This window comes from Zootoca vivipara, chromosome 3 (genome assembly GCF_963506605.1).
Source record: "Zootoca vivipara chromosome 3, rZooViv1.1, whole genome shotgun sequence".
Taxonomy (NCBI): domain Eukaryota; kingdom Metazoa; phylum Chordata; class Lepidosauria; order Squamata; family Lacertidae; genus Zootoca; species Zootoca vivipara.
This window is the reverse complement of record NC_083278.1, coordinates 72,945,482-73,017,570: the sequence shown is the minus strand read 5'-3', so window position 1 is coordinate 73,017,570 and position 72,089 is coordinate 72,945,482. Positions and strand designations below refer to the sequence as shown.

Here is a 72,089-nt window from a genome sequence, read left to right as displayed (position 1 = left end):
CCTTATTCAGGTAAATACTAGTGTGTATGACTGACTGATTGATTGATTTACCTCTTTTTCTCCAAACAACTCAAGGAATCTCTGCACAGGAAATTGTTACAACTCTTTGACAATGGATGGGAAGTGCATTATAGACAGTTTTAAATAAAAACAATAGTAGGTAGAAGCTGAGGTACCTGCAGTCACAATATAGGAAGCTACCATATGGAATCAAGGTGGAAGCTGTATTTCTCAGCAACTTCCCTGAAAAATAGGTATTTGTGTTACCCTACCGAAATGACTTTGGGTTGCAGTGAAATTTTTTTTAAAAAGATCTGAATTTGCCTGTAGTTAGAGTCTGGTCTGACAGGGATGACTCAAGTCATTTTGCCACCTGAAGCAAAAAACAAAACACGCACCCTCCCTGCGGCAAGATTCTATGCACAGAAGCTGACTGGACAGGCAGCTGAATCTTACTTCCATACTGTGGGATAATGTCCTCCAGTGTAGCTGCAGGTAATAGGCTACTTTAGAGGGTGCATGAAAAGCCTGCGACACGCATAGCTCTGATTTCCAATAGGCGGGTTAGAAGGGATGGCTGGTTAAGGGAACTGCTCCCCAGCACCTCCTGCCTCATTATGCCTAATGATAGAAGTGGCCCTGTGTGGTGTAGTGGTTAAGAGCCGTAGACTCATAATCTGGGGAACTCCGCTCTTCCACATGCAGCTGTTGGGTGACCTTGGGCTAGTCACACTTCTCTGAAGTCTCTCAGCCCCCCCCCCCCACCTCACAGAGTGTTTGTTGTGGGGGAGGAAGGGAAAGGAGAATGTTAGCTGCTTTGAGACTCCTTCAGGTAGTGATAAAGTGGGATATCAAATCCAAACTCCTCCTCCTCCCTGGCCAGGCAGGTGGACCGTACAAAAGATTTTGGGGTTAACATACTAATTCGTCTATTGCTAGGTCTAAACTACTTAGAAGCCATCTGGGCATTAAGCAGTGGGTTCCAGGTCCCACCTTGTCCTTATTGCTTAGAGTCATTTGAGAAAGCTGCAGCCAACATGCCACCCATTGGTCTTCCCTAATGCCCATAAACAGAATATACCTCTTAAGGCCTTATTCATGGATAGCTCAGTTGGTTAGAGCGTGGTGCTGTTAATGCCAAGGTTGCAGGCTCGATCCCCATATGGGACAGCTGCATATTCCTGCATTGCAGGGGGTTGGACTAGATGATCCTCAAGATCCCTTCCAGCTCAGCAATTCTATGATTCTATGTAAAAAAAAAATGCATCAAAATTGCACATAGCTTCTAAATGTCAAGGTAAATCTGATTTTTTAATTTGATTGGATTTTTTTAAAAAAAACAATCACAACATTTAATACACTGTTTTGACAGAGGTGAAAGATGTGTTCCTTATTTGACAGGTTGTTGTTGTTGTTTTATTTCTTCTTCTTTGGCGATCACTTGTAGCTGAGTAAGATTGTCTTCCATAAACACAGTTTTTACAATGAGTCCGTAAGTGACTTTGTCTGGGTTTCCCCAGGTTATGCTGTTGAAGTTGGGAGCCTCGTCTAGTTATTGTCTCCAAACTGAGTTATATGCCACACATTTACATAACTGTCCCTCCACAACCCCCATCCCTTTTCTCTTTCAGCTTCAGCTGTTCAGCAGCTCAGTCTCATCTGGCATAAAAGGCCCACCTTCTTAATCTAGTTTTATGGTCTGATGACCAGGATGGTGCTTGGTTTGCTTTCAAGGCAGAAATATGAGACAGAAGATCCCTATTGACAATTCAGACTAATAGGATTGCTGTATGTTATTTCCCTACTAGTTTGGTTTCCCTGCCAATATCCTCATCTGAAAGTCTGGAGAAAATCCCAGTCAGAGGGATGCAGAGCTCCACAATCCTCAGCAGCTTTGCAGAAAGCCAACAGCTTGGAATACTTCTGCCCAGAGAAGATTTTGTTTAAGAAACCAAAACAAATCTATGCCACCATACAGTGCTTTCCTAGGATCAGTTGTTCCAATTGCCTCCTGCTGTGGGTTACAAGCATGAAAGATCCGCTGGGAAAGCAGTGATCAAGGCATCTTATCCCACTGCCAGGAACAGGATTGTTCAGGAGGCCTTCTTAATCCATCAGAATCAAGGCGAAGAGGTGGAGGGAGGGTTTTGAAGAGAACAGCCTTATCTTAAATTTTTGAGAAGCAAGATAAGGGAGAGCTTAAAATGCAACACTGGTCTCATTACCCTCCTGGAGATTAGGGATGCAAGTTGAAGTCAGTTTTTCCAATTCTGATATCCTCATTGAAAATAGACATACCGGTATATGCAGGTCTACTTCGGAATGAGAAACTGGATAACACTGCAAGTTTGTTTGGTTTTTTAATTTATTTATTAGAAAACAGTATCAGTGCAAAAATAATGTTTCAATTACACAAACAACCTCCCCCCCCCCCACACACATAGCTGGTTGCTCTTATTGTGAATTCTCCCTGCATGTGTGTTTACAAAGGTCACCTACTCAATACTTTATAAAAAGAAACATATCTTTGTGTTCACAAAACACCCAATTAGTTTGTCAAATGCCAACATTGCCTTACAGAAAATGCCGCTGTTAGAACCACCTCTTCCGCCTATTAACTGCTCTTCATCTCTCCTTTTAAAGTACAACTGGAGGCTATCATTTGGTTTCTGCCTGTTAGCGAAGACATTTGTTACCACCTGTCTCAAGTAATTGTATGTTTTGAGTGGTTTCCTACGATAAATTACAGGCCACACAGAATTGCATGGGTAGAGTACACACTGCACACTGCACTCCTGGTTTAGGCAACTTGTCACGAAATGCCAAGCACAGTCTACCTATATTAAGCACTCCAAATGCAGCTGGGACTGAAGGCATGCAAACACTGTGTGATAATGTCCATTCAGTGGCCGGATGCAAGCGCCTTTTGGGGGCAAGGGACACAACATAATCCTGATGCCATCCCTGTCCCTTCTCCACAATATTCGTCAATCTTAACTGCATTCTGCTGGAACAGTCACAGTCCTTCTGTGCTGAGAATATACTTCTCCAGCACTTGCTGCACATGTGTGTGCACAGAGAGTGCTTTCTCAGGTCACCTCCTATTGGAGCAGACCTACTGACATTGCAGGGCTGTGCCACTCCTCCTACCATCTCTGTAGCCTGAATGCTACCAGGCAAATTATTCTTGATCCATAACCACGTGTTTCTTTGGTTCTCGATTATAGAGGTGCAATGCCACTTCTATAGAAACCCCCTCATAAATAACAAATATTAGATCCCTGAACTAGCCTTTTTTTTTACTCTCAGTTTAAAAAGATGATTTGGGGCTTCCAAGGAGACATGAGCGCTGGAAGAGTGAAGGGTTTGGGCAGATTAGCCCAAGTGAAAACCTCATCTTATTGGCATGTCCTTTTAGGAAGGGTCATTGCTTGGTAGCACAGCACCTGCTCTGCATATAAAAAGTCCCTGGTTCAATCCTCAGCATCACCAGGTAGAGCTGGGAAAAACTCCTGCCTGAACATGCCTTTGCCCCATTGGTAAAAAAAGGTAAAGGACAACTGGATGGTTAAGTCCAGTCAAAGGCAATTATGGGGTGTGGATGGGTCTGCCCCATCAGCCCCAGCTAACATGGATGAGGAACATCTGAGAGGGTACACTGGCTACCTCTATAGACAATACTGAGCTATATGGACCAACGTTCTGATAGCATAAGACAGCTTCCTGTGTCCCTATGCCATATACACATTGAGAAGCTCTGCTAAAAATGAACAATACATCTGGGCAAAGAGGTTGCTGTGCTGTATGGAAAAGATTTCCTGAATTCTGTGCGCGCTCAAATTCTGCTTTGAACTTTGATTGCCCTTGTCATATCATACACAGTACGTATTGTCGCCCTTTGGCAAGGGAAAAAAAAGCTGGCTGCAGTTTGTCCACATGACCTCCTGCTACAATGAAATTCCAGCACTCAGTGTGTAGCCGTAGTCTCTTGCATTTCACTATATTGAACAGTTGTTAATTTAATCAAGCACCTTACTGTGGGACAAAGCAAAAGAAACAAACTGATGAGTTTTCACTGTGCCCTCAGTAGGAAAATAGTTGGACCACAACTGGCCATGATTTAATTTAAATCCCACTGCTGGATTCAATCAGTAAGATTACAGAGGGTGTGTAGGTGGATAAAAAAAATCACTCTGATGTCAGTGTGAAATAATATTCCAAATGCAAGGCCATTGCTATTAAAGCCAGATTCACATTGTAGAGCTGCACAAAAACACCAGCTGAAAATTGTTTTTCCTTTTCTCCCTTTCCTTTTCGGTAATAATAATTATTTGTATTAAGTACCCAGCAGTCTGCAAAAGCTACATCACTTAAAGGTCACTGGAAAGGTATTCACTGCTCACAAGAGATATTGGGTAATCCTATGGTATGTTTTGCAAAGTTTCACAAATGAACTCTACTCGTCCCTTCCTGCCAATAACCAAAGAGATTATTATTCAAATACCATTTTCTACATACGCATATATGCAAAAACATGAAGGGTATCTATAGTAGGGATAATAGTCCTTCAAAAAACTGGGACTGCAAGCTTTAGTTGGTAAATTTAATCAATTAACATTCTACTTGAATAATTAGTGGGGGGCTATTTTAAACAGTGAGGGCACATTTAAATTGGTTGGGCAAGATAAAAGCATGCTTGTTTATTTGTTTTGGTTCTGGGGTGTTACTCTAATGGGGTATGAAGAAGAAAATGAGTCTCTTTGGAGTTGGCTAAAAGGCAATTAAATTCCATCAGTTTTGGACTAGACTTGGGTCACCCACTGCCAAGAAGATGCTGCTGCTCTGTAAACAACACTTCAGCATGGCCATGCAAGTAGCCATTGCCAACCCAGTCAGCAGCTGGCAGGAGATGCAATCCAAAACATCTGAAGGGCACTAGTTTGGCGAAGGCTGTCTGAAAGGGATTGGCAAGTCTTTTCAAAGAGCATACGGAACTGCCAGTTTGAGGGCAGGCCCCACCCTCATGATGAAACAACAATAATATGCAATGATTTTGTTCCTCTTTAAGATGGCAGTCACTAAGACCTTGTGGTTCCTGAATCCTGACAGAGACTGGAGTTGTATCCACCTACCCCTAAGGAGGCAGGCTGAGGACTCAAGAGGGTCTCTGTGAAAGCACTGTATTTATCAGGGATCAGCTCTGGTGCTCTCATTTTTGAAAACCAGGGGGCAATGTGTCTTCAAGTATAATTAATAAAGCCAGTACAGTATAATAATTATAATTAGTACCTTCCATGAAAGAACAGTCAACATTTAATGATTCCCCCCAAGCTATTTAAGGTCCCTCGGTGACTATAACCAGTAATTTACACTTGCATTTGCTATATTTATTTACTTGAGCTTAAAAAAGAAAGCCAAACTAGTCCATTTTAAGATGTGCTGATAAATGTAAGGCAACCCATCAATGATAAATATTACACTGTTTCATCTGGCTATTGACATAATTAACTAAACAATTCTCACTCTGCTCGCATAGCAGTTAGCACTTAGTTATTTAATATTCTAATATTTATGAATGCTGGGAGGCCAAACATATCGTCACTCTTAAAATAAGTGACACGGGTGGTGCTGTGGTCTAAACCACTGAGCCTCGGGCTTGCCGATCAGAAGGTCAGCGGCTTGAATCCCCGCAACAGGGTGAGCTCCTGTTGCTTGGTCCCAGCTCCTGCCAACCTAGCAGTTCGAAAGCACGTCAAAGTGCAAGTAGATAAATAGGTACTGCTCCAGCGGGAAGGTAAACGGCATTTCCATCTGCTGCTCTGGTTCGCCAGAAGCAGCTTAGTCATGCTGGCCACATGACCTGGAAGCTGTACGCCGGCTCCCTCGGCCAATAAAGCGAGATGAGCGCCGCAACCCCAGAGTCATCCGTGACTGGACCTAACGGTCAGGGGTCCCTTTACTTTTTAAAGGAAACAATGGGAACCACAGTCAAGTCTATGCCAGGCAAATCCTGGATCTTAGGAAGAACTGCAGTAGCCCGATATATTTCCAGAAAAGGAATCAGTATGGCGATTGACAACTCCTACTGCACAAAACAGTGCTTTAACATTGCCAGTGCCAACGTATGAGGTGCCAAAACAAAGTACTGGTAGGCAAATTTTCATATTAACTACAAATGCAGTCCTGATTCATCTCTCTCAGCCTCTCCTTGTGCCTTTCCTGTCACAGCATCAAGGATGGCAGACCTACAGAATTTGAGGGCCAACCTACCAGTGACTTGAGAGTTTTGTGGTCAGATCTCCTGAATACTTAAAAGTGAGGAGGCCCCAGATTGGCTCAAGGCAGGGGTGCCCAATTTTTTTCCAAAGAGGGCCAGATTTGGTGAAGTGAACAGGCATGAGGGCCAACCAAAGTTGTTGACTTTTTAAAGATGAAGTTGTTGAGCTTTTAGGATTGAAGGGGCCAGATTAAACCAACCAGCGGGCCAGATTAGGCCTCTGAAACAGACTTTGGACATGCCTGGCTCAAGGCATCAGTGCTGGGGGAGGAGGTGCTTAACGATTTCCCTATGTGCCTCTTCCCTTAATGAAATATTCCACTCTGCCCCTCCCAAGCTGCCATAGTCTGTGTGGAGTGGATGAAGACTGTTCTTGGACAGGGACAATCTGACCATGGTGATCCATGCATTGGTAAATTCAAGACAACTATTGCAATATGCTGTATGTGGTCCAGAGGCTCTATCTGGTGCAAAATGTTGTGGCTAGGGAGAGATTACTGCCAGCACATAACTCTGGTGCTTAAAACTTGCACTGGGTGCCCCTAGGCTGCCAGACCAGGTTCAAAGTTCTTCTAATAATCTATACAGCCCTTAACAATTTGGGTCCAGGATACTCAAGAGAGTACCTAATCCCTTGAGTTCTCACGTGATTGCTGAGGTTTTTGGGGGGTCCCCATTACTAAGATGCTGTGTGTCCAATTTTGTGCAACTCCCTTCCAGCTGAGGTCAGACACACAGCCTCCCGGTTGAATTTCATGTGTCTGCTGAAGACCATTTTTATTCCAGCAGCCTTTTCAATTGAATTCTGATTGTATCATTTTAATTCTTTTTAATTCTGTTATATAATACCGAGTCTTCACCACTGAGAAAGGGCTGTAAATTAAGTAGTATATAAAGTGCAAATTAAGCAGTATATAAATTCTCAAATTTTATATACACACACACACACAAAATATAACTGTGCCACCCTACACCTGTCTTCTCAGATGCAAGTTCAAAAGGGCTTACTCCCAGGTAAGTGGGTTTAGGACTAGTCTTCATAGCTGCCAAGTTCTCCCGTTTAAAAAAAAGGAAAATTCCCTTATGCTGAATAGGCTTCCTCGTGAGAAAAGGGAAAACTTGGCAGCTATGCTAGTCTTGGTCTCTTTCATTCTCTGAACTATTTCATTACTTTGAATGTGCTAATTGAATTTTATATTACATATTTCTTTGCCCTACCCACACCACATATAAATCAATCCTGACCAGCCTGAAAAACCCCTTATGGTATCCCTTCCAGTTGATAAGATGTGCTTCTAACTGCCATTCTTTCTCTCTTAGATATTCTGCCTGGGCAGTTAATAATTTCTGTCAATGGATGAAAGAAAGATGGTATCTCTGTCTTCCAATATTTCACACTTCTGGGAGAGACATCTCTTCTTCCGTCTCTTGATCACAAAATTGGAATGCTGACAAGCGCCTGGCATAGAGACTGTATTTATGGGAACTCTTACTATGGTATTCATTAATTGATTACTGTGATGGTGATTATGGCAATGGAAAAACAACAAACAACAGATAAGGTTATTTGTAGTGGGACAGTTGTCTTGCTCGTGTTTGTTTTTCCCCTCTGTTGTCTGATTGGCTCTGATTTTGCAGATCCTGTGCAGCTTCCGTCTTAACCCTTAGATCCTGTGCAGCTTCCGTCTTAACCCTTAGAATTGCTTGGTGTAAACCTAACAGTAGGAATAGGAGAGTATTCGGGAAATATCACACTGAGATGCAAGGCTTCCCGGATTCCAATCAAACTCCCCTCCTCTCAGGGGAAAGGTCTGTAGCTCAAGGCCAACTCCTAATTATAACAACAGATTTGAAGTCATCCTCTATCACGTCAAGTTCTTTAGCAAAAACTAAAAGTCATTGATGGGATTGTACCATTGCACCCTTCAGTATACTATTATTAACACATAAAGCTACAATTTATATCATGTCAATGTAACATTAAGGTTAAACAACTGGCCCATAAGCATCATAAATTGACTGGTAACTTCACATAGGTCCTCATTTAACTTTTATTTCAGAACTCATCTAAATGTGTTTTTTTCTGATTTGGCTTTCTATGTAGATTGGCCAAAGACACAATGAGAACTGCTGTATATATCAGTGTTTCCAGTATAAGATGAAATAACTTGTTTGGGTCACCAGGAATCCTAAAACAACTTTGTGTCTCCAAAATATTTGTTGCTGCTCCTAGTGAAATTGTTGAAGCAGATGCAGGTGGGTCAGATTCCGTGACCTGTGACACGCAGCAGGTCAGGCTAGGTAATTATAAATTGTTCCTTCCGGCATTATGTCATTTGGAATCTGGAATAACCAAAACAAGTGAGGGGTCTCTCTCTTAATCATAGTGATGTCAGCTGGTTCTCCACAAATCCTGTTGTACAATGATAAAACAGGCATGAACTTGGTAATTTCGGGCTTCTTCCTCTTTCATTAAGCAAACAAAAATAAAATAGCATGTACCTACAAAAAGTTGCTTTACCTTATGGAGAAGCCTATTAGTACTGTAGTCATCTTTCAGTCAATTAACATGCATTTATATTATGTTCCTTGCACACCATTCTGAATGGCTATGTGTAAGCAATACATTTCAGAGTAGAACTGTTCCCCAGCTGTATAGTTACTCTGAAATTCTCTGTGCAGCAACTAAATAGCTGCTGAGTGCCATTGTGCATATTTGTATGGTATCTAGTGCAATAGAAACACTACAATTTTGGGTTGTAAAAAGTAAAATAAAATGAATACAAATATTTATTCAATTTTTTCTTTTACTCTGAAGGCTTGCCTCCTTTTGTTTATTTTTATTTTTTTTAAACCAATTCTCCTGTAGGGAAAGACCTAAACTGTTGTCAGGCAACTTAGATATTTAATAACTGAGTAAAACAAACGGGAAGGGTATTATAAGTGAAGCCTGTATGTGGCAATGGAGAGTTATGTCATGACTTCAAAGGAATGAACAGAAATTGAATTTTGAATTACTTCTAAGCTCTTTTGCCATTTTAAGTCCAATACTGATTGCTAGATGAAGGGATTAACTGTCCCTGTTCAGATTTTTTCCCATTTTTCATTCTTCCTCTTCGTCTGACAATATTTTACAAAAGAGTACACAGAGAATTTCTTGAGGCAGATCTCAGAAAGCATTTCACCCCGTATGAACCCCCTTCAATATTTATTTATTATTTAAAATCGAGAAATCGCCCACACGTATAAAATATCATGGTGGTGCACAGCAATGCATACGGATGCAATTAAACACAAAATACAATGAAAACAATAAAAATCATTAAAATGGCAAAAATAAACTATGTTTTAGGACAGTGATGTGGAACCTGTGGGTTTCCAGATGTTGCTGGACATTCCCGACAGACCAAGGCAGCACAGCCAATGATCAGGGATTATATAAATGTTAAGTCTGTTAACATCTGGAGGGCCACAGGTTTCCTGTCCCTGCTTTGGCAGATTAACTTGTGGTGTTGATGTTGAAGAGATACTTGCTTATTTAAAGAGAGGTATTTGGATGGTTGATTTTGTTCCTTCACTATCTCAGAAAGATGCCATTCTTGATCTAGATAAATATAAGGGTGAACAATGGTTGAACCAGTCTTCGGCTGCTACATTTCCCCTGAAGTTTATGTCATTGTTTTCACATGGAAATTTAATTTGAAAACAGGTTTCTAGAGCCATTGCTATGGAAACAACAAAAAGGCCAATCTCTGCTCTCAGTTGATAATTCCCAAAGAATTCCATATAGGCCAGAACAGCTTTTGTGGGGGGGGGGGGGGAAGGCAAGGAGGAGAATTTAGTTCTGCAAATTAAAATGAAAGCAATAATTTGCAATGGTTGACATATTTAGCATCAGTGCCAGATAGTAGGCAGCCACGCAGGAAGGGAGCTACAATGCAAGTTTTGGCCGGGTTGAGACGAGGTGATTGGAGCAAAGGGGCACTTTCCCATCCCCAGGAGGGTCAATCTGGAGAAAGAGTCAAGGGCAGGTCAAAGTCTGAGCCAAGATTATTCTTCAGAGAGGACTGGAGTCAGGATGCAGCCATACTTGGAGGAGGCTAGGAGGTCACAAGTATGAGACCATGCTGTCTCTTACCCAGCCCCAGGCCTGCCCAGATTTTTGTGGGTTGTCCAGTGTTCTGTCCAGAAGATGGTGAGACCTGTGGGGGGCACTTTTGCCCCTTGTTTGTAGCCTCAAAGTGGACAACAAACACAAGGGCATCAACATAGAAATAAGAAGGTTCTCTGTTCAGACAGCTGATCCTTATAGTGAAGTTTTACTATACGTTCTTACAGCATTTTTAAAAACACATTTCTTTGCTCAGCTATGACTACTGAATGTGTTTGGAATATGAAGAACTGACATGCCAAAACCTGAGGCTATCACCCAAATTGATATTCTGTAGCTGATTAGTCATCTGGATTTTAATTGGTTGGTGGCATTTAGGCAAACTGACATAATACAGAAACTTTCCCATAGTTTCTCTTGTGGGAAATCTGAAATTAGGGCAAAGTTCCATTTAGCAGGGTGAATCACCTGTAATTTAAATTAAACAAACAAAATGGGTTTTTTAAAACTAATTCTATACACACTTTCCATTAAACTAAGAGGAACAGACTTTTGAATAGGATTGTACTGTAATATACCAGCACCAAGACAGCTTAAAATATTTGTGAAGTCAATTAGTATTTGCCAAGACATCTTGACACTGATGGAGGTGCTGCGTAATTAACAGCAGTATAACATGCAGAAATTCATCAGAGCCTTCATCACTAGGGGCAGGATTCAAGTAGTCACATCAGTAGAAGACCATACAAAGACTTCCACTTGTGGGAATGGGGTTTTCCCCCTCCATTGGCTTTGAGGGGGATCAGGAGAGTGCCTGAAATAGTGGCAGGGGATAGCAAGCTGAAATTCTTGTCCTGATGTAACAGGGCATTTGAAGGCAGTCCTGTTCAGGAAAGATTTTAGTGCTTGATGTTTTTACAATATAACCCAGTCAAATGGGTGCCGCCTTATTATTATTATTATTTAATAGACACAGTATGTCTCCCTTCCAGAATGCAGGGAGACTGGGAGTAACCGCCAAGACCACGTAACACCAGTCCTGAAAGACCTACATTGGCTCCCAGTACGTTTTCGAGCACAATTCAAAGTGTTGGTGCTGACCTTTAAAGCCCTAAACGGCCTTGGCCCAGTACAGTATACCTGAAGGAGCGTCTCCATCCCCATCGTTTGCCAGGACACTGAGGTCCAGCTCCGAGGGCCTTCTGGTGGTTCCCTCCCTGTAAGAAGTGAGGTTACAGGGAACCAGGCAGAGGGCCTTCTGTGGCACCCGCCCTGTGGAACTCCCTTCTATCAGATGTCAAGGAAATAAACAACTACCTGACATTTAGAATACATCTGAAGGCAGCCCTGTTTAGGGAAGTTTTTAATGTTTCACGTTTAATTGTGATTTTAATATTCTGTTGGGAGCCGCCCAGAGTGGCTGGGGAAACCCAGCCAGATGGGCAGGATCTATATTATTATTATTATTATTATTATTATTATTATTATTATTATTATTATTATTATTATTTCCAGGAACTGTGCTCCTCCTGAATGGTTGTTTGTGAAGCTACTATTAACAGCAGAACGTAGGAAAAGAGTGACAACTCTAGGCCGCAAGCTCCATTTCAAGATATAAACAGATACATAAATACATACGTTTATTGATGTCCCTTGGAGCCAAAAGAATTGCTTGTATGTTTCTCTGCCCTGTTAACATCTAATAATAAGGCCTGAGAAGACTTGTGTGTGCATGCATTTAATACGCTTGAAATAATGGCTTTATCTGTTTTAGAAATATAATCTGTAGCACAGCAGGGTGACATAGAGTGGTCAATAAATTGATTTGATTAAAAAGTTACCTCAGAACTAAGGTGAATTGGAAACCAATATTTAATAACATACACACACACACCCCTATCGCTCAATCTTACCTGGGTTAAAAGCTATTAGGTAATTTGGGTCCGGAATGCAGTAGCATCAGAATTAGACCATATGTCACAATGGAAGCATTGTTGAAAAGCCTGGAAAACTGAAAACTGTAGGAAATGGCCCTTCCTCCCTGTCTCTTTGAATGCAAAGAAACCATAGTAACAGCAGGGGAAGTGAAGGGATGGCAGCTACAGAATAGGCTTTCAGTCACCTGACAGCTTTATATCAATGAAGCTATTGTTTTCTACTGTACAAGGCCATGGAGTCCCCCCCCCAACCTCTTTTATCTCTTACAGTATTTGTTCAGTAGGTCTAAAAAAATTATCCTCATTTATATACATGCATTTTAAATCCATGTTGCAGATTGGGGAATATAGATGAATAAACCAGGATAGAACTTAACACCTTGAGCCTCCTTGCCAGATGTGAACAGGCAAGTAAATTGTGTCTTCCCTTAAAGAGGGCATGTGTTGTGGTGCAACCTGGCAACTAAACCCTGTGTTGTGGGTGGGTAACGATTGGATAGCCACAACACCCTATTGGTAGGTCCCTTGATGCTGGGTTTAATCAGGCCAATGGAACGCTAGCCAAACCAATCAAGGGACATATAATATGTCCATGCACATGACCCAGAGCTTCCTCTCTTGGTCTGTGCATCAGAACACCCGCTAGGGTTGCCAGACTCAATAGAGGACAGGACTTCTGTGCCTTTAATTGCCCTGCTCTCTTTTGAGTCTGGAAACCTTAAAGAGAAACCAGCAGACCCTTTGCTTGGAAATTAAACAAAGGGTCTGCTGGTTTCTCTTTAAGGTTTCTAGACTCAAAAGAGAGGAGGGCAATTAAAGACACAGAAGTCCTGTCCACTATTGAGTCTGGCAACCCTAACAGCCGCCCACCTCTGCCTATATTTAGGGCTTGTGCGCATGACCTTGCTATGCCGTCGTGTGTCGTCTGTCGTTGGGACAGGGGCATGGCAGGAATTTTCCTCACTTGGCTGATTGGCTGGTGCCATTTGGGTTTTGCCTGCCGCACAGCAAATCGTCACAACTTGTAAGGTTGTGGATAGGCTCTGGTTCAGGTGATAGGGATGGAGGAACGCTCTCGCCATCCCTATGTGAAGGGTATTCCATTAAAGGAATCCAGGGACTCAATGGTTTAGTCAACCCTGCGAGGGGTTGTGCCCGTGCCTGAGTCCAAGGGGACATCTGGGTGGTGGCATAGCTGCCAAGTATCCCGCATCCGCCGGGAAAACCCCTTTTTTCATACCGTTTCCCGGCGGGCTCCCGTTTAGGTTAAAATCCCGGTATTGTCCCTTAAATCGGCTTCGGCCCGGCGGTCATTTTTCTGGTGCCGCTTTGCCCTTCTATGAGCACCAGAAAATGGCGGCGCCGGCGCCGGAAGTCGCTTCCGCGCATGACCGGAAGTTGCGTGACGCGACTTCTGGTTGCGCTTTGCCCTTCTATGGGCAACACAAAATGGCGGCGCCAGCGCCGGAAGTCGCTTTTACGTGTTTCCGGTCATGCGCGGAAGCGACTTCCGGCGCTGGCGCCGCCATTTTCTGGTGCCCATAGAAGGGCGAAGCGCCACCGGAAGTTGCGTCACGCAACTTCCGGTCATGCGCGCGCTGCCGATCCCGGATCTTTATGTCCGGAACTTGGCAGGTATGGGTGGTGGACATAGCATGTCCCCGGCTTTCTGCCATTCCAGGTGTTCACCCTTGGCTGACCTATTATGCTGGTGCCCTGGGTCAGCGCTACCTGCAACGGTGCAGGGAGCTAGTCGAACCAGAGCCTATGCAACAACTCACCTGATGTAATCAATAAAGTTGTGGCCTAAATTCTGCCAAAAACCAAACCAAAATTTGAGTCTTGTCTGAATTTATTTAAGGGGGGAGGATTAAAGGTCTAAACACACAAACAGACTTTCACAAAGTTCTCATGCCTTCAATAGCTACAGATTTAATAGCTACAAATCAGAAATTCAAAACGTAGAGTTGCACCTGTTGAATTTTTATTGCATAGTTATTGACAATGTAAGAACCCTTCAAAAGAAGAAAACAGGTCTTCCCGTCTTACCCCCATTACATGTGCAAGGGGTAGTGTCTAGCAAACTCTAGGAGGAGCAGGCCCGGCTCTAGGTGCAGTCCCGGTGGCGCGGGGCCGGCAGGGGGGCGCTGCGCGGCAAAGCTGCGCGGAAGCCATGTTGCACGCTGCGAGGGCGAGGGTGCCGGAGCGATCTCAGCGCCAGGTCGCCCGACCTACTCGAGACGGCCTTGAGGAGGAGCATGGAATAGTGCAAGCTTCCATTCATTTCAAGATGGCTTGTGCAGAAGCAACTCTCAATGGATTTATTTGAAGTTTGCACTAACGTGTAAATTACATGATGCTATTCCAAGCTGTGTTCCCCATACCCTGAGTTTAAGAATGTGATGCGGACTTGGAGTTGGAGGGGAAACTCCCCCAGAGTTCAAAGAGGGTTCATTCATGCTTATGTATAGTGTCAGGCAAAGGGAAATTGTTCATGTGCCTGATCATTTTACATGGGCAGAAAGGGAAACTATTCATCTGTCTGATTTAACCAGGAACACACAAAGAGAGCAGACATGAGAAACAGAAAGCAGTTAAACTGCCGCTTTTATTGCATATGTCAAGAGAAAGAAGGACATTTTACAGAAGGATTTTAATTTTTAACGTGATTTTAATTTAGCAGAATTCCTCATATGGCAGTCCACTTTGTCTTATTTGTAAGCCCCAACAGTTCAGACTTAGCTCGTTGGGTGCATGGCTTTGCAGGAAATAAAACTACAGTAACGGAATATATTAAAGTTGACACAGGCTTCAGGAGAAAGAAATGGGGTAGATATTTTCCTGTTGGGTCCTTTTTTTATTTTGGTCATCTGACCTCAAAGGTCTCTATAATCTCAAGATTGAGGCCTTGCTTACTATAAACAGAAGCTGAAAATGTGCACATTAGGGATCTTCCCACTATGGATGGGGATTGGTATGCGATCAGTTTTGCTCCTGGCAAATTACTTAGCTGATCCGACATTTTAAATGCTGAGGTAGTGTGCTGATGATGAATCCTCTTGAGCTAGTTATTTTGCTGAGAGTAATCCAGCCCAGAAGTGGAAAGTTCACCCGAGGTCCCATAATCTCATTTTTTCATGGGGGTTTCATAAATCAGCCATGTACTCCATTCTCAAGAACAGCACACTACACATGTATCAAGCAGTGAAGCATCACAAACCACAATGAATTGCCAGATAAGGCCATTATGGCTCTTCTGATGGCTCCCTGATTTTTCACAGGCAATTTGTGGTTAAGTATTCCAGGTAAAGTGTCAGCTTTAATTCACAACACCTTTCAAAGCTGTGCTCACAGCAAGTGTTTACCTTGAGGTCATAACTGAGGCCAATGGCAGAGCAGTGGAATAATCATACTGACATGGCAGCTGCTGAAACCAAACCTGAGCACATGGATAAACAAGGGGATACAATCTAAGCCACCCTCTTGCACGCTATGCAGTGAATACATGCTATCGTGCTGGGAGCTGGTGCACTATCAGAGCTAAGGGTGCCAACCAACAGTGAGCTAAAGGTTCAGTTCAGCCAAGTAGCTACTAGATAGCCCAAAGATCCAAATAGGTACAGTAAAGGTAAAGGACCCCTAGACGGTTAAGTCCAGTTAAAGGCTACTATGGGGTTGCAGCACTCATCTCGCTTTCAGCCCAAGGGAGCTGGTGTTTGTCCACAGACAGCTTTCTGGGTCATATGGCCAGCAGGACTAACCTCTTCTGGCACAACGGAACACCGTGATGGAAACCAGAGTGCACGGAAATGCCATTTACCTTCCCACTGCAGCAGTATCTATTTATCTACTTGCACTGGTGTGTTTTCGAACTGCTAGGTTGGCAGGAGCTGGGACAGAGCAACGGGAGCTCACCCCATCATGGGGATTCGAACTGCCGACCTTCCAATCAGCAACCTCAAGAGGCTCAGTGGTTTAGACCACAGTGCCACCCATGTCCCCAAATATAGCGGTACCTCGGGTTACAGACACTTCAGGTTACAGACTCCGCTAAGCCAGAAATAGTACCTTGGGTTAAGAACTTAGCTTCAGGATGAAAACAGAAATCATGTGGCGGCGCAGCAGCAGCGGGAGGCCCCATTAGCTAAAGTAGTACCTCAGGTTAAGAATAATTTCAGGTTAAGGACGGACCACCAGAGCGAATTAAGTTCTTAACCCGAGGTACCACTGTAGACAAGATGGCAGCTCACCTTGGATGTTACAATATGAGTCTTACTGAAAAGATCAGTGTCTTAGTGAAAAGATCAGAAATCAGAAAGATCAGGAAAGAAATGCCAATTTCTTCCTTTGCCCAAACTTCCCCCCATGAAACTACCTGCCCACCAGGTCCATTTCTCTCTGTGGGGATTATTTCTGCTCTTGGATTGCATCTGGGGAGAAAGCATCTGGGGAGGTGGGGTTGAGAAAAGCACTGGCAGGGGAGGGATTACGAACTAGAAGAACACCAGAAGATGTTACTGGATCAGACCAGTGGCCCAACTAGCCCAGCATCCTGTTCTCACAGTGGCCAACCAGATGCCTATGGGAAGCCTTCAAGCGCTTGCGGAAAATACTATATGCACACGAAATAGCATTATATCATGCACGTAATGTGGCATTTTCAGTCATATTCATGCAACACACTCTTGACCTTGAAAGCCCAGGCTTCAAGTCCAACATGGAGAATTCTATGGCTTCTTGTCCAACTCCTGGCACACACAGCACAAGACAGGTACGGATGGGGCCTAATCTGAGTACTTTCATACACATATAATGGTACACAAAGGGCCACTTCTTGCTGTGGCAATATTGTTGGCTGAATAGGGGTTTATCTTAGGTTGATCTCTCTCTAATTCATAGATTTTTAGTAAATCAGAAACTGCGAGTTAACAGTGCAATAACAGCCTTTTTTTTAATAAGGGAAAGGAGAGAAAGAAATCCTAGTCTATTTGTAAAACTGATGCCCAAATGAAGTGAACAGCATGAAAGTCAGCAAGAAAGTTGCCACTAACTAATTGGGCCCAGGGAGAATTGGGGGCCTGACATGTCTCACCCATATTTCATGGAAAATAACCAAGAAGTGAATGTCGCATTAGATGCTTGTGCATTGATTTAATCATAATTGAACTCAGAATGTTTCCCAGCTTCTCAAGAATGCAAACATATTGTCGTATCATCTCATTTTTTGCTTCCATGTCCAGGCACCCTGTGTGTCTATAAGGCAGCCTTCTCCAATCTGAAGATTTCCAGATGTTGACTGAAATTCCCACCTGCCCCAGACATCATGGTTGCCTTGGATGGGGCTGCTGGGAGTAGTCATTCAAACACCCGAAGAGTCCCAGGTTGCAGAAGGATGGGCTCTGGTTTTAGCCTTCACCAGATCTAAAGGCAAATTTCCTCATAAAAACCCAAAATGATTTCAACCGAGTTAGAGAGCAAACAGACTTTGGCAATACTGATAAACCACAAGCTGGAACATTTTATTTCTTGTTGCAATGTGACAATAACTCTTTTGTTTCACTGAGAACAGCAAGGATCAGATACATGACTACAATGCTTCTAATCCCCACTGCCCACATATGGAGATTAGAGGTGCTCCAGCAATTTGATCTTTGTGGATTCTGATACAAACTGACCTGAACTGCACTTCCTGCCTAATTAGACTGGATCTCAGTTATCCACTGGCTTTTGCACTCCCCAAATGTTCTGGTGCAGTTTTTTCTCTCTCAGATCAAATAGGTTGTAAAATGTGAATTCTGAGAGAAAATATTTTTTTTGCAAGAGAGAAAATAAAATGTCAGCAAGAGCTGAAATATTGATGTGTGAGAGCCGAGTTATCTGAAAGTATTTTGACATGCCACACCAGCCTCCACAGCAGTGCAAGAGTCCAGGCGTTCCCCTAGGGAACACCAGGGGGGGACACAGGGGTACACATACCCCACCCCTAAACATTTTGTGAATCTTTGTACTTTGGTCCATTTACTGTATTTATTTGCCCTGATTTGAACTATAAAATAGTGGTTTTCTTGAGTCAAAAGGAGAGTACCCCTAAACATTTTTAAAGAAAAAAGCACTGCCTTTTGGGAATGAGGCAGAGTGGAGACTGTGGTGTCTTTATGATATATGGTTTATTTACACATGTATACAACCTGAGCCTTCCATGGACGGGTTCAGAGCATTGTTGCCCCAAATGAGTCTTGGTTCTCCCCTAGGCGCAGTCCTGGATTCAAACAGAAATCAAAAAGGCTCCCAAACATGACTGACCCTCTCTCCAGCTTGCTGTCTTTGAGAGACTACTACATCACTGCCAAAACTCCATCCTAAACTCTCCTTTTGTCTTTCTAACTAACTGACCTTTGAGGGAGGGGCCCCCTCCCATTTGCTCTCTGGCACAGAGCCACTCCCTTTGTCCCAGCTGTTGTTGTTTAGTCGTTTAGTCGTGTCCGGCTCTTCGTGACCCCATGACCATAGCACGCCAGGCACTCCTGTCTTCCACTGCCTCCCGCAGTTTGGTCAAACTCATGTTCGTAGCTTCGAGAACACTGTCCAACCATCTCGTCCTCTGTCGTCCCCTTCTCCTAGTGACCTCAATCTTTCCCAACATCAGGGTCTTTTCCAGGGAGTCTTCTCTTCTCATGAGGTGGCCAAAGTACTGGAGCCTCAGCTTCACGATCTGTCCTTCCAGTGAGCACTCAGGGCTGATCTCCTTCAGAATGGATAGGTTTGATCTTCTTGCAGTCCATGGGACTCTCAAGAGTCTCCTCCAGCACCATAATTCAAAAGCATCAATTCTTCGGCGATCAGCCTTCTTTATGGTCCAGCTCTCACTTCCATACATCACTACTGGGAAAACCATAGCTTTAACTATACGGACCATTGTCGGCAAGGTGATGTCTCTGCTTTCTAAGATGCTGTTGTCCCAGCTAACAACTCATATTTAGCAGGCCATTACTAGGCTGATGTCTAGCTTGTACTTTAACTTGGTGAATTCAGTGTCAGGCACCCTAGATTTAGAAGGGGAGTCCAGAGACCCCACAAACTTACATTACTTCAATTTTAATTACGGTAATTATCCTAATGCCTGATTCCCTCTGTTGTTTCTTCTTCAGTTTTAAAGAAATGCTCACTAGTATTTTATTTTATTTTTTGCTATGTGAAGGTTCATGTATATTTTTTTAAGTGCAGTGCACTTTTAAAAAAACAGTATTCAATGCAGGAACAGAATGAACAGATATATGGATAAATACATGTGAAAGTGACACAAACCATAACCAGAATGATTCACCCATCTCTAATGGAGATAGGCCATAGAAAGACACTTCCCTGGGATGCCTCTCCTTCAGCCCTTTGCATACTACTGCTGAAAATGCAGCAGGGCACCCTGCCTATTTATATCCCCCTATTATCCATCAGCATTACACTTTTTGAAATATTTTCTCCATTGCAAGTTTAAAACACAATCTGAGAGTGTATCACCCTGCAAGGCCATTGCTGTGCAGATGCATCAGAACAAATACCTGCACAACCCCACCCTCACTATGGCTCTGTCCCACACTATCCCAGTAAATGGTAGCAGTTCTACCAAACTTTTGCAAAAGATGTGTGCTAAACTTTTGCTGGCTAGTCTATTTGTAGGGAAACAGAAACTATTTCCAAAGGAGGTAGAGATATTTTACATGTTACCTTACTTTAGGTTTTGCATGTGTGTTCTTTCATTCTCCACATGGAGTCAGAATTCTTTTGTGGACAAATTCATTATACTATCCATGAGGACTTTCAGTGATGTGGAAAAACACACCTCTGGCAGCAAGACAACTACCTATCTGAAAAACAGCTACTAGAATACTGAAGAAGTCCATTTCTGGTTTAAGAGTAAATCTACTAATGATAAGAATGTGGTCATTTGTGGTTCATGTTAACTGACAGCCCCATACTAGCTTTCCCATAGTTTTTTGAAACCCATTGCAGAAAACAACAAACAGCTGCCCAAGTATCAGTCAGGCCGATTTAGCAGCAAGAACTGAAGTAAGTTGATGCTTGGCACCAGAGCCACGTCATTTAAGAGCATGTTAAATTTGAAATAATTATCCTAATACCTTGTTCTCTGTGTTGTTCATTCTTTCGCTTTTAAGAAACAGTCACTAATATTTTTTAAGTGTCTCTAATGAGAAGGAAAGGATTAGTGGTGCACAGAAATGCCCCAATTTGTGTCATGAACACAAATAGAGAAGTTCAAAGGCACTGGCAACAAAAAGAGACAATACAATTTATTCCAGAGGTAAGTTAGGTAATTCGAAGATCAGATTTCTGGGAAATTTTTAATTGGGCTTCCAAGAAAACATTCTATTTAAGGACTAACCAGAAAAGCAGGTAATTGGGGCATTTAAAAAGTGTATAAAATATTTTAAATGCTGCCAGGGCAGATTTGGAACAGGAAATCAAATTAATAACACCAGCTTTTGTAACTAATGACTAGTAAAAATCAGGACAGTAAATGAAAAGCGAGTGAACAGACACATGCACACAACATGTATGATACTATGGCTCAAGCATGACGTCTTTAGGATGCTGTTATGTTTAATGTTTGTTTGCTTCCTGATTGGCTGGATCTGGAAATAGCAGGTTTGAGTCTACTATTACTGCTAGGAATATTTACTTAACAGTTCTGTGCAGCTTGATTCTGTGCTTGTTAACTCAGAAGAGAGTTCCACTAAGTCCAACAGCACATACTCCTGCCAAGCACACTTCCAAACAACAGAGTTTTCTTTGGAGTAGATAGAATTTATGCCTGAGAAAACATATTTAGGATGATGCTGTTAGTGCACTATACAAATGATTAATTTTGAGACCAAGATTAATTTGAAATTAATTTCAGTGGCCATCATGGAATAAAGCCCTGCCCTCTTCAGCTACTTGCAGTGATTCCCAAGCAGGAAAAGAGAAACCTAATGCCAACCTTAGACATTTTGAGCATTCCGAGTGAAATATTAATGCTCTTTGTCTCTCACACATGCCAACTCCTGGAGCCAGATGCCTCTTTTCAACAATCCCATCTGTCCATGTGGCACGTTGAATCCCCAAAGAGTTCCCAAGCCCTCCCCGCCAACTCAAGATCAGCTGTTTCCCCCTACACCTCTGAGTGAGCACTGGTTTCCCAAGTCCCAACAAGATGCTGGTGTTGCTTATATGCCCACATCCCTGTAGAATCTAGTCCCCTAGTAAACAGCACACTGTTCAATGATACTGCTAACAATGCTTCCCACTTCCTTGAGTGGCGAGGTGTTGCAGGGATAGTGCTGGTCCAGAGTTACCGGTAACTTCCTTTGGTGAGAGAGAACTGGAAACATATACTGTAGTGTTTTTGTAATACTTGTTTTATTTACAAGCATACAAGGATACCACAATGGAGAAAGACTCAGCACTGCTGCAAAATCCTGCGTCAGATCCCTAAAGAGAGAGATTGCACCTCAACAATGCATGGCCAGCAGCTCGCTCTGTTTGGAGTCAGGAAGGAGGAAAGCAGACTACTTTTCTTAGTTAGAGGAATATCTTTCTCTTTAAGCTCTGATGGGCATTAAATTCCAAAGACTGGAAAGACACCCCCCAACTATCAAGGAATATTATTACATTAAAACCCAACTCCCCACCAACTAAACTATAAGAAGAGGTCCATTCACAGTAATTACCGTGGATGGCTGAACTGGCAACATCAGAGATACTGTAACATAATTCTAATACTGTAAAGCAAGAAAGCTTTTTTCTCTATGGTCTGTATCACACAGGAACATAGGAAGCTGCCATATCCTGAGTGAGACCATTATCCATCTAGCCTGGTATTATTGACACTGACTGGCAGGGTTTCCAAAATGGGTCTTTCCCATCCCTACCTGGAGATGCTAGGGATTGATCCTGGGATGTTCCATGTTAAAGCAGTTGTTCTACCACTGCTCTGCCCCCCCCCCAATCAGTTTGTAAAGGGATTAAGGCCCAATCATATAACTGCCTCAGCCCATATCAGCCAGTTCTCATTAAAAAACATGCTGATTGTTAGCTGTGCTGTGGTACAGATTCTGTGCACAGCAGGTTTTGCATTAATCCGTAACGGCCACTTTGGGGCAGTTAGTTTTAAGTACAAAACCCCCATCAGTTTGCTGGTTGGCAGTCACATTACCCTGTTAGCCCATGACTGTGTGCCTAAGAGTCAGCATGGGCCACCAAAATGTGATTCCTGAACAAAGGTGCCCTGAATTAAGCCAATACAATAGTACGAAACTAAATGTATTCCTAGATGGAATGTTTTCGTGTGTTTGACATGCTAAGTCAGCGAGCCTAACACCTGCAAGCTGTATGAGGACTGTTCCAAAACCCCATGCTGATTGTGTTGTTGTTGTTTAGTCGTGTCCGATTCTTCGTGACCCCATGGACCAGAGCACGCCAGGCACTCCTGTCTTCCACTGCCTCCCACAGTTTGGTCAAACTCATGTTCGTAGCTTCGAGAACACTGTCCAACCATCTCATCCTCTGTCGTCCCCTTCTCCTTGTGCCCTCAATCTTTCCCATCAGGGTCTTTTCCAGGGAGTCTTCTCTTCTCATGAGGTGGCCAAAGTATTGGAGCCTCAGCTTCAGGATCTGTCCTTCCAGTGAGCACTCAGGGCTGATTTCCTTAAGAATGGATAGGTTTGATCTTCTTGCAGTCCATGGGACTCTCAAGAGTCTCCTCCAGCACCATAATCCAAAAGCATCAATTCTTTGGCGATCAGCCTTCTTTATGGTCTCTCTCACTTCCATACATCACTACTGGGAAAACCATAGCTTTAACTATACGGACCTTTGTAGGCAAGGTGATGTCTCTGCTGAAATTAGAGATATACCATAGCACCTGATTTGTATGAAGAAGGTCCTCGGTTCAAACTCTCCCTCTGGGCACCAGGTGACCTCCCTCTGCCTGAGACCCTGAAGAGTTGTTGCCAGTCAGAATGGGCAATTCTAGACTTAATCTGGACAAATTGTCTGATCTGGTACAATGTACCTTCCTCGGGGCGGGCTGTAGGTAGAGTCCCAGTGGCACGGGGCGCCGGGCTGGTAGATAGGGCGCTGCGCGGAGAAGCCGCGCGGAAGCCATGCTGCGCCCTGCGAGGGCGGGGGCGCCGGAGCGATCTCCGCCCCTCAGCGCCAGGGCGTGCGACCTGCTCGAGACTGCCCTGATCTTCCTATATGAATTAACTTGAAAACATGCTCCCCCCCTTGGGCAGCATCTGCAGTTTCTGGAAGCCAAGAGGGACCCAGTGATATTTTTAGTGTACTCATCAGATCTTCAGAATTGGTGTGGATGCTGCTTTTACTTAATGTTCAGAGAATGCCTGCCCTAGTTCCCTCCCATCTTCACCCCATCCCTCCCACACACACAATGCTGTATGCTGAAGTCATTGCAAAGCAGAGCTTCCCACTGCCTGATACCAGCAAACACATTGCACTGTTTCAGAGAACTACCCTATTGAAAAAGAATGCCCAAATTCAGCAAATGGGTGGGGGATGGGGAGGGAAAAGGCCAGATGAGCCCATAGACAGAATAAAAGCCCCACCCCTTCTCCTGCCCATTTCTGCTGAAATATGCTTAGGAAACCTTGCCCATTTTTAAGCTATTTCTAAGAGCACAACACTGTTGATTAATAGATGCAGCAAAGGTCTCTCCTTCTCCCTGTATATGTGTTACAGTTGCTTTTAACAGACTGGTGATTCCCAATAACATTAAAATCCAGGAAACAATAAAATACATCGAAACACACACACACACAAAATTACATTGCAAGAACATGAATGCACCCTCATAGGGTGAGATTTCTATTTATGATACTCTGGAGAACTTTTTAAGAACTCCTAAGAGCTGGGAGCTTGTTAGCTTCCACAGTTATGGTATCCCATCCTTAAAATACATGAATAAAATGTAAATGTACCGGTAATAAACAAAATTTTCATCATTGGTTGAGAGGCTTATTAAATTTCTATATCGCCCTTCATCCAAGAAACATAGCGTGGTTTTCAATATAAAAACACAAAAATACATAACAAACAAAGCAAACAAACCCCAAAGGCTGTATATTGTTTAATTAACCAAAGGCCTGGGAGAAGATCTGATAAAGCAACATATAATCACTTGCTTTGAGTAGCAAAGTGCCTTTGCAAACCCGACTTGTTTGCAATCTGAAATAGCTTTAACTAGTATTCGGAGGAACAGGACTCTGCCTCCCAGAAAATGCACTGTGCAAAGATAACTTACAGGTATTTTTTGCAAGAAAAAAATGTAATCTCTAATCATAATGTAAACTATGTAATGTGAACAGCTTGGAAACATTTTTTGAATTCCTGTTGCCCCTCAGAAGTGATAGGGGAGAGGGGAAAACATGGGCAGCTGAATCCAATGGTCCCATTATACCAGATCGCTACATGTCACAGTAATGTAATCACAGTTCTGCACACCCCCAACAGCAATGTCGACAGCAAAACAATATCACTGTAAATGAGAGATGATGTAATAGCATTGACAGGCACTCCTACATCATCCATAGCAACACAACTGGCACCCACTATTCACAGTGTGCCTGCCAAGCACACCCCTACTATCATGCATTCACAGAAGGAACCAATCATAAATGGCAATGGCAGATTAACCCCATGTCATCATCTCACCCCAACACACACATGCTATGCACAATCTGGTGGTCACAGAGGAACCACAGCACCCACACTAGTTCGTAATGTTGGGTCCACAATACTGGCATATATTCAGGTTCCACCAACACAAATGCATTTAGGAATAATCCTATCTTTATCCAGCAGGCATATCCTGAGGACAGGATTTCACTCTTAGCAAACAAGTAACTGAAATTATTGGATACACTGCTGTTAGCTAAAATTCAATTAGATAGTCCTGTACATTATTTTAACCACCTGTACAAACAATCCCACAAACTGATCAAGAGGGTGGAATAGGGAAGGATGGGGTTTCTCCACTCTTTTCTTGATAGTCCTGTTGGACTTTGCCACCTAGCGGCAAGCACAGGGAACTTATTTCCTTTTTAGAGAACCAACCTGCTTCATCTGCATAAGCCCACCTCATCTCTACAATTATTTTGGCACTTTGTGGGAGAATTCCCTGCTGTTCTGGCAGCTCTACAGTGGTTGCAGCTGTTGCAGAAGACTCAAGATGGCTATAGTAAAATGCCATGCTGTGATGAGGAGTGTGCCTTACCCTAAAATATATCAGACCCACAGACCCATACATCTTTCCATAAGAGAGAAACAGGCATGGAATATTTATTACTATGTGCTTGAATACATTGCTTTGTTATATCACTTGCTTATTCTTTGAAGCACAGAGGTAAGAAACCCTAAAACACTGTAAATGCTTGGGACTTGAGGGTTATTGTTAATAATAATAATAATAATAATAACTAAATTTGCATACCAGCCCTCATCCAAGGATCACAGGGTGATTCACAATGTAAAAATACAAAATGAAAACACAAAATACAGAATAGAAACAAGAACAAAAACGAAAATGAAAACAAACCAATAACCCCCTCCCACATTAAAACACATTAAAAAGGATACAGAATGTTAATCAGCCCAAGGCCTGGTTAAAGAGAAACAATTTCACCTGGCACCACTGCAGAAAAGGTCCATTCTCATGTTGCCACCCTCCAGACTTCTTATGGAGGAGGCATATGAAGAAGGGCCTCAGCTTATGATTGCAGAGCCGGTTCAAATGCGGAGAGGCGATCCTTGAGGTATTACAGTCGTGAGCTGTTCAAGGCTTTGAAGGCCAAAACCAGCACTTTGAATTGGGCCCGGGAACTAATTGGCAGACAGTGCTGCCGGGCTAGGATTGGTGTCATATGCTCAAACCATCTTGCCCCAATGAACAACCTGGCTGCCAAATTCTGCACCAAATAAACACACACTCTAGATTCCCCCCAACTGGACAGAGTTGGGAGGGAAAGAAAGAGAGAATTTGCTTCCCCTACCCAACCCGCAAGTCTGCCCTGATGCTGTAGTAGGTGGGCACAGCAGGCTGAGAGCAACTCCACCTTGCTCACTCACCCAGGTCTCAGTAATATAGGCCAGATCAGCCTCCTCATCCATAATTAGATTGTGGGTAATGGAGGTCCTACTCAGAACCAACCTGGTATTCAGCAACAATAGCCACAGACCCAGGGATTGGATGATAGGACAACTGGAATTCCCCAGACTGGAGGAGGGGCTGGCACAAGGCACCAACATTAAATGCCTGTGCCATCTGCCCCTCATCCAGCCTGCCCCACGCCCCACCCCCCCTCTTGCCCAGAACCACTGCAAATGGGGGAAGAGCCCCTTCTCTTCCCAGCTCCTCTCCTGCTAGGCACATCCTACATCACTTAATTTATAAACAAAGAAAAACCCTACATTTTAAAACACACGTTAAAAGCAGTTTAAAACATTCTGAAACAATTTTGAGCAGGATTTTTTACATTCTCATAAGACTGTGCAAAATATAAATGTTACCTAGCAGATCCAGTGTTTCTGTTGTCACCCCCAATGCCTGCTGATAAAAGCTTGAGTGTTGGGCTCCCACCTCTCACTCCATGTTGCAATTCTGTGGATGCGGTGGTCGTACTTTGCCAGCAAACCAACTGAATGGTCACTACTGATACCATGCTCAAATTCCCTCTTGTGCTAAGACAACTCAAAGAAAACACGTCATTTATACCCATGTTAAACCAGAAGAAAGCCAGAATCTACATCTTTGTGCATGAACGAGACCCTTAAAAATATATCCTTTGTTCAGACACAGGACATGTTTGAACTAATTAATTTGCATAAACAATTATCCATTCTGCTTAGCAAACGGAAGATGAAAACTACATAGGTTGCCATGTAGTTATGATCTCTGAATGTTCTCTGTGGCATTCTCACCTTCAGTTTTGTATGATCCTTGCTAGGACATTTTGTACAATAGTTGATATATTGGTCAACAGATTATTATTTTTAGAAAAAATAACAGGTAAGATGATTTTATTTATTGGACCAACATTTTAAATACATTACTTAAAATGAATTTTTAGAATTAGCAAAACTAATTGATGCTGTTCTTCATCTTCACCTGGGATTTATTGCCTTTTCCAACGTACCTGTTACGTCATCAGTTTGTTTCCATAGATGCATCATGAGCAAGTGTACCATAAAATAATTACATGTAAAAAACAGGGAGCACTTTTTTCTCTATTAGGCTTCGCTTCAGGATTTCGCCTGACAGCCATTTGCTCAGCATTAATGAAAAAGTGGCCCTAGGGATGTACAGCTGCACACATATAGAGAACACATGAAATGTCATTTCAACACCTTTTAAGTTACTGATTTCAAAATGGTCAGCATTCATTTCTCTTACTGCGTACAGTATGCTAAAACTGTTGCCTGCCTGATGCTTGCTCGGGTGTAATTTGCTTTCTGTTTCAAAGTGAAACTGTTACATACTGTACTTCTTTTTCCTCTCCATCTGTGTTTCACTTTATGAACCTCTCTGTTTTGTAGGTATTCTTTTTATCACCTATGGACTCCCCCCCTATACAATTTATGCTAGATTCATTATGATGAATTAGCAGTTGTTATTTTTCCTTTATATGCCAGAAAGTTCCACTGGACTTCTAAAGTGGTTTTTTTAACTCCCCCATGGATATTAACTTTGTGTGTCAGCCTTTCCATTACTAATGCTTTCTAAAAAGTTTGGAAGCATTCAGTGAGTTTAATGAGACCTCCTCTTTCCAACTCTTCCAATTTTCATTCTTGCAGTTCCTGTTCTTAATTCCAATGGACACCACTTGATGCAGTTTCTCCAATTAGATTCTGAAAGAAAACCAACAGTAGACTCCTATGAACATTGACACAGAAGTAATTCCTATTGAGTTCAGTGGGATTATCTCCTAATTGTGTATAAATTAAGTGTGTATTCTTGATCCCCCTTGTGACACAGCAGCAGTCACCTTTCCAGAGAGTGACACAGCAGCAGTCACCTTTCCAGAGAACAGCCCTGTGGGGTCAGGCCCCAGGCCTGGCAGATGACCATGGCATTCCCATGTTGGTTGTCTCTAACATCTTAGGTGATAGAGGTAGTCTGTTCCTGAACATGGTGGTGCTATTCAGTTGCTGTATTGTAGAGGCCTTGTTATTCACTGTGTCCAAAAAAGGGCTAGAGGGAAGAGGGAGCTCTCACCTTCGGGAAAGTGGCACATACCTTGTTGCATCCCTGAGGCATGAGGAGCCACACGCAAAGGCAGCAACAGCCCAACACGGAAGGGCACACAGGGGGCAGGAGAGAGATGGTGAGGGGGCAGTGCCGGCACCTTTTTTCTAGGAAAAAAGCGCTGATAAAGAGCATTGCAAAACTGACTTTTTGTGTTATTGTATTTGTTGTCAGCAGCAGTATTTTTTAAACTACTTTTTTGGTATGATTTTGTATTGACTGTGTCCAGAGAAAGAACTTTGGGCCTGATAAACTAATGCCATGGTGTGTGTGTGTGTGGCATAACATGAGAGAGTATAATCATGGTAAAGCTTTTTCCATAATTGTATTTGCATGCTGGAAAGGGCTCAAAGGCCATACAGCTGTTAAAGGCACCCTGTTTTGCCCCAGTGTAAACCCTGAACAAAAGCCCTGGCATCCTGTACCTGGTCCAGTCTACTCTACTCTGCCACCTTAGTATTTGATCATATCATTCCTAACTCATTCTTGAAAATGAGTTGATCACATCTTAGGTGTGACTATAGTACAATTCTATGCATGCCGAGTCAGTCAGAGGTACCGGTAAACCCCAGTAGCACGTCTTGATGGCAACAGGTTGCTTTTCCATTGAAAGCAATAGAATGGGAACTACAGCATTAGCTATCAGCAGGGCCCATGTTGCACCATTTACTACTCCCTGTAACATGGGATCAGCCCATGGATTTGTAATTTCCACATGGTAGCAGATGCATGTATAGAGAGGGCTTTAGTTTCATTGCATTTAGTGAGACATGCTCTCTTGATTAGGACTTCAGTCACCATAATTATGTCAAACATAAGTCCATTGATTTCAGTGGTACATAGCTAGGGCTGACTTTTGCTGGAGTGCACAGTGTTTCTGATAGAATGTTTTTGAGTCTGTCAATTGATTCTATCCTGTTAAAACTTTTGCCTTTGCAAAGCTGGCTGATCCAAAATGTATTTCTTTACAAACCCCAGAAAGCGTGCAAAAGAGACACCACTGTTATTTTAAAATGTGTATAAATCAGAGAGGGACATTTTTATACTGCAGGAGGTTTGGGTGTGTTCCAGAGAGACAGCAAAAAATAAAAAACCAAAAGGACTTTGGAATTCAAAGTCCTTCTGCTCATCATCAAAAAATTTACTCTGATTACCATCAAAAAAAATTCCCAGCTGCAGACTCCACCTTGCCTCATGCCACGCCCCAAATAAAACCTCTCCTTATCATTTCTTCCAACATTCATTCCAACCAGGCCAGTTCTACTTCAAAGTTGAAAGCTAGTTTCTGTAGGGAAGCCTGGCTAGTTTGCAATCCAAGACAGTTAAGAGTTATATGCCTGATTTAGCATGTTTTTACTTGAAGAGGAGAACTTGCGAGTGAGTTCTATACATACCCTTGCACTGTTTCATACATTGAAGAATCTATCTTTTCTCTCCCCACACCCTTTTTTGCAACATGTTTAACCCCTGTCCTTTCATATATTCCATTACTGATTTTTATTCTGATAGCACACTTTAGTTTCTGAAGCACTGCCAGCCAATGTGAAGAGATGGCACTGACCACATTCACACCATACATTTAAAGATTTTAATCACTCTTGTCCCTTCTGTCTGCTTCAGTAACCTGCATAGAGATGTCTAGGCCAAACCCCCACATCTCATCTAGAGTCTTGTTGTTGCCTGCCACCCTGATCTCCGAGTTGTATAAGATTCCAGGGGTTAGAGGCGCCTAACCAAAGTTGAATTTCCTTGGAATGATGGATGGGCAGTGGAGCTATTGTGGTGTTCTAGAGCAGTGGTCTTCAACCCCCGGGCCAAGGACCGGTAGCGGTCCGTGGATCAATTGGTACCGGGCCGCCTAAGGATCATTAAATACAATTAAATTAAAATTATTAAATCAAAACAATCTAAATAAAATATAAACAATAAACGCCCCCCCCCCCTCAGCAGGCCACAGTAAAATTATCAAACGTTGACTGGTCCGCGGTGATAAAAAGGTTGGGGAGCACTGTTCTAGTCATAGAGCTGTAGAGTTGGAAGGGTAAGATACAAAATTTGTTTTCAGTGGTGCTGCCACTGGGGGATGCCTGGTTGGCACTGAATTGTGATAAGGCCTAATCAGCAGCCGTTCCCTGTTTGTGGAAAACTTTGATTGGTGTGGTTGGTTCATGTGTCTCCCTCACTACTGACTTCCATGAGAAATTTTAAAACATCCCTGTTTACCCAAGCATTTGATGTTTTTTGTTGCATCAAGAGGAAGGGTGTGATTATAAATTAAATAAATAGATAATAATGAAGTTTAAATAAAACAATTTGGCTCAAAGTAGAACAATCCAGAAAGAATGGTGCCATTTCTTCAGCAAATGTGGCTGAATAGCATAATAACTGAGTACCATAATAACATAGGACATAAATTTCACTGGAAAATCAACTGTGCAAGATTAAAAGGGACACACACACACACACACACACACACACACACACACACTACAACTGATACAGAAAGAAAGCTGAGGAGCTGGGAAAGATGAGCAGCAACTTAGGCCAAGAAATATACAAAATCAGATTAAATGTTTCTGTTTCTAAGAACCAATTTTTTATGGTTTTTCATCTTGTGCATTGCATGCACACAATTGTTTTGGTATAGTTTCTAGTCAAAGGATACTTTATCTCTGTTTTATTACATTTTTATTATCCTATCCCTTCTAGCTTAAGGCAGCATGTGCAACTCCCCTCCATCCTTTTTAATTCTCATAACAACTCAGTAACGTAGGTCAGGCTGAGAGATCACTATCTCAACCCCACAGTCAGGGCTGATCCAAGTCAAGGACAAGATGACGGCCCCCTTCTATTCCGTGTACAGAACCCAAATGGGCTGGCACTTGAATCTTACTTCAAAAATGACAATGGGACACCATCCTCTTCTGCAATAGAAGACAAGAGGCTAGGTTAGGGGGCACAGGGCAGGCCTTTGTACTCCAAACCTTACTACCACTCACTAATTGGCTGCTGCAGTGGTATACAGGGCCAGCACACCCATGAGGTGGACTGAAACAGCTGCCTTGGGTGGCGGAAACCCATGGAATGGCGTCCCTATCCCTGCCACTGCTGTGTGACTCTGATAAGCAAGGCAGGGGTGGTACCTTCCCGTTTCACCTCAGGTGGTGGAATGGGATGGGCTGACCTTGGTGTCGTGCATCACATGAGCAGAGCAATGCATGCTGGGAAACAAGACCTCCGACCACATGAGATAAGCAGTGTATGAGCATGGAAATGCCAGAAAGCTGAATCTCCTTGTAATCATTTATCACCTTCCTGCTAGCAACGTCACTTAGGGGTTTTTCCCAGCTGAAACTCGCTGAGACTCAGTTCCGGCACCTCTCAGGTGGGCACCATTGCCATTCTAAGAGACTAATTACAGGTAGGTAGCTGTGTTGGTCTGACGTAGTCGAAACAAAAAAAAAAAATTCCTTCCAGTAGCACCTTAGAGACCAACTAAGTTTGTCATAGGTATGAGCTTTCGTGTGCATGCACACTTCTTCAGATACATTCTAAGACAGTGCTCCCCAACCTTTTTATCACCGCAGACCAGTCAACGTTTGATAATTTTACTGTGGCCCGCTGAGGGGGGGGGGCGTTTATTGTTTATATTTTATTTAGATTGTTTTGATTTAATAATTTTAATTTAATTGTATTTAATGATCCTTAGGCGGCCTGGTACCAATTGATCCACGGACCGCTACCGGTCCGTGGCCCAGGGGTTGAAGACCACTGTTCTAAGAGACTGAGGGAGGTGTTGATGGTGAATTCCAGCACCTCTTTTTCTAGAAAAATAGCACTGATCCCACTGAAGATGATGTCATCTCCCCAACATGAGAAGTGAATTCTCACAAGTTCAAATGTAGAAGTACAAAGCCCAGGGGTTTGTTCAAAATTGCATTCCATCTCTCAAAACACGAAATGATGTTGAAGCAGACTGTCAAGATGAGATTAGGCAAGGCCAGCATGCTATTGAAAATCTACAAGCCATCTGTCTTGGCTACTGTATGCCAAAAAGGAACACTTCATAGAACTTGCCCAGTTTGCAATGAAATGGTAATGATAATTGTGGACTGTATTATAGGTTCACTGAGAGAACACGTATGAAATATTTTTAGCACTTAAGAAAAGCATTAAATAAACACTAAACCAAAGCTTATAGAAAACAGGCATTCAAAACAAGCCTGAAACTGACCTGCTATAAGTTTTCATTCTGAAGAAGAGGTGTAACTGACAGCAGCTATAAAGCCCAACTGCAATATTGGATATGGTTACTAATTAGCTCTCCAACATTTGCAGATGTTCAGATTAATTCAAATAATGTCTCTCCTTGAAACCTAATGACACCTCATTTGTTGTAAACACAATCCTCACATTCAGATTAGGCTCCATCTTCAATAGCTAGAGCCCTCCACTCAAAGCCTCTTCAGTGGACTTAAAATTTAAATATAAATGAGATTTGCCAAATCAAGAAAAAATATAAAAGAAATGTCCTCTTTTAGTTTAAGGCAGCTAACATGAAAACTATCATATTGGCCGTCACTGGGGCCAACTTACCATGTGTTTTGTATAGCTAAAAAATGAGTTCAGCAACTTGTATTTCAAATGCTACTAGGGTAGGGTGGGGAAAGGGGCAATGGGAACTAAGGAGCCAACTGCTGTATTCTTGGGGCCACTCTTTTCTCCCATCAGTGGTCTAAAAGCTCTAAATGAATTTTGTTGCACAAACTGAATGGTCAAATTTCATAATAAAGGTAACACCATCTAGTTTTAAGGCCTTTACAGTCATGGAACTCGGGCATATTATTATATACAAATCCCAAAGAGAAATGCAATAACAAATGTGGGATAAAGCTAACCATCTAAAAACTTTCCTTTCCCCCCATATGAAATGATGGGGAAACTTTTCACTATATGTTGATTAAAATTTGGTGCAGCACCAAAATTCCAATGGAACTGTTTGCCCCTGGGCCAACAACTGGCCATCCCTGACATAAGGTATTGCTCTTCCTTCTCCCAAAGAGTTATGCTAAATGTATCCATTATTACTATGAACAACTGATTACAGTGGAGATGGTTTGAATTTTCATTTATTGCCTTCACACAACTTCTTCTGCCCAACCTGTTTGTTTAGGTTTAGACTAAGCATGGAAGCTAGTAGATACTGGAGGATTGACAGCATGCTAAAAGCTAAACAGATGCTCTACCAGTAAGTAAGGGGGGAGGGGAATAGACCTTCCAGAAGGGTATCCCCAAAGCCACAATAAAAAAGATACTCTCCCTTCCTTCCCATAAAATAAAGCAATAGATGACGTTTACAATGTTGATAAGAACATGCAGTCTGTCAAGGTTGAAATTTAGCCAACAACTTGCACCCTGTTACCCTAATGTGGATTAGCTGATGTCCTGTGTAAATGTCAATAGAACCTTTCCCCTAACCCTGAGTTACACAACAGTGTGTCGTGGCAAAGACATTACTTCATAATAACTTTTTGTGTGTTGTTGGGTTTTTATGCTACAGCTGTGTATTCCTATCAGCCCAATCTTTTGCTTTATAAAGAATCAAAGGACACGTTACACGAAGCTCCACCGGGGGGGGGGGGGGGTATCCATAAACATTCTATGTGGAAAATGGCTACCAGCCAAAATTCACATCTTGCCAGACATTAGGTCTGTAATGTGTTTAGAATTGAAGGGAGGGGGCATGAATGGCAGGGGGGAATGTAGCCAAATAATTTACTTAATAAGATAAAGGGTATTTCAAGCCAAGGGGGGATGGAGGGGGTATCATTGCAAATGGATCACTGATAAAAATTTTTAAAAAAACTTACTAGATTTTTTTGAGGAAAGAATAAATCCAATTTGGGGTGGGTGGGGGAAATACAGGCTGGCATTCTGATACAACAATGTTGTGTGGACACTGAGAAAATAATGCATGCATGAGCAGCATGGCTCCTACAACAAATACCCATCTGGAAGCACCCACGTTTCTTTTGCACTTTTTAAAATAAACAGGCAAAGTGAACACAAACTGTATCAGCTATATTTCTGATATAGATTAATATTGTCTTATTCTGAGCTTTGCATGGGTCTGGAAACCAAGCCTTAGGAGGAGTGGTTGAAGGAACTGAGTATGTTTGGCCTGAAAAAGAGGAGACTGAGAGGAGATATGATAGCCATCTTCAAATATCTCAAGGGCTGTCACATGAAAGATGGAGCAAGCTTTTTTTTTCCAGCTCTGGAGGCCTGAACCAATGGCTTCAAGTTACAAGAAAGAAGGTTCTGACTAAAAATCAAGAACTTTTTGACAGCAAGAGTCATTTGAGAGTGGAACGGTCTTCCTTGGGAGGTGGTGGACTCTCCATCCTTGGAAGTGTTTAAGCAAAGGTTGAGTGGTCATCTGTCATGGATGCTTTATCTGAGATTCCTGCACTGCAGGACTAGATGACCTTTGGGGTCCCTTCCAACTCTACAATTGCATGATTCTGTGAGGGAGGGACACCCTCCCATTTCCCCTTAATGACCCATACTTAACAAGTCATTTCAAGCCTGGCATGGCTATTCCAGCAACTGAATCCATGCTGGGTCCAGGAATTAGCAGGAACTCGCATAGAGCCTACTTTCTCCTTGCCAAACTCATAATAATATGAATAGTAGTTGTAGTAATAATACCGTCCAATGTTTATAAATCACATTAGAGTACTCAGAGTGCTTCATGCACATTATCTAAGCAACCCTTACACCAACCCTGTAAGGTAGGTCAGTATTATCATCCCAATACTGTATTGCAGTAGAGAATCTGAAATGGAGCAGCAACAATAGCCTCAAGCTACCCAGAGTTCAGAGCTGAAATCACATCTGAAACTGCTATTTCCCAGCTTACACACTTAACTATTACCCATGTGATACAATTGTTTTTATGAACACATGTGGCAATAGGCCATAGGTTTCTATGTGTGTGGGGTTTTTATTTTATTTTTAACTCAGGTCAGGAGTTTTACATTGAGCCACTGCCTCCTGTTTGAAATGACACAGTAAAGTGTTACAGGTTTGCCATCTCATCAGCTGTTTGTGAGAAATGGGACTGAATCTGCTCAGTCACTTGTGTACACAGAGTACCGTGTTTCTCATATTATAAGACACGTCTTATATTAATTTTTTCCTGAAAAAAACACAGCATGGCTTATTTTCAAGGGATGTCTTATTTTTTAATTAAGTACCGGTACCGGTATCTGTACAGACCACAGACCTGCTCCCACCGGGTCTTCGCGCGCGGCAGGCGAAGGCTGCAGCCGGGTCCTGGGGCTGCGCGCGCGGAAGGCAGAGGCTGCAGCCGGGTCCTGGGGCTGCGCGCGCGGAAGGCAGAGGCTGCAGCCGGGTCCTGGGGCTGCGCGCGCGGAAGGCAGAGGCTGCAGCCGGGTCCTGGGGCTGCGCGCGCGGAAGGCAGAGGCTGCAGCCGGGTCCTGGGGCTGCGCGCGCGGAAGGCAGAGGCTGCAGCCGGGTCCTGGGGCTGCGCGCGCGGAAGGCAGAGGCTGCAGCCGGGTCCTGGGGCTGCGCGCGCGAAAGGCAGAGGCTGCAGCCGGGTCCTGGGGCTGCGCGCGCGAAAGGCAGAGGCTGCAGCCGGGTCCTGGGGCTGCGCGCGCGAAAGGCAGAGGCTGCAGCCGGGTCCTGGGGCTGCGCGCGCGAAAGGCAGAGGCTGCAGCCGGGTCCTGGGGCTGCGCGCTGAGGCTACAACCAGGTCCCGTGTGTCCGCTCGCGGTGCGCAAAGGCTACAGCAGGGTTCTGGGGCTGCACGCGCTGCGCGCTGAGGCTGCAGCCAGGTCTCGGGGGTTAACGCGGCAGCAGCAACCCTTCTTTGCCACAGACCTTCTTCCACCACCCGGTACGGCTTATTTTCGAGGTATGCCTTATATTTTTCCACCTCCGGAAAATCCTGCCATGCCTTATTTTGTAGGGATGCCTTAAAATATGAGAAACACGGTACTAACCATAGTAACCTCTACAGATGCCACAAAAGATAAGGTCCCAAAGCCAAACATAACCCTATCGGCTGTGATAGCAAGGAAAGTAGGGATGGGAGCACTTGAAGCAGTGGGGAAGCAAAGGGGATGGCCAATTCCTTCTAGGCCACTGATTATCATTTGCAATGGTCCCACTGAGGCCATTTCCCCCAGCCCGGAAGCATTTGCTGGAGCATCAGCTGATGTAAGCAACTTACCCCACCCACCCACATTAGCATTACAAGTAATCTTCTGTTTCCCTCATAATATCTAGTTTAGCGCGCACACACGCACACACACATACACTGAAGTTTCATGAGAATTCCTGAGTGCCTTTCAGAAGCAGCAGTATGGTGCCACCCTCAGGATGGTCAGAGATATAAAATAAGCTTTCTCTTAAAAAATAGCCTGCTCCTGAGGAAGACTAGGAAATATGGGGTGTGCTGGAGGTATGGAACTAAATTGTATTACACTGGCAAAAAAACATTCACAAACTATCTCCCTGCTACTACCGGTAGTGAACACAGTTCTGTTCAATAATGCATTTGTTCCAGGCTCCAGTGGTGCAGTTATATCTTTTTAGACTCTCAACTGGGGAAAGTCCTATTTAGATGGTAAGGTGTGGTACTACTTGCTTCAAAACAGGTAAGCCAGCCCTGCTGCATTTGGGGTCCCTCCTGCTCATTCTGCAGGCCCTGCAAATCTGGGCCCAAAGTTCTTCCCTGACAGCACCACTGATAGGCCTAACTTTTGCTGCACCCACCTCTTTACAACTTACAGCAGAGCAGGCCTCAAATGCTGATCTTAAGGCTTTGGTAGGCATATTTGGGTATAGGTGGTTCTTCACATAGCTGGTCCCAAAGAGTTTTGGGCAATAAAAGCTAAAACTGGCATGAAAGTACATAGGAATAAAAAGTAGCAACAGTGTTGGCAAAAAGTTACAGTGTTAGCTGGAGTCAGGGCTTATCCATGCTTCCTCTTCCCATTGCTTTCCCCTGAGGAAAACCGCTCTTTAGCACTCAGCAGGAGCAAATGGTAATTCAGGTTTGCTCTGATCTATTGCTATTCACTAAAGAGAGGTTTTTACCTTGTAAAGGAGTGGGGCAAGGGGGAAACTTCTCAGACCCATGCCTTGAAAGCATAGGTCAAGCAGAAAACCTCTGGGACCTTTTTAGGCATGGCAGAAATGTGAATGAGGCCTCAGTAACAAGGAAGCTGGTGAGGCAAAAACAGGAAACAAGGCAGTGGTGAACAGAACAAGAATAAGTGGTTTCTGACTGGATTTGGAGGCCAGATCTTTGGTCTGATCCAGCAGGGTTCTTTTTATGCTTTCCTTCGTATAAAACAAGCCCAAAGGAGGCCCCCAACCCGCTCACAGGTCCTTGTATGATCAGTGAAAACAGTTGGTCCTGGCAAGTATTTGTTGTTGTTGTTTAGTCGTTTAGTCGTGTCCGACTCTTCGTGACCCCATGGACCACAGCACGCCAGGCACTCCTGTCTTCCACTGCCTCCCACAGTTTGGTCAAACTCATGTTCGTAGCCTCGAGAACACTGTCCAACCATCTTGTCCTCTGACGTCCCCTTCTCCTAGTGCCCTCAATCTTTCCCAACATCAGGGTCTTTTCCAAGGATTCTTCTCTTCTCATGAGGTGGCCAAAGTATTGGAGCCTCAGCTTCACGATCTGTCCTTCCAGGGAGCACTCAGGGCTGATTTCCTTAAGAATGGATAGGTTTGATCTTCTTGCAGTCCATGGGACTCTCAAGAGTCTCCTCCAGCACCACAATTCAAAAACATCAATTCTTCAGCGATCAGCATGGATCAATGCCTGTCATGGCGAAGGGGCTTGAATAACTCAGAGAAGCTATGAGCTATGCCATGCAGGGCCACCCAAGATGGACAGGTCATAGTGGAGAGTTTTGACTAAACGTGATCCACCTGGAGAAGGAACTGGCAAGCCACTCCAGTATCCCTGCCAAGAAAACTCCATGGACAAAGACAACTGGCAAGTATTAACCACTCTCAACTCCAACCTGATAACTGCCACCTGCCCAGATTTTAACTTGTTTGAATTAATTTTACGAGGTATTTTAAACAATTGATGTCTGTTTTTATGCATATTGTGTTGTTTTTATGATATTAGCCGCTCTGAGCCCGGCCTCAGCCGAGGAGGGTGGGATACAAATTAAAAATTATTATTATTATTATTTCTAATGACACATTTAAATAATACTGATCTGTCTAGTTTACATCTCGGAAAATATCCATCTAGCCCAACGTTCTGTTCCCAGTAACCTATTGCAATATGTGAATGCAATATTTCTCCTGAATACATTCCCCAGAAACTGGTATTCTGAGACATACTGCCTCCAATACTGGAAGAAACATATGGCCTTCAGGGGTACACACTATTGATGGCCTCATTCTCCATTAGCTTAATACCCTTTTCAAGACATACAAGTTAATGATCATCACATCATGTGGTGGCAAACTCCATAGTTTGACCATTAAAGAAATGCCCCCTTTTACTTGATTTTACACTTTGGCTATGTTTTTATTATGTTTTTAAGAAGGCTTGGGGGTTCTTGTGGCGAAAAGGCAGGAAATAGATTGCTAAACAATCAAACAAAAAACAGAGAAACAGAAAACAGTAATTAAGGGAAACCCCCGTAAGTTCAGGACTACAAAGGACTAACAAAAACTTGTAGCAAAAAAGCACATTCAACTCAACCAAGTCTTGCAGCACCTAATAAAGGTTAATAAAGTTATTGTAATGCATAACATAATAAAGTTGAGGAGTTCCTGGTTTTCTAAGGGTTAACCAAACCTGGGTATGGTGGACAGCTGAAAATCACTGAAAAAAGGAGGACACCAATTTGCATTTCTTAATGTAGATGCAATAATGTACTGTAATTTAAACAGAAATACAATACACCTCACCACAGTGGGGAAGACACCAGGTAACCTGCAGTCTGTTGACCAGGTGCTCCTGTTAACTACATGTGGCTCCTGCTCTCCCTTGGTTCCTTATCAAACAGAGGGGACCTTATCAAACGGTCACCTGACAGCCCTTCAAAAATAAAGAGGGCTGTCCTCTACAAAGCAGAACACATACCGTGTTTCCCCCTTTTTAAGGCGTAGCCATAAAGTAAGCCATGGCAGGATTTTTAAACATTTGCTAAACATAAGACATACCCCGAAAATAAGACATACCTCCATGCCATGTGGAGAGAGACCGCCGAGCGCCCCAACCAGCCAGTGGGACTCAGAACGCTGGCTGCAGCAGCAGCAGGAGGAAGCCTGCCGGCTCGGTGCCTGGAGCCAGCTGCTGCAGCGACGAGCGCGCAGAGCACCCGAGCCAGCGGTCTTGCCTCCGCCTGGCCCGACCGAGGAGACCTGCCTCCCCGCCTCCCAGAACCAGTGGCTGCAGCATGGAGCGCGTCGAGCGCTCCGCAGGACCCAACGCTTGTAGTGCTCTGTCGGGCCGGGCGGAGCGCCTGAGCCAGCGGCCTCCGCCTGGCCCGGCCAAGGAGACCTGCCTCCCCACCGCCCAGATCCGGTGGCTGCAGCGTGGAGCGCATTGAGCGCTCCGCAAGACCAAGCGCTTGGAGCGCTCTGTCGGGCTGGGCGGAGCGCCTGAGCCAGCGGCCTCCGCCTGGCCCGGCCAAGGAGACCTGCCTCCCCACCGCTCAGATCCGGCGGCTGCAGCGTGGAACGCATTGAGCGCTCTGCAAGACCGAGCGCTTGGAGCGCTCTGTCGGGCCGGGCGGAGCGCCTGAGCCAGTGGCCTCCGCCTGGCCGGCCGAGGAGACCTCCCTCCCCACCGCCCAGATCCGGCGGCTGCAGCGTCGGGCGCTCCGCAGGACCGAGCGCTTGGAGCGCTCTGTCGCGCCGGGCGGAGCGCCTGAGCCAGCGGCCTCCGCCTGGCCCGGCCATGGAGACCTGACTCCCTGCCGCCCAGATACGGCGGCTGCAGCGTGGAGCGCGTTAAGCGCTCCGCAAGACCAAGCGCTTGGAGCGCTCTGTCGGCCGGGCGGAGTGCCCGAGCCAGCGGTCTCCGCCTGACCCAGCCGAGGAGACCTGCCTCCCCGCCGCCCAGAACCGGCGCAGCGCCAAGCGCTTGGAGCGCCCTGCCAGGCCGGGCGGACCACCTAAGCCAGTTTTTCTTCTTTTTTTCTTCCCTTTTTGTAATGTACAGAAATGCAAACTATAGCTTATCATCATCATTAATTAATGTACAGAAATGTAATGTACAGAAATGCAAACTATATCTTATCATCATCAGGTAATTAAAAAAAAAAGACACCCCACCGAAAATAAGACACCCTGTGTTTTTTTGAGAAAAAAAAGTTGTAAGACGGTGTCTTAAAAAAGGGGAAACACGGTAGTTATCCCAAACCTGGGGCGCCCTATATCCTTTTCACTGTCTCTCCTCTGCAGCTACCAAGATGGAGCCAGTGGATTCCGCTCGAAAACCCAATGAAAAGCAGGCGCCCAGGCCCAACTGCCAGGCGCGAGGCCCGCCGAGACGTCGGCTTTCACAGCCCGCCGCGCACGTGCGCTTTGTTTTGGTGAGGGAGCCGTTGGCGCGCCAGCGCGCCTGCGCTCACCTCCGCCGCCGAAGGGCCGGGCGGAGAGGGCGGAGCCGCCGCCTGCGCAGGCGCAGACCTCGTGAGACGCGCTCTCGAGCCGCTTGGTGGCTGGCCGAGGCGCTTTCCGCCTCCCTCTCCTCACCCCTCCCCTTTTTCCCCTGCCGGAGGGGAGGGGGAGCAGCGCGACCGCTGCTACCGCTGCCGGAGGTGTTTTGCCGTTCTCAAGGCTGCGGCCTCCCTGAGGTGCCTCGAGGTCCTGCGTTGCCTCCGAGCGGCGGCGGCGGGCGGCAGAGGGGCGGCCGCGTCGCTCCGAAAATGTCGCAGACAGCCATGTCGGAGACGTATGGTAGGGAGGGGCTGGGTGGGTGGTACTCGGGCTCTGAGGTGAAGCGGGGCTGCGGGCGGTGGCTGTAGAAATAGGGAAGGGAGGGGTTGTTTTCATGGAGGTGGGCGCTCTCTCTCCGCACACGGCGCCCCCGGGCCCGCCTCGGACTTGCGGCGTGATGCGGTGGAGACGGACATGGCACAAGCGGCTAGGGAGCACCGCGCGAGGCATTATTGCTTCTCTCGCCCCCGTTTTTATGCAGAATTCATAGCATTTGTTACCTGTCTTTCCCGTGGGGGCCCAGGGCGGGGAACAGCAACGCAGCCGCGCAGCATTAAAAATCAAATAAATCAATGCAAGGTCAGAGCCACTATTGCTAGTGGGTTACGCACACCTTGCACAGGAGAGGCCCTTGCAGATGTCTTCGCCTTCGCCCCTTCCTCTTTCCTGTTTTTGGTACCCATGTGTCGACAAGGAGGAATGGAGAAACCAGGTAGTTGTGGTGTTGCATACAGGCCATTGGCTTTTCAGCTGTATGCATCACTGGCTTTTTTCAAGAAAGGGCTGAACTACGTGTGCTTTTTAAACATATATCTTAACCTAGGCAATTGTAATGGGTACGTTAAAGCCCTTCTTATAGCTTTCTCTTCTTTATATTACCCTCACAGCAGCCCTGTTCGGTAGGCTATCATTTTTATGTCTGTGCTCTAGATCAGTAGTTTCTAACCATTTTCTAACCTGATACCCACATTAGGCCAAGCATGAATTTTGGAACCCATTTCTTAAATTTCTACCATACCTTTTTCAAGGGGTGCTGTCACGACTTCTATTAGGCCAGACTGTGAAGCAATAGTGAGCCATGTATGGTGCTGTATGTAGGGCTGCTTCTGAGAGGTAATGGTTTTTGCTATGGGGAAAGTAACATTAGTGGGAGAATTTTCTTCTGTGTGGATAGCAACTGTAATAAATAAACAGAAAAACTAGGAAATTCATGGGAAACATCAGTCGGTGTTGCTGAACATCTGCTTGCACCCAGATTTTGAAAAGAGGACTCAAGTTTGTTTGCACTTACACTGTTGGTGCTTTATTTCGCTTGTGTCAAACCCATTTTCTTAAAATAAAGTGATAAATTTTGGTCGTTGTATACCAAACCATTATCTTTTGGCAGTATCCCATAAACAACATTATGTATTGAACGGTGACTTGAAGAACTTCTGGGAAGAAACTTAGGACAGCATAAAAGAAGAGGCAGAGATGCAGGAAGAATATACTCTGTTTTGAGCCTCCATGATTTGGAATATCTCAGGCATAATAACTTGTTTTCTGGGCTTCACTATTCTGCAATTTAAAAATATATTTTTGCTTCCCCTTTCTTTGAGACTTTTTGTTGAGATCTTCCTGCCCTAATTTCCCTGGTGAGATTACTAAATTGTTAGTTTCTTTCGTATTTTTTTCATGGTAATTGTCTTTGTTTTCCCTTTTAAAATATTCCAGGTAGAAAATATTTTTGTAGGTGCATAGGAATAAAAGCAGTAGTACATTTATGCCAAATAAAGAAAATCTATGAAAGAATACTGCAGGAGATGAAGTACTGCATTCCTTTTTAGATGCCATTATTGGTTGCTGATCTATACGGTAGTACATGCACAAAAGATAGATTTTTCTGTTTACATCTACCATCACATCTAGTCTAATTCTACCATTATTAGTGTAATTGTTATATCACCCACAGAGTGGAATATTTTTGAGAATTACTAAATAGATAGCAAATACAATGTAATAGAGCCTTTGTACACTCCAAACACAACATGGAAACGTAACGGTTGGATTTTTAATATTTCTCAAAACAAGAATAAAAGCTACCCTGAATCAATCATTTTTAGTGCTCACTTATTGCATCCTTAAAGCTTTGATAGTCATGTATCTCATAGCATTCACATTTGTGTTATGAGGTTCTTGCCTCTAGATAACCCTTAATGTTTCAATATTGGCTATGATAATAGTGACTATGGGTCTCTTCTTGGCTGCATTTTTTGTCTTCAGTCATTCCTAGTAACAACAGACTTCTCTAGGGTGAGAGGCCAGACAGCTCAACAAATCTTGGAGCTCAAAGCTTCTTTGTCAGTGAGGAAGAAAGAGAAAATCAGGCCTATAATGAAGTGCCTTTCATAGCTTTGTTTTTAGTTTTTTGTTTCATCTAGAAAAAAGAAACTGAAAGTAAAGCTTAAGAAATAACTGGCATGTGAATTGCTTTCACTACACTGTGCCAGAATTAAAACATGCAAACAGTTTTCCCCACAGTTGTTTAAAATAGCAATACTGTAGCCAGTTTCAGGTTAACATACGATTCACATGAGCCTATGGTACTTTATAGCACTATGATCCCCCCTCCCCGTAGTTGTAAAAGGAATATATTATCTGCAATGTGGATTTGAGCATGTTGGGAAAGTTTAGAAATTGCTGCTGAGGCTTTGCTGATAGCCTTTTCAGATTTGCAAGAGAAACTTTATGTTGTATGTATAGAGTAAGCCAGTTTTGAATGTGACGTAATAGAGAAGTTTGGTGGTCAAATAGCTTCAGACTGTGAAACATCTGAAGATCCCATAGATCAGGGGTTGGGAACCTCAGCCTGCAGGCCCAAATGCAGCCCTCCAAACTTCTCCCATGCTATGCCCCTTCCCAGGTCACATTCCTTTTACTTACCTGGATAGAAGACCAAAAGATGTATGCGTGGGTGTGTAGAAACCTCTGGCTTTTGTGTACAGGAACATTACCTACTATATAATAGTAAAAATCACATCCCTTGTGCCTCCCAATTTTTCCTCTGGCCCCATCCACCACTGGCATGTGGCCCCTGAATGGCTGCATATGAAGGAATGCAGTTCTCAGGCTGCAAAATAAGTTCCCTGCCGCAGCTATAGATGTTACTACCGGTAAATGTTTGCTCTTTTAAAAGCATAAATCTCCCACTTAAAGTAGTGGGGCTTCAAAGTGCTTCACTTTGGCTAGTTCGTGTCCTCCTTCTCCCTGCCCCACTCTTTTTCATATTGTGCCTTCCAAACTTGAAAGGGATATTTTTTCTGCTGATTCATCCAAATTGGATGTTTTATCATGGCATTCAGAGATGCCAAACTTGGGTACGTATCTGAAAAATCCAACTTGATGTTATTTGTCCTTTGCTACTTATGCCTCACAGAGAACCTGTCCTGTTTTTTTTTAATGTTTAATTCAACACTTTTAGAATCTAGATTGTTGGAATAAATCAGCTCTTGTTTTATACCCAAAATAGTACTACAAAGGCTGGGAGAAAAATTCTAATCTGAAATGCTGAATTTTGTCTTGGACAGATTCATATGTCATGTGTAGAATACAAATAGCCATACTTATTCCTTTGTTCTGTTGCAATATCTTGCTAAGCCAGGCACTGAACAGCAACCAGACAGTTTATCTGTTCTGTGTCCTTGTGATTTCTTTTTATGACAAAGGTTCTCCTATTATTTTCAGATTTCCTGTTTAAGTTTTTGGTAATTGGAAATGCAGGCACTGGCAAATCCTGTTTGCTTCATCAATTTATTGAGAAGAAATGTAAGTATAATGCAGATGTTGTGGGGTTCTTGGGGGTGGGGTTTTTGTGGGGGTTGCTCAACAGAACTCTGGTCCACATTGGTCCTTATAAAAAAACTGGCTAACAGCATTTTTTTGGACAGAAGTGATCTGGCATTTCTTAGGCAGTAGTAGGGACACATGCAATGCAATCCATGTATTTCCTTGGAAGTAAATACCATTGTACTCAGTGGAGTTTACTCCTCAGTATGTATTATCTACCCCAAATCACTTTCTACGTAGGCATGAGATAACATGCTATCAATATTTTCCTAAACACCATGTTTTCATTGTGTGTAGGATCAAAATTTGTTATCACAGTGATACATAAATGGGGTGTGTGAACTGACCAGTATAGCCCTAAGAGCTGACTTGATGGATTACCATTCTACATAATACCCCTTGCCAGTACAATGGCACTCCATCAAGGCAGATTCCGGTCAGTTCACACATTTATATGTCACTGTGATAACAAATTTTGATCCTACACATAATGAAAACATGGTAGCCACAGCTTCAATCATGGGTATTGATAGCATGTTCTCATAAATCTTAGTTAACAAAACTTAGGGGTGGGTGAGAAGGAGGCATTTTTTGTCACAAAGCAACCTTTGAATAAGGAAATTTCCTTGACTGGTGCCACTAGTAAATTTTGGGAATTGTCAAATTTGTGCATGCTATAGTATATGCATATAGCCCACCATGCAACATTGGATGAATTCACACAACTATCTAATGCATTTCATTTTGACGTATCTTGTCTAGCATATTCACAAAGTGTTCACAGAAGCCTATTCTAATACCCCTGAATATGTGTACAGTGTGTGTGTGTGTGTGTGTGTGTGAGAGAGAGAGAGAGAGAGAGAGAGAGAGAGAGAGAGAGAGAGAGAGAGAGAGAGAGAGAGAGAGAATTATAAAAATTCCCCCTGGTTATGTTAACAAATACACTGCTGCCTGTAGAGAACAAATTATGGATAAATATTAAAAATGTCACTGTTAATATAATATCCTTGTGTACTTTAAATTGTACAGTACTTGAATACTAATAGACACCTTTTCCATTCTAGTCAAAGATGACTCAAATCATACTATAGGAGTGGAGTTTGGTTCAAAGATAATAAATGTTGGCGGCAAATATGTAAAACTACAAATATGGGATACAGCTGGACAAGAGCGATTCAGGTATATTTTTATAACACAGAAAATTGTTGGCATGTTAGTTGAAGAAAGTGGCATGTGACTTTTTTGTTAGCAAGTTTGTTTGATACTGGCTGCTGTTTCACTAGTTCTGTGATATCCAGTTGTGTTGTGACTATAGGAGAACTTGTAGGCAAAAGTAAGTATTGTTAAATCATTTATTTCCTCTGGAGAGTTTTAATATATGACCCCTCAGAACTGATGAGGCTTAAAACTGATCAACTTTGGCTCAGTCATGACCATACTGCCTTGTTAAGTGGACACAGTAGCTTCTGTGTTGTTTGTAATTGTAGCACTGTAGAGCATGGCTTATTGTCATCTTATAGTGGTATACGTTTTCCTTCACAGGTCTGTAACACGAAGCTACTACAGAGGTGCAGCGGGTGCCTTACTTGTTTATGACATCACCAGGTAAAAGGAAAAACTGCTATAAATATAAGGTAAAGGGACCCCTGACCATTAGGTCCAGTCGCGGATGACTCTGGGGTTGTGGCACTCATCTCGCTTTACTGGCCAAGGGAGCCAGCATACAGCTTCCAGTTCTTGTGGCCAGCATGACTAAGCCGCTTCTGGCGAACCAGAGCAGCACACGGAAACTCCGTTTATCTTCCCACCAGAGCGGTACTTATTTATCTACCTGCACTGCATGCTTTCAAACTGCTAGATTGGCAGGAGCAGGGACCGAACAGCGAGAGCTCACCCCGTCATGGGGATTCGAACTGCCGACCTTCAGATCGGCAAGCCCTAGGCTCTGTGGTTTAACCCACAGTACCACCCGTGTTCTTAATAATAATAATAGTAATAATTTATAATGTATACCCCGCCCATCTGGCTGCGCCTCCCCCAGCCACTCTGGGCGGCTTCTAACAGAACATTAAAATACAATAATCTATTAAACATTAAAAACTTCCCTAAACAGGGCTGCCTTCAGATGTCTTCTAAAAGTCTGGTAGTTGTTTTTCTCTTTAAATATAAATATAAGTACTGTATAGATAAACTATTCTGATCTTGTGGTTATCCTTAGGTGGACATGTAATCCTTTACAGCCAAGATAAATTAATCACATAAGAGCAATTATCATGAGACAAGTTCAGCTTTCATAGCTTCTTGAGATTACTCTCACAAAATTCACACGTGTGCTCCCAGCCCTATTTCATTTGAGCTGCTGTATCTTAAATTGGGTTTCAATTTTACAGGAAAGAACCCCTTTCAAACCATCCTACATATAAAAATATTTTAAGTTCAATCTAGTACAAAATCTGACTTCAGTGGCTTAGGAGACAGACTAGCCTCTTTCCTAGTTCATCTCTCTCCACTCCATCCCCAACATGCACAAGCCATGTTTCCTTAAAATTTATTTATGCCCAAGCTTCTATATCTGGTACTAGCAGCTGATTGCAGTATATACATGCAGTAGGCCATGATGCCAAACTTGGACTCTTTTAAATCTTTTGTGGAGTCTTGGACATCAAGGACTTCTTGAGATTGTGAGAGACCATCACTATTGGCTATCTTGGCAATCAAAAAATTTCTGGATGAAGAAACATTGGGGACCATGCTTTGTTTACTCCTGAGAGTGTTTTCTGTCAGCTTTCTTGGATACCAATGACTCCTTCATAGAAACTGCCCCCTTACTTTCAGTTGTCTTAGAGCGCACGCCTCAGGAACAGAGTGGTGTTCCTTTAACTCAAAACTGATTTTCTTGGAGACCTAAATACACACTGCAAAAAAGTTAAGTCTGTTATAATGTTCTGGTTGGCTTTGGGAGAACTGTATAAATGACATCTTTCACTGGTTACATTTGCCCTTGCTTTCAGTGTTCACAGTGAATTGGCACAGATCCAAATGTGGGACTAACACTGCCTGCTCTGCACCCTACCACCTGTCAGGACAGCAGGTGCTCCGTATCCATTATTGCTGGGCAATAATGTCTCTGTAGTATTTTGCAATGGACAAAAGAAAGTACAGCAATGGTTTTTTTGTTGATCTATCAAAGTGAACATGAACTGTTGCTATGTAAATTAGTTAGCTAGGATAATTAAAACATGATTTTAAGGGGGAAGTATACTTATTAATGTCTAATCATTTGTGCTTTTGTGATGCAGTCGTGAAACCTACAATGCGCTTACTAACTGGCTAACAGATGCAAGGATGCTAGCAAGTCAGAATATTGTTATAATACTGTGTGGGAACAAAAAGGATCTTGATGGAGATCGGGAAGTCACTTTCTTGGAAGCATCCAGGTTTGCTCAAGAAAATGGTAAGTATTTTTCATGACCTGAGTTTGGTGATAGTTAGTCTGGATCAGTCTTCCCCATCCTGGTGCTCTTCAAAATGATGGGGACAACAACTCCCCATCATTTGGAATTATGACCTCCCCACCCAGGTATTCAAAGCTACTAGTTTGGAGGGTGAAGTCAAGTCAGAGTGAGGTCAGTGCTTCTGTCATTCTGAGTGGGTGAGTGTTTTTGCCCCATTCTACGACCCCCTCAGTCTCCAAAAATGGGATGAAGAAATTGGAAGACAACTCTTTATAAAACATCCCCCAATTTTGGCGTGGTTGTAATTGGGTAATATGTCCATTGGGCATATACCAATTATCTGGATATCGCTTCAAACTGATTGATTGATTGATCAATCCTATGTCCTTTTAAAATGTGTTGGGGGGTTATTGGGTTGTTGTTTTTATTTTGATTCTGTATTTTGTGGTTTTATACATATTCTGATTTTATCCTGTGAACCACCCTGAGACTTGCAGGTGGTATATACAGCAGTGGTATATAATTTCAATAAATAATAATGATTGCAAATCTTTTTTGTTCATATTTGTTTCAGAACTTATGTTCTTGGAAACAAGTGCGTTGACAGGGGAGAATGTTGAAGAGGCCTTTGTACAGTGTGCCAGAAAAATACTTAATAAAATTGAGTCAGGTAATCACAATTCATGTTTGTGATCTTAAAATATTTTCAGCTCTATAGTATTAGACACTTTAGGGTATGTGAAATGTTGACATGTGATTAACTGCGCTCAAACTAGATGTGCTCTTCTTTTGTCAAAGTGTCACCTAATTCTCACCTGTGTCTTAAATTGTCAAATACCTTAATGCAAGTACAAATGACCCTGAAGAGCAGAGTCCAAAAGGAGGTGTAACTGGTTTTCATTGAACACCCCACTAGCACCCTTTTAACAGCAGTTTCAGTGGGGTAGACCCATTGAAATTGATGGGCTTGGGTATGACTATCATTGGATAATCACCCAATGATAGGGGATGATGTCAAAGCATTTTTACAGGTTGCTGTAAAAATGTAACATCTTTCTAACTGTGTGATTATTGAAAGATATGTCTGACATTTAGATTATTAATAATATTGTAACTCTGAATTGGCTTCTGGCTTTTAGGATCTGGGTGTGAAGCCTCTCAGCCTCTGACATCTAGCTTCCAACCTGCTGTACATCTTCCAGCTAGTAGGAAGGGGAGGACACAGCAGCTTTTATATTTTTACATGTTTGTGAAGAGAACAACCTGAATTTAAATGTAATTACAACGTCTGCAAGAACAAATTGTGTTTTGTTTTATCAGGTGAACTGGATCCAGAAAGGATGGGCTCAGGTATTCAGTATGGAGATGCTGCCCTGAGACAGCTGAGATCTCCGCGAAGAGCACAAGCTCAAAGTGTTCAAGAATGTGGCTGTTAGGAACAGGCAACCGAAACATTCATTTGAGCAGGGGAAGAGGTAAGTGTTAGCAGTTGGAGATTAGCATCTTCATTTAGACATTGATTATTGAAGGAGGGAAAATCCATACACAGCTCCACAGGTGGGGTGGTTTTCTTCAAATTTTCCATGTGTCCCAAGGGCTTGTTTGTTGTTCGTTTTACTGTCAGGATTTATATTTTTTTGATATCCACCTTGTAAAAACAATGTAAATCTGTAACAGCATAACCATGATTCTTACTCAGAAGTCAGTCCTGTTGCAAGTAAGGATTTGCACTGAAATGAAAATTCAAATCTATATCGAACCTCTTAATTTGAGAAACATTATTTTATTTCATTTATAGCTTTCCTTTCCACAAGAACATTTCCTTAGTGCATAACAAAAATGCACTAAGGTGGAGAAGCTGTGTATGTTGTATGACCTTGTGAATGACTGCTTAATTGTGTTTCTGTCTCAAAAAGCAAAATAGATTAACTCTGTGGTTTCACACTAAATTGCATGGAGTTTGTTCCTAAAGCGTGTATAGGATGCCTACGTTGTTTAACACAAAATGCTGCTTATTTTTTCAGCTGTCCTTGAAAATGACGATTAATGAAACTACTGCCATGGCTTCAAGACTGCAGTTTTAGAACTGTTTTTTGAATCAATAAAGCATACCACATCTGGTATTTTTTAAAAGTACTATGAAATGGCTTCCAGAAGCGTGCACTTGGCACAGCAAGATTGCAAAAAAATAAAATTTGGTAATTCAGTGGACAAGAGTAAAATATCAGTATGTAAAAAAAATTCTGTTGCATATTTTTGCTCATTTCTTCCAGTTTAAGACATTGCTGTATCCTGTGTATATAAAATGTGGTCATTAAATTTCCAAAGCATGATATACTGACATAATGTTGCACTAACATTTGTTTGTTTTATAAATAAGAACTGAAATGTAACTGGTAGGCTTTATCATGTTTGGTGGTTTGTTTGTTTTTATTTTATTTTTTGTACAATAGCTTTTATTTATGTTTTGATATTGAAAGCTACTGGCATTGATTGTCAGTGATTTATTTGCCACATTCTACAAGTTATATGATTTATTTTTTTGAAAAACAGGCCATAAGTTTACTAATATGTTGTGGGTTTTTTACTGAAGCATAACTGAACTGTTTCCTGACAATTCTTAAATGTATTTCAATCACTTTGACAACTGTAGGCTATACAATTCATCTGTGATCTTAAGAGCTTACTGCTGTCTGATCTTGCCTTGGGAAATTCTTGTTTTCTACATCTGAAATTGTAACTGAAGTTTTATGTTTTGGGGAAAAGATAATGCCTACTTGTTTTGCCATTCTAGAACAGTGTTTGAAGTTGTGAATCATCGTTATCTGACTTTTTTTTAAATTAAAGTAATTTCTATACCTAAGACTCTGTTCAGGTTATCCTCCTTAAAAAGAAGCAATTTGTTATGAAAAGTAGCATATGTTGTATAGACTGCTTCAAAATCTGTAGTACTTAATGCATTGCAGTCAGCTTCTTTAACTCTGTAATTTAGAAACACAATACAGTAAATGGCAGCAACTAGTCAAAGATAAACACTGCCCTCTGCCTTCTTGGTATCGAACTGAGTGTTCTATAGAGACACTTGGAAATATGAAACCTTGACTTTGCCTAAGAGAAACAGGTGTGTGTATGTAAAAGTCAAATTGGCCTCTTAAATGTTCTTGATACCTAAAAACTCCAGAACATGAACATTTATGACTGTTGATACACAGATAATTCCGAAATATGGAAACATTGAAGGGGTGTAACTATAGTTATTTGAGCTAGATTGTGTTAGTTTTAACTAAGGATGTACATTGTTTAAAACTTTTTGGTTGGTCATACCTGAGGATGTAACAAAATGAGGGCAAACATTGACATTATTGTCAAATAAGTACAGTATTTGATTGAGCCTAAGTTGGCAAGACACATGAGCGGTTTCTTTTTTTAATGGTTATTTACTCAAAATGCAGGCAGCAGGAGAGACTGAATTTGATTGGAGCTGTGAGACATTTTTCTGATAAAAATCACTGCTTCCAGCTCCTCCTTTCTCAGCTAGTTTCACATCCTTGAGGAGAAACTATACAGAGCAACTGGGGGTGGGATCTACAAGAAATGGTTTAAGCACCCTTTCTAGAACATAGCTCCTCTAATGTTTTTATGTTGCTTTTCTCTCATAAATTGCATTTAAGGCAATTTAATAAGTGGTCTAGAACAACTCAAAGAAACAATTGCAATACAAAATGGCAAATAAAAGTAACAAAGCTTCATTACAATGCAGGTAAAATAGTTAAAATAATGCAAATAAGACTTTAGTAGTCCTATGCCAAGCCAAAGCTCATCACATTGAATGACAAAAACTGAACAGGTCAGCAAAATAAACTGAATGCCATAAACCTAGATAAACAGGGCAGGCTCCAGTGGCAGAGGTGCCCAGAGCAAGGCCCACGATGAGACTTAACTGATGGGCAAGTTCATCCAGGAACAGGCAGTCTTCCAACTCTGCAGGCCTGTTGTTGCATTTCAGTAAATAATGGTTGGGAGACAGCTCATGCATTTTAATCCAAGATGATGAACACATTTTAATGTTGGCATTTGAGTACATTTTGCATCCTCCCCTCCCTCCCCCACCATTCAGGGAAAGTAAAATGACAGATTGTAAGCACGTTACTCATTAGCATACAAAATGGACACACTAATCCTTTGAGGTAAATGAGAACCTTTAACTTGAAGGGGTTGATTCATCAAAAAGTTAATTCCCAAAAATAAAGTAGACTGATGTAAACAAAATAACATGCTTCCATGCATTGTACTGGAAAAAAAGTCAATTTGAAGTCTACTTAAACATCCACTCAAAGTAAAGAAAGTGATTAGCATGCAGTATCTATTAATGCATTTGGTTCACAGCATGGGTATATGAGGTGCACTGCATGGATGTCTTATAATGGTTCAGAAGTGCCGTACTTTCAAAGAATATTATTTGGCGTGTGTGTGTTTTTATTGTGTACTTTTTCTAATGTTACATATATTAATGTCAACAATTCCAAAGAAGTATAGTCAGTAAGTCCTAAAGTCCAACTTGTAATTTGTTCCTAGTCTTCTACATAATACTTGAAGCTCCCCTTTCTCCTCCCTCCCACCCCCTACCCAGTGACTGCTGTACTGCTGCCCTCTCTCAAACTGGAGGGAATAGCAGAAAAAAGGAGGTGCCATGCTACTATTAATTGTGAACCGATTAATGATGTAGTAAAATCTCAGGTATTTACTCCATAGGTTTTTGTACATCTTCCTGTTGCATTTGGTTCTTTCCCATAATCCCTTTTCATCTTCCGCACATCTTTCATTGACATGGATCACCCTGGGCCAACCTGGTACCTGCCTGGCGTTTTGGACTAGGCCTTCCATCAGCCTCAACCAGCGGGACTTGTAGTCCAAAATATGTGGAAGGCGCCAGGTTAGCATAGACTGATGTAAATGGTTGGTAGTTAGTACTACAGCACAAAAACTGGTCTCTCCCTGTCGCTAGCCGCCTTTATAGTTGGTTGGGGAACTCAAGGCCTTGTGCCTTACTGCTTGTATTTAGGTGGTTTGGGTTGCGTGTGTTCTGATGGAGTTCTGTTTCCTCCATTGGGCATCAATGCAAATGCAGGCACAATAAACTCGCTGTCTTGCTGTTTGTTTCTAGATTTAGCTAATAAATGTGACTTCACAAACTTGCTTATCTTTGATAAAGGAAAAAAAACAATTGGAACTTAACATTTCTATGGGGCTAAAATTACCTTAGGCAGAACTGTACTGCGGCTTCAGTTCTAAACTAATATTTGTAAGCTCCTTTCCAAATTTTGTGCCTGCAAATTAGCATGAATGAGTTTTTGTTTTTACAGAAAATTTCATATGAGAGTTCATACTGCCTGTGCCCAAAACACTGCTCCTGGTTGTTTCTCAAAACTGGATTTATTTAAATATTAGAGTTAGGCTTTGCGAGGAGGAAAGTTGGTTCAGGAAATGATTAGAGACACCCAGGTCATTGATTCTTGCCTTCATTACATTACTGCTTCTAAGGGACACATGGAGTTTGGAACCCCGTGTTTCCCTTCCAGTGTGTAGTGTCAGGACTCTGAAAATTGTAGCTGAACTCTTGTACACCCTTGTTAACATGAGTTGGAGAAACTGTTGTTCATGCAGTTGAAATGTGCTAGATTGCTACCTGTATTGGCTTGATTCCACAAGTTGGAACTGCAGGAGCTTAAGGAGTATTATTACAGTTGAGCCTCAAGACAAATGCTCTTGGCATTTAATTGCTTCTAAAAATAAAAGTGCTTTTACACAGTGTTAGTATACATTAAACTTTAAATGCATGACTTCTATACTGTATAAAGAATTTACTATGCTGCTTTATGTCACCAGAAAAATGTTACTAAATAAAAGGTTTTATTTAAATGTATTTACTGTAGGTTTCTTTTCAGCCATAGCAGGCTTAGGGAGGGTGTGGGTGGAAGGGGTGGAAAGCTGTGCTCCCTGGCTGATCAGCCTTTTCATGCTTTCACAATTTCCTGCATTGTTAACATCTCCAATGTGCACTGTTGCAGCTCTATGAAATCTCAAACCTGCCAAGGGTAGATGTTCAGAATTTTAACAATATCGATAATCTTATTTATCTACATGTATTAGACATCCCCATACATTAAATGCTCAGAATATTAATAATGACTTGCTAAAACTAAGTGGCATGATTGCCGTGAAAACAAGCACACAATTTTTAATGGATGGATAGGTGTATACCGTACTAGGAAGCTTATGTGATTTTAAATGGTTTCATGCGCAATGCCTGATTTTAAGCTTTGGTCTTAGGTTATTTCTGGACAGTAATAATTGGATTTTCTATGTTTCTTACTGAATAATCCAGCAACCAACTGTCCAGTGCATGTTTCCTGTTAATATTACAAAGCTGACCCAGCTATATTCTATGGAGAACTGAAAAATATCGCCAGTTTCCCAAATTTTAATGTGTTCTTACCCTGCTTTTAGGTAATGAATACAACACCTGTTTATCATCTTGGGGAGAGAAGTAACATTAAAAAATATCTATTTTTAGGGAACGTGAGTAGTTAAGCTGGGAAGGAAATTGTAAAAATTATGTACTGTAGCCCAGGTCTTTTTATTTTTTCAAGGAAGTGTTACCTCTCTTCATAAAGTACAGACCAAAAATCCATACAAACTCAAGTTTAGGACTCATCCACACACTTCCCTTTGTTAGGATGCTAGACTTTTGTTATTAATATATGGTCAGATCTTTCCACAGTGTTACAACAAGGCTACAATTCTCTGCTCACTTAGGAGAAAAAGCCTTGGCAACCACAAAGTGGGGGGGGGGGCTTAACAGCCCCTATTGGGCATGTTTATTCAGACAGCTGGTATTCTATGCCAAAACAGAAAGCAAGAGTCTCCTAACTTGATCCCTTGTTTGAAGCAGTACTTGGATCATTCCCCTTAGTCCAATTTATCCCTAAGATTTTCAAAACACATAGGCACACTACAAACCTCTTTTTTACATGTAGTAATCATTTAAGCATTTCCCAGTACGTTTGGAGTTTCTCAGCCCATCCAATCTTTTACATCACTTACTGACTGGAAAAGGGCCTACCACTAAAGATAAAGGGTATGAGGGAGGTGTCTAGATTTCTTGTCGCTCAATTGTGTCTGAAAGCAGCTTAAAATTAGTGTCTATAGTGGGGGATATTTTTCAACCCAATGACCACATTCCAGTTTGCGCAACCTTTAGGGCCCATGCTGCAGTGGTGGATGGAGCCAGAGGCAAAAGTGGCCAGAATCAATGTCACTTTTGCCTTGGTACGGCAGGCTAGTTTCACCACACACAAAACCCCTATCACCCATCTAGACAAAACAAGAGAATTAGTGGAGTTTAAGAACGCATTTCAGCCACACAAAATGACACGGTTCTAGTGAGGGTTCTAGCCTGAGAAGAATTCTGAATGCCAGAGGGGGAGAGGCCTGGAGGGCCACGTTCAACCCTCAGGCCTGAGGTAAAACATAGCCTTATTCTCCACAAATTTGTCTAATCTTTTAAAGCCATCCAAGGTGGTACATTTTGTGGGAATAAATACCATAGTTTTCTAAAACTATGGTGGAAGGTTCAAGAAAGGGCAGCCAAAACAAACAAGGAAGGGTACAGCAACTCCCCTATGAAGAAAAGTTTTTGTGTTCCAAAAAAACAACAATTGGGAGTATTTAGCTTGCGAAAAAGGAAAGAGGAGACATGATAAATAAAATTATGCATGGTACAGAGAAAAAGATTGGGAAGCGGCTAATTTCTACACATTCTTATGCATCCCTCTCTATCTTACATGCAACCAAGGGGGATTGTCAGAGTGGAAGGACACAAAATAAGAGTCGTAAGACTTATTTCACCAATATCAAGAAAGCACTACTACTGCTTTTTCAAAATGTTTTTTCCCCCAAATTGATTTTATTCACATGTACAAAGTCATGGCAAGTACAATTAAATATAAATAACACAATAACATTAGAAAAAAAACACACTATTTAAAAACACATTCTAAGTCACATATTGCTTCAAGCTTATTTCCCCCCAAGCTTTTATCTAAAGTGATTTCAGTGCTCACAAAAGCTAAGTGTGGCAGCTTCCCTGTACCTTTAACTTTACATTATAGGAACTACATACAGGAACAGAGTCAAGAGTTTATAGCCCCCACTTGTTCAAGTATCTGGGCCTTAAACAGTCGTGCTCAAAAGACTGCCATGTTTGGTCTGGTTACTCGCCTTTTATGGCTTTAGGCTGTACGTTGCTCTTTGTATTACACCAGCATTTTGGTACTCCTAACCTGTCACAAACCAACATATTTCAAAGAGGCAGGAGTATGCAAACATAAACTAGTAGATAGTTCATGCTTCAGGTGATGCTGCCTCCCACATCAAGAAGGTAGCTTTCTCATCTAGAAGCCATATTTTATGCCAACCTGGTATAAGACAGTTTTCAGTAGGCTAAAATGCGAGTGGTCTCAATTGCTTATATTCCCGTCTGCCCTGGCAGCTCAAGCAGGGGAGACACATTTCAAAGGTGGGAGAAGACCCTGAGGGAAGTTGAGCCAGAGCCATTTTCCCATCAAGCAACAGCTCTAGCACTGCAGCTACCATTGTGCCAACCCCAGAAGCTTCAAAAGGCAGGGAGGACGTGGGACCCTCACCAAATTTGGTCAGTTCTAGGGGAAGTCTAATCCCAGGGCTGAATAAGCATTCTGCTCCATGCTTACAGAAGATATAGCTGCCAGTAATAGTGAAGGAGGGCTCAGTACAAGCAAGATGCCTGAGGGTAAACAGTTTTTTAAAAAAGCATAACCATATTTAAAAATAGAGAAGTCAATTCTTGCTAACAATAGCTTCTTGTTGAAGTTACTTGATAGTGATGCAAGAAATGTGGTGCTACAAATATACACAAAAGCATACTTTTTTTTGCACAGTGCCACACCATAAACATGTTTCACAAAAGTAATTGTCTAATTGGAACAGTATATACTTCTTTTTTACTGTGCTGGAACAATGAGTGTCATTTGTGCATTTCAGTTTCATGCATTTGGTAGCGATACTATGCCAGTTTTGTGAAGACAGATGGGTCACAAATAGGACTTTTGTCAAGTTCAAACAAGGAAAGAGGGGTCTTTCTCATGACAGTGTTCCTATTTTAAAATTAAAAGCCAAAAGCATTATTTATACCCAGAAGACTGGAACAGCTCAGAATTTGTCAGCCCCCCCCCCCGTTCCAGCTTTAGTAACCACATCTGTAAATAAGCTTCTTTATTTACTGGTGAGGATGGTAGTTTTGCCACCCGTAGAAGCAGGTTCCTCGCTTTGCACACCTGCCCTTCAATTTACACACACAGAGAGAGGCAGGGTGGCACTCACATGCTATATTTGTGGATTTTTATCACAGCTGAACATGGCTTTTGTCAGGAAATGCACCTGCAATCTTTTGCTCACTTGCCTGGAAGTAAGTGTCATTGAACTCTATGAGACTTCTGAGTAGACATGTTTAGGATTGCAATCCAAGAGACTCCACTTCTAACACCACATTAATGCCCAGTTGAAGTGGGGGGGCAGGGGATCGCTTAAAGTTAAGATAAAAACCATTCTACACAGAGAAGCAAGCAGATGCTCCATGTGCAACAGCGATATGCACACACACCCTTAGCAAATTACCAGAATTATAAGTGACATGCATCTAACTCCTCTGAACTGTTCCTCTGAACATGGAAAGCCACCCAACACATCCTTGTGGAAGACTGAAAACCCAGACTTTTAGTGTCCTTGTTTCAACAGTGTCTTCAAAATTTCCAACGTCCCTGTGTCAGTTAGCTTACAAGAAGTTTAGCTGAACACATTCTGAGAAGTTAAAAGATGACAACATGAACAGCCCTTTGAAAAGAGAATCCGAAATATTTTCAAAAAGCTGCCAGTTGTTTAAGAAAAGTGGTCTTTAGGACACAAGAAAAAAGTCTTTCATGTACCCCTTTGGAAGCAGGAGTCAATATTGTCTAACAAAGATAGAGAATGTATTATCATGTTAAAGCCATGTACAATTGAAGTCCTTTAATTTTGTAAAGTGAAGATAAGGGATTAAATTTAAAAAAAGACTTAAGGAAACACAGTTCCAACCAGGAGCCTAAAGATGGAAAGAAAGCAGAAGTCAAAACAGCCAAAAGCCACCTGCAGCAGCCATGGAAGAGGGAACTCAAACACTGAGTAACCACAGACTTTCTGGAGAGGGTACCTGATGTAGCCTTTGGAATGAAAGGCTACCAATAACTGTTTCCCAAAATTTGAGTTTAAGTCTTAATAATTGAGATTAATGCCAGCTGCATAAAACCACCCCTACAAGAATGGAACCAACATAATTTGAAATACAGCCAAACCTCGGTTGTCAAACGTAATTTGTTCCCGAAACCCGTTCGACAACCGAGGCGCAGCTTCCGATTTGTTGCAAGAGCTTCTTACACTCAAGCGGAATTCGCGTTGGACATTCGGCTTCCGAAAAATGTTCGAAAACCAGATCATTTACTTTCGGGTTTTCGGTGTTTGGGAGCCGAAACGTTAAAAAACATGGCCGTTCGAGAAACAAGGTTTGACTATATAAGGAGACTATTTTAAGCAGCTTATTAGCCACCATTTCGGTGTTTGATACACACACAAAAATGGCACGTAGTCTCACAATATGCGATACAAACTTTAAACTGTAACAGATTTGTTACATTCTCATAATTGCCAATGGCTTCATCCTCTGAATTACACAAATCAACTTTTTTTGGGGGGGAATAAGGGCATGTCACACACTTGAGAAGTATAGCAAAATTTGCCTTAGTCCTGAACATGCCTATGGAATGTACACTAACTTGGTCTGGTAGGTTCAATTCAGGAGTTGAAATAGTTGTAACATTTCACTTATGCAGAAGCTCACCTAACAAAACTCTTTACAAAGCATATTTAATCCACCCAAATAAAACATTAAAAATAATCTACATCTCAGTTCACTGTCACCAAGTCCATGTTACTTACTGCAAAGTACTGATAACTAATAGTTAATGATTGTCTACACCTGCCATTTGGTACCACAGGCTCATGACAGCAAATTTAAAAAGCTAAAAACATAAAACACATCACTTTACTAATCTATTGCACCAAAATCTCCAGTTCCAGATGGTCACAAAACCTAAAACTGGAATGTAAACCTGAACAAGTCACTATACTATAAAGTTGGGGAGAGCTTTCAGAATTCTAAAAATGTAGCATTTCCAGTTATACAATCTTCTACACATCTGGCTGCAAGAGCCTGCACATCTGGCCTGCACAGCAAGATAGATTGATAACAGTCCCCTATTTCTGTAGTCACTGGATTGAATCCACAGAGGGCAGAATGTCTGCGTTTGGCTCGCTAGGTCTCAAGTTGTACAGGTCTGATGAAAATCATAGCAACTTAATTAGAATCACATGAAAATACAATGGCAGCTACAAATAATTTTTAAAGACCTGATTTGTAAAGCGTTATGGCTCCCCTATAGGGAAAGGTTTGAGTTCTATGCAACATCAGGGCAAGAAAATTTCCATGGAATACGGTCCATATGTTTTAATGATTTAGGAGGGACTAAATATTTGTCAAAATAACCCTTCTGAGGTCTTTCATTTTAAAAAGTTCATTCTACAACATTCCATAGCTTTTCAGCTCAAGGTCAACAGAAAGATCTCTTAATATTCTTCTTTTTAAAAAATCTGTAAAGAAGCTATACTGCTAAGCATAGTTCCCACCAGTATGGAATCAATTATTCCCTCTCCTGCAGGGATAAGTAGCCAAAATATAAACAAGTATATCGAACTGCTGGAAAAATCCTTTTGTAAAAACCTTGCATAAGTAGTTTGGAATTCTTCACCCGTTGCTTTCGTACACTATTTCTGAATTTAAAAAAAGACAGGTCCAGGCAAATGCTGAATCACCGTGCTCGTGCTGAGTAACACCTCATGTATTCAGTCATCCAGGGGTTGTCTGGTGCAGCAGATTTTGCTCTCCAGGCTTGTTCTACTTCCGCTGAATGAATCCGCCTCTGAGACAGCTTCCTTTTTTCCACTTGCCTCCTGTTCTTCGCTCTCAGTGCAGACTCGTGGATCTAACAAGAGATATTTGAGTGTCTGTGAGAAACCTGCAAGTAGGATTTGAGCTCAAGAGCAGTCTCCCCTCCTGTAGTTTCAAGCAACTAGCATCCAGAATCCCAAAACTTTGTCTAGTTACCATATTTGATATGCCAGTTATTCTCTTGCTACTGTCGTACTTTGGTTTTTGAATTTAATCTGTTCCGGGAGTCCGTTCGACTCCCAAAATGGTTTGAAAACCAAGGCGCAGTCAGATTTTAGCACCAGGCCTCTTTTACTAAATGGAGACTGATATTTACTGCTGCTTTTAAGGTTTATTGTGGCTTTCCATATGCTAACACTGTTCTGCTATTTACCATTTCCATTTTTAAACTATTTTGTTGTTCAATAGTATTTATTCTTGCTTTCATTTGTAAGCCACTTTGGAGAAGTTCATCAAACTGAAATGTCAGGTGCATGCTAAATAAAATAAAATAAAACTTGCTAATTAGCTGTACACATCCAATATTGAATCACCAACTTTTCAATGGTGAGTGAATACACATGGCATGGCATTGGGTTAGGCCAGGGTAGGAAGCACAAATGCAATGAGCTCAGCTGCTAAACCAGGCATCTCCAAACTGCGTCCTTCCAGATGTTTTGGCCTACGACTCCCATGATCCCTAGCTAACAGGACCAGTGGTCGGGGAAGATGGGAATTGTAGTTCAAAACATCTGGAGGGCCGAAGTTTGGGGATGCCTGTGCTAACCTGAGAGGCTGAAGGATTTAGCCATCCACTAACCTGTAGAGGTTTTACAAAGGCATGTTAGGCTGTGTACAGATATATTAATCATCCAGTCATAAATATGTGTAAGCCCTACTATACATGCCATTTTTTTCCTATTCAGTAGCAAATACCAGTATCTGTTGGGACTTTCGTAATTCACTCTTTATGACAAATGTCCATTTAAAACAAGCTTAGTTTTATTGATTTCAATGGCCTAAGCTAGACTAAATAGAGATATGCAAATTTAACCAGTACACACACACACACACACACACACACACACACACACACACATGATAGCTCCCTTTGTTGTATTTCTTCCATATTGCTGTCAGAAGTACCTTAATATGCTTTATGCTGAATCTGACATTTCACAGATCAGCAGCACTTTTGCAAGAACTTACAGCTTCCCAATGTCATTTAAGTACCAGGAGCCTACCATGATGGTGTCATCAGTACTTTCAATCTTTTATGCCATACCTAAACTTGAGCTCACTCTGCCTTGGGACACTTGATGCTAACTGCCTGCTGTTTTACCAAGATTATTCTCTCTCATATCCTGACAGGGGGTAGGCAACCGTTCTAGCATCGGGAATTCCTTCCACAGCAGCACTGAAACGGCAGCCAGAAACAAACAAACAAAAACTTTGCATTAAGTTAGAGTTAGCAAATATTGTTCCAATATAATCTGTAAACAAGGCGGAAGAAGATTCCGCTTCATAACTACAGCATAGGGTGTCAGTGACAATGTCGCAGCCCATTACCGTCAACCAAGGAATATAATTGCAGAAGATCAACGGCCGACATTCCATTCACAATGTCCAGTAGGTGTCTCGGTACAATAGGGCAACTAACTATTGGGGAATATGAAGATGCCTGTATGTGGCAAATGGATTCCTACAGGCTCTTCCCTCACTCATTTATCCCAAGCTAACTTTGAACATGTTGACATCAGATACACCCCTTTCACGTCCATTTTGACACACCCACACTAGTAAATTGAAGCTGAAGCCATGAAAACACATAGGTTGTTTTCAGTTCTTGAGTCTGGGGAGGTGGTTTCTTCTGGACAGGGCTGCACTCCCCTGAAAGGAGTAGGTCCGTAGTTTAGGAATGCTCCTGGACCCAACATTGTCACTGGAGACTCAAGGTAGCCTTGGTGACTATTTTTGAAAGTCTGCCTCCTTCCCTGCAGACCCCCTCAGGCGTTAGGATCAGCAGAGGGGGCTATCTTGGGAACACCATGTTGGAAGTTTAAAGTGGTGGCAGCCTAGGAGAGTGCCTCCTCTGGGGCAGCCCCTAAGCTGTGGAATTCCCTCCCCATAGAGGTGCCCCTGGCACCTTCATGGTGTAATTTTTGTCATATGCTGAAGACACATGCTTTTGATACCCGATATATATAAGGATCCACCCTATACTCTTGCTTGTAGTGTGCTTAAATTATTTTTAATATTCTGCTTTTTCATTGTTGTAACCCCCCAACCCCCTGGGGAACCTCATAGTGAAGGGCAGGTAAGATATCTAAGATGGGGTTGTAGCCAACTAAATCACTGTACATGCGGAATAGCTTCTGTGAGCACAGCTGAACTTTCCTCTCCTTTCTGCCCTCAAATCTGCTCGGAATGGTTAGAGGAAAACCCAAAGCAGATTTGGAGAGCACACAAAGTTCCACTATGCTCGCAGAAGTCGTTCCACACATATAATAACTTAGCTGGATACAATCCAAACAACAGCAATATAGTCATACCTCGGTTTAAGTACGCTTCGGTTTGAGTACTTTCAGTTTAAGTACTCCGCGGACCCGCCTGGAACGGATTAATTCACTATCCATTACTTTCAATGGGAAAGTTCACTTCAGGTTAAGTATGCTTCAGGTTAAGTATGGACTTCCAGAACCAATTACACTCATACTTCGGGTTAAGTACGCTTCAGGTTGTGTACTCCACGGACCCGTCTGGAATGGATTAATCCACTTTCCATTACTTTCAATGGGAAAGTTTGCTTCAGGTTAAGTACAGACTTCCGGAACCAATTGCGTACTTAAACCGAGGTACCACTGTACATCCACTGGAAAACACCCAAAGCAACTGCTTCATGGCAAGGCCACTCCCATATCCATTTCAGAGTATTGCTACTGGCCATGGAAGAAATGGCCTTGGATCCAGCTATGGCAAACAACACAAAATACACAAGGAGGGCAGGCAACTAACAAAATCAAAAAAGGAAGCTGCACTACTCCCTACTCTCAAGCAAGTAAGTGCATAGACATAATAAATGGGTCAGAAAACCAGGCAAGTCCAGCCGAACCACACAGGCAAACAGGGCACCCCAAAGAGTTGTCCATTACAGCTGTGTAAGTTACATAGAGAGAAATCCTGCACTTTTGGAGGAGTTGCCACAGGGGCAGCTTTGCAGCTGATGGGTTCAATTGAATTCCCTGCCTTTGGGATGCACAGTCAAAAGTCAGCTGGTCTCTGTTGGCTGCCCAGAGCACAGGCACAGTAGCAGAAGGCCAGGAAGTTAAGACAACATTAGCCCACTTAACTACTGTACAGTATAGCATATTAAATGCCAGTAGTTATTTTGCCCAGCATAGGATGACAAAGAATGAGGAAGCAGTAACGTCCTAGTTCACTGTGGGCAGCACACAAACTTGGGCTGACCTTGGAAGTGTGAAGGAAGGAGTCGGGCAGGAGGGAAAGGACTTAGACAAACAACCCATAAGTATATATTTCAAGTTGCCTTACTTCATTCACAGAAGCGGATGCACAGACATTGTGTGTTTTCTGGCTCCCAGTATCAGTCTGTTTTTCTGCCCAGCCGTACAAGGCAAATGGGTGTTTCAGCCCCTTTGCCACCTGTATCCGTTGAGGACTTTTCACCCGTCTTCTATCACCCCGGCTGCCCAAAGCGCCACGACTCGAAGGCTGCCCTTGGGGGCAACTTGCTGACCCACCAGCTCCTTTGGGGGCAGACTTTTTGCCTCCACTCTCAACTTCGGTTTTCTCTTCGGCTTTCTCCTGGTCTTCATCCTCTGGGAGAAAAGAAGGGGGGTTAGGTTTAGCCTGCCCACCTCCCACTGCCACCGGACTAGACAAATCAATGGAGACAAAGGCTATTCGTGTCTACCAGTCATGACAGCTAAGTTCTTCCTCCACTGTTGGGAAGCAGAATGCCTATGCATGCTAGTTGCTGGGGAATACAAGCTGGGAGACCATTGTTGCACTGATTGGACACTGTGCTGGACTAGATGAGCCACCGGCCTAATCTAGCAGGGCTCATCTTATGCAAACCAATGCAGACAGTTAGTGTACCATAACTCCTTTGATTTATCCGCGCTGTAGGTAAAACTTCCCTACAGGGAAGTTCACCTGGCACCTTCATTATACACCTTTAGGCGCCAGGCAAAAACATTCCTTTTTAACCAGGCCTTTGGTGGATCTGATTTACATTCTATGCCCTTTTAAAGTGTGTTCTTTGGGGGAGGGTCTATGGGGTTGTTGTTTTAATTTTATTATGTATTTTGGGGTTTTATATCTTTGATTTTATTCTGTGAACTGTCATGGGCCCCCCAGGTATAGGGTGGTATATAAATTCATTTTTTTTAAAAAAAGAACTCTTGCTTGGTGCACACAAGAGTCAGCAATGCAAAGTAGGAAAAACAGCCCTCCTTTACTAAGGTTTCCAGTCAGACAGTAGATACAGCATCAGTGGACAGGCGTCAGTGATCAGAGCTACATAGTATTACCGAAAGGTACAATGCCTTCACCTATACAAGAGGCCAGATCAAAGGCGGCTATGGAGCCTGTGTTGCTAAAAAGCACAACTCCCATCATGCACCAGCTCAGCTGGCACACTGGTGCTGTTTGTGGCTACATTACAATTCTTGCACCTAGCATGTAAAACTCCATGCTCTTGTTAGTGCTTTATTTTCGGCTGGAGAATGAAAGCTTATGCAATTTTAAAGATGCAAGATGCCATAGCAACAACTTACATAAGCAGCCATGAATCTGTGTGAGAATCACTGACGAAAGAACTCTCTGCAAATGCTGAACACTGTGTGTGTGTGTACATACGCACACAGTGTTCTTGCTCACCAATACTTACGCTTGTCAAGGCATGATACTGATTTTTGTTATACAATGGGAAGTAATGGAGGAAAAGAGATCAGTGTCAAAAATAAAAACCAACATTTTATAGAGAAAATGTCTTTGCCTCCAAGGTACCAGTTTGTCATCAAAAGACTAGGTTATCTAAGCTAGTGTCACATTTGTGACAATGCTTTTAAGTTCCAGATAAATACTGTCCAGGAAGCACAGCAAAAATGCTGTCATTTTTATTACGGTTTGATTATCTTAGCAAACCTGAAGTGGCATTGCAGATTTGTGCAGGGGTACTTGCATGGAGTTATCCTGCCAACTATCACTTTATCTGCTGATAGTATAGTCCACATATAAGTCATGCATGTTTGTTTCAATGTGCAGGTGGTATCTGCCCACATTTGATATTCTGAGCATTTGAAAATCCATTTTAAACATTTGATCCCATCTTTCAGCAAGGTAACATTCCTAGACTCAACCAATGCCATAGGACACTTCACAAATTTATGTTTTCAAAAGTTCACTGGAAAGGGAAACAAGACTGTGTGACATACCAAACTTCCATTTGTGTATACATAAATTGTGCAGGTACAACTAAGCAGACTGCATGAGTTGCTGCTCCCCTGTTGTGAATGCACTTAATGGCCAATCTGAGTTTGCTGCTGTGTACTGTGTAAAACATCACCTAATTAAGTGTATTCTGAGAACTAGGGCACAGTCTATATAGAGAAGCACATTAATTTCCCTGGAGGACCCTGAATGTGGTTTGTGGTGGCTGTTAAGGAGGACAGAGTTGGGAGAGGCCAGCAAATTCACCTGCATATTCCTCCCTAGTAGCCTTACCAGCTTGAAGGCCCAAGAGTTTTCTCAGGACTGGGAAAGAAACACTAGCAGGTCCTTATTGCCACCCTCTTTCTCTTTTGTGCTCCCCCCCCCCCAACCACTGTTGCTTCCATGGTCAACTGGGAGGAGTTTCTTGCTGTAGATCCTTGTGGGCAACAATTCATACCACTCAGGCCCAGGATTTATGTAGAGCAGGGGCAGAACCTCAATTTGTTAACTATTCTTATTGATTTACTTGATTTGGGGGGGGAGCAGTTGCCCCCCTGGCTACACCCATGCTCAGGGCAAGAGCCTGGATGAGATGGAAGCTGTTCAAAATCTACAAAGTGAGTCTGTTGGCACAGAGTGGAGCCTTCTTTGTATGAGAGGTAGTGGGAAGCAAGTGGATTACCCCAGCATTACCACCAGAAATGAAAAATGGGTGGGAATTGTTGGTTTAATCTGTTTGAATGTCTTCTTTTTCCACCTAGGCATTTGGTTAAATTGGAAAGTTTAATGTTTGTCTTTGTAGCATTGTTGCTTCCCTTATGAAAGAATTGTTAATTTGTTGTTTGTTGGACCTGTTTATATTAGTTTGTAATGGTTTTATTACTTTGATCCTTATTCTGGGATTGTAAATATTCAGTGATGAGTAGGCTATAAATACTGTAACTAAATAAAGAAGATACTTTTTATTTTCTGTAAAATCAGGAAAAACCAAAGGAATTTCAGAGCATTTTTTAGGTTTATTCTATTCAGAATACTACTGAGTTGGGTACTACTGAGTATTCTCAGTACTGTGCTAGTAATTTCAGTTTGGGCCTTTGAAATACTATTGGTGAGGTCATTCCAAAAAGCTTATAAGAGATCAAGATACTTTAGGGATGAAATCAAAGCTGTATTCTCCGAAGCTGGCTCCACTGATGCCAACAGCAATACTCAAGAGCAAAAAAAAAAAAGGTAGCCTACTAGTCTGGAAGAAGTGTTGTCAGGGATGCAGATCTAACCTTTCACTCGTAGTAAGATCAATAAGCTTTGTCTCACTTTTTCAGAAAATAGATTATAGGGTCTGCAAGTAAACCCAGAGTCTGCAAGTAAACCCAGAGGAAACAGGCTCATTTTTATCCAGTCTGCACATCCAAGCCCTCTGATTTCAATGGTCATAAGCACTCCTAACTCTGCGCAGGACAGAGCATCATGCTATTACCAGCAAAGAGTGGCAGGGAGGATGGCAGCATCCTTATGGCAGGTGCTCCTTTGGTCCTCCAGGTGTTGCTGAACTACAACTCCCACCAACCCCAGCAAGCATAGTCAATGCCAGGGATGAAGGAGTTGTAGTTCAGGAACACCTGGAGGGCCAAAGGTTTCCCACACCTGCCTTATGGGGTAGCATAATTTCTGCACTGCTCTCTAGATACTTTTGTTGTTGGCATCCATCTGCTCTCTAGATAGATATTATTTATTATAAGGATGTGAATTTAAGTCACGAAGCAGGAGTCACACCATCCTTAGTAAGTCCGAGATGGGAAACCTGTGGCCCCATCCTGATGCCGCTGTCCTACAACTCACATCATCCCTGTTTGCCAAAAAGCCCCAGGCCCATCCCTGGCCCTACACGAATAAATTAAGAAAGCCTTAATGCAAGTGGATATGGCCTATTTTCCTGCCAGCAAAGCTGAAGAGAAAAAACCGTCCCTTTCCATTTGGTCAAAGATGGGTTTCCAAAATGCCCATCTGATGAAGTGTGCATGCACACGAAATCTCATACCAATGACAAACTTAGTTGGTCTCTAAGGTGCTACTGGAAGTAATTTTTTTTAATGCCGCTGTTACGTCAGCGGAGGCTCCGATAGTAATCTATTCGTTCGTAAGCGAGGAAAGTGCCTCCCGGGGACGATCTAGCCGGAGATCTCTCGCCTCCCGGAAGGACCCGGGTTGGCGCCGGAGGGGCCGAGTATTGGGCAGCAACCACGTCCGGGCACCTCGATGGCGGCAGCGCCGCCTTCACCCGTTCCCCAACAGATGCGTAAGGAGGAGTCGCTAAGCTACTTGGCAGCAAGAGGCCGAAGCGGCTGCACGGTCCTGGCACCCTCCATTTTCCGATGCGTGCGGAGGGGAGGGCGGCTTAAAGAGCCAAGCCGGACGCGGAGCCGGAGCTTCAGCTTCTCCCAGCTGTTAGATTTATTTAAAACCCAGAAAAGCTGCTTTCTCCTCCGCGCACCCCCGCCCCGCATTCATATCCAGCGGCAGCTCCATTGCAGAGCAGGGACATCCGGCCCCTGCAACTCCCTCCCTCCTTCCCCAGCGACTCGTCTCTGCAGCCGCGGCTCCGCCCGCCTTCCCGGAGACACCGAGAGAATCGCTCAAGGTCATTCCGGCAGACCGTCCTCTTCCTCTCCCCTCGGCGGTGGAGGAACATACCCGACCCACGCAAGGGCTCCTCGGGGCAGGATCTGTTGGCGTCTCCCGCCGCCGCAGCGCCGCCCAGGCCAGATTCGCCAGGCGCCGCTCCTTCTTCTCCTTGCTGTCCACCCGGCGGGCTGGACGTGCCCGGGGGCGACGGGGAGCCGCCGCTGCTCTGGCTGCTGTCCTGCTCCCAGCCGTCCCAAAACCAGGGCCGGTGCGCCTGCTCCAAGAGGCGCCGGCTCAGGCGGTAGCGCAGCAGCTCCTGGTAGCAGGGGCCGCACGCCTCCCACTTGGGCTCCTTGAAGCGCTTCATGTACTCGCTCTTCACGCACCGCGACGGCACCATCGCGCCGCGCCGTCCGGCCGGGGAGCGAAGGTTCGCCCTGCTGAAGCCGCGAATCGGCCGCCTGCCCGACGGAGCCCCCGAGCGCCGCGCTCCTCCTCGCCCCACCCTCCCGCTGGAACGTTCAAACACAAACAGCGACGTTCCGCACCCGCCTCCGCGCGCTTCAGCCAATCGGCGCGCGAGGAGGAGGGCGTCCTGTGGCTACGTCACGAGCGAGCCTTCGAGGCTCCAGGAAAACATTCGAAGGAGGTCCCTTGCCGGCGAGCCCGAGGGGACGTTTTGAGTTTAACGGGTGGGAGGCTGGGGAGAAGCGCTGGGGGAAGCCTCGGGCTCCGGCTGTCCTTGACCCTGGCGGCGGGAGTGACCTCGGCATAGCTGCCAAGTTTTCCCTTTTCTCGTGAGGAAGCCTATTCAGCATAAGGGAAAATCCCTTAAAAAAAGGGATAACTTGGCAGCTATGGACCTCGGGATTTTCTCAGAACCTGCCCGGTTGTTGGTTTTCATCTCTGCAGTGGTGTTAGTCACCAGATTTTAGTCACCCACCAACGCAGCTGCTGCTATAAAAAAGTACCCCAGATGGGCTTCGCACGTGATCGCAGACGGTGCGGGCCACCTAAGGTTTGTTCGCCTGCGCCTGACGCTTTGCTGGAGACTGCCGGTAGCTGTCGTTGAACCGATCAATTTAACTAAATTCAGGGTTACGTTGCGCAAACCTTTGAAATCTAGCTTCTTGAGAGTTACACAGCCCGAGAAAGTGTCGCTTTGAGGAGTTAAAGGGGGCACTCAATGTAGGTTCATTTAAGGAAGTCCGATCGGTGGTGAGGAGACAAGCCTTTTCTGTGGTGGCCCCCAATGCTGCACCCCTGGGGGAGCTAAATAATTGCACCCTCTTGCCAAGATTACGATAATTAAATCTTGTGCCCTTCGAATCTGTCTTCCTACATTTCTTAAAACAGCAACACCCTGAGGCATGATCCAGACAGAACTGAGCAAGTCTACAGTCGATTTTTCACATTTTAGTTAAAAATTTGCAAACCGCTTAATCACAGTCATCTCTTAGCAGTGTGCATGAAAGCAATAAAGCACATATCCAGCTAAGATTTTAAAATACTTAATTTTCGCGGGCTTGTGCTCCATTCTCAAGGGTAATGTGGAAACATTGTATCTCTTTAATGGGGGAGAACACTGTTGTGCTCAGGTGCCAAGTTTAGGATTTTCATGGGCATTTGGTAGGCAACTCCTGCCAATGCAGCCAGAAAGTAAGAAGTAGCAGCGGCTTCCAACGAGGTCTCACTAGATTTTTGTTTCTTTGTTTTCTTTCTTTTTATTATGTTTGCACATTTTTGGTTACTAAATCAGGGTTGGCATACATCTGGATTTTCCCGGGCATATATGGAATACCACAGTCAGCCACAGTGTCCGGGTGGAAATCAGGAAAATGTCCTGGAAAATCTGGAAGTATGGTAATCAAAAAAAGGGATTTTTTTTTTCCCTTAGATTTTGACCAATAAGCTGAACAACTTTGGGCAAAATTTTAAAAAGCTCAACCCTAAATAAATCAATAACAAATTTTAAATAAAAAAGGGGCAAAGGAAAGGCAATAAAGGACAAATAGAGGCAAATGCAGTTCCACCTACTCAGATCTGGCTGCAATTGAGAATGAAGATATAGTCGGGACCTTTGACTAGCAACTAAAACGAATGAAATACACTAAAATACTAGCATTCAAGGTGAACTTCATCGTCAACAAATGAACATAAACATAACTTAAATTTGAGCATTTCATTTAGCTCAATTGGAGGGGGGTTACATTCAGGGTTTTTAAAAAATAAACACGGAGAATAAATAAAAATAAATAATAACCAAAATAATCATATTATTAACCACCATCAGTATAAGGACAGACATTTGAAAAGATGTGGACACAACCATTTTTTCCTCCGGGGATACTGCAAAAGAGATGAATGGAAAATCATGCTTTGATGAAACGTGACTTCTTTACTGATGGGAGGTGATGGAATCTTGTCACATATTATTATAGGCTCTCTGGCTTTCTGTAGGCAAAAAGACCCCGGGAATTTTTGTGTGGCGTTCAAGGACAGGTTTCCCAGACAGAAGTGTTTTTGATCATCTCCATCTCCCAGGGCAAATAGAGTACCGGTAGCTGTAGTCAAGTTCATTTCCAAATTTGCCCACTTGAGGTCTCCTTGAGACATTAGTATTCATTTCCTTCCCATATTGACTTCTCCATTAAAGACTGTATACTGTAGCGTTGCTTGGTGGTTAGCATTACAGAACAACCGTGAGCTGGAGGTATCTGTTTTTTCTCTCCACAGTTTATGAACTGACTCACTTAGCCAACAGTCAACAGTTCATCAGTTACTCAAAACATTAACTGTGCCAAGATACTTCTGTGTGAATGGCATTATGAAGCATTTAGAATGTAATAAAAAACCATGTTTGCTGAAGCAGACATTTCAGTTGTTCGTTTACCAAGGGGTGCACTGTGCCACTCAACTCATTTTAAGCAGGGCTGGTCCAGCTGTTATGCAGAGTGAAGCAGCCACTTCAGCTGTCTTGAAAGGGCAGCAAAGTATTTATTATTTAATTTATTGCTGTTGTATCTCCCATAGGGCTTAGTGGTGCGTCGTGCCAGGGCGCCAGCCTCACAGGGGCACCCCAGCCAGTGGGGGAGCTGCACGGCTTTGCTAATGGCCTCCCCTTTTCCTGCACGTACGCCAGCTGCACCCCACCAGCTATATGGCTGGCGGGCGTGCAGCTTCCTTCCCAAGCCTCCGTGGGCAGAGAGTGATTCCCAGAGGCTTATGATGGAAGCTGCG

General features: G+C 43.1%; 2 protein-coding genes across 4 annotated transcripts; one reads left to right on the top strand and one right to left on the bottom strand.

Moving 5' to 3' along the window:
* The first annotated feature begins 41,359 nt into the window (after positions 1-41,359).
* RAB4A (RAB4A, member RAS oncogene family) lies at positions 41,360-57,494 on the top strand. The gene is made up of 8 exons (XM_035108460.2): positions 41,360-41,615; positions 45,099-45,179; positions 46,265-46,379; positions 46,743-46,805; positions 48,500-48,654; positions 49,230-49,325; positions 49,976-50,130; positions 50,680-57,494. The coding sequence occupies exons 1-7, from the start codon at positions 41,585-41,587 to the stop codon at positions 50,089-50,091; spliced, it is 657 nt and encodes a 218-aa protein (XP_034964351.1). The 5' UTR covers positions 41,360-41,584; the 3' UTR covers positions 50,092-50,130; positions 50,680-57,494.
* A 2,415-nt stretch (positions 57,495-59,909) lies between these two features.
* Positions 59,910-69,395, bottom strand: CCSAP (centriole, cilia and spindle associated protein). Of its 3 annotated transcripts, XR_004692141.2 has the most exons (4): positions 68,919-69,395; positions 64,323-64,609; positions 62,056-62,187; positions 60,695-60,825 (listed from the first exon to the last, which is right to left on the bottom strand). XR_004692141.2 is itself a non-coding variant. In XM_035108473.2 (3 exons), exons 1-3 carry the CDS (start codon positions 69,247-69,249, stop codon positions 60,652-60,654), a joined length of 792 nt encoding a protein of 263 aa, XP_034964364.2. In that variant the 5' UTR covers positions 69,250-69,380; the 3' UTR covers positions 59,910-60,651. The 3 variants fall into 3 exon arrangements, 2 of the variants coding, with proteins under 2 accessions (XP_034964364.2, XP_060128831.1); XM_035108473.2 differs by lacking the exon at positions 62,056-62,187 and having other exon boundaries at positions 59,910-60,825; positions 68,919-69,380; XM_060272848.1 differs by lacking the exon at positions 60,695-60,825 and having other exon boundaries at positions 61,839-62,187.
* Positions 69,396-72,089: the final 2,694 nt, after the last annotated feature.

Bases quoted from the DNA above. Each gene is read 5' to 3' on its own strand.
- RAB4A (XM_035108460.2), top strand. From the start codon at position 41,585: ATGTCGCAGACAGCCATGTCGGAGACGTATG. The intron at 48,655-49,229 runs GTAAGTATTTTT...TATTTGTTTCAG, and splicing joins CAGGTTTGCTCAAGAAAATG to AACTTATGTTCTTGGAAACA. The intron at 49,326-49,975 runs GTAATCACAATT...TTGTTTTATCAG, and splicing joins ACTTAATAAAATTGAGTCAG to GTGAACTGGATCCAGAAAGG.
- CCSAP (XM_035108473.2), bottom strand. From the start codon at position 69,249: ATGGTGCCGTCGCGGTGCGTGAAGAGCGAGTACATGAAGCGCTTCAAG. The intron at 64,610-68,918 runs GTATGTTCCTCC...CTTTTCTCCCAG, and splicing joins GGAGCCCTTGCGTGGGTCGG to AGGATGAAGACCAGGAGAAA. The intron at 60,826-64,322 runs GTAAGGCAACTT...ATCTCTTGTTAG, and splicing joins CATCCGCTTCTGTGAATGAA to ATCCACGAGTCTGCACTGAG.